General features: G+C 44.5%; 9 protein-coding genes across 29 annotated transcripts; 6 read left to right on the top strand and 3 right to left on the bottom strand.

Moving 5' to 3' along the window:
- Positions 1-14,039: 14,039 nt before the first annotated feature.
- Positions 14,040-15,889, bottom strand: LOC131272565 (translin-associated protein X). The gene is made up of 3 exons (XM_058274342.1): positions 15,602-15,889; positions 14,394-15,107; positions 14,040-14,164 (listed from the first exon to the last, which is right to left on the bottom strand). The coding sequence occupies exons 1-2, from the start codon at positions 15,844-15,846 to the stop codon at positions 14,408-14,410; spliced, it is 945 nt and encodes a 314-aa protein (XP_058130325.1). The 5' UTR covers positions 15,847-15,889; the 3' UTR covers positions 14,040-14,164; positions 14,394-14,407.
- A 3,845-nt stretch (positions 15,890-19,734) lies between these two features.
- LOC131263285 (CSC1-like protein 1) lies at positions 19,735-28,424 on the top strand. The gene is made up of 3 exons (XM_058265463.1): positions 19,735-21,989; positions 25,161-25,242; positions 26,488-28,424. Exons 1-3 carry the CDS (start codon positions 19,767-19,769, stop codon positions 28,422-28,424), a joined length of 4,242 nt encoding a protein of 1,413 aa, XP_058121446.1. The 5' UTR covers positions 19,735-19,766.
- LOC131272564 (heat shock protein 70 B2) lies at positions 22,867-24,926 on the bottom strand. Of its 5 annotated transcripts, none has more exons than XM_058274336.1 (2): positions 23,076-24,911; positions 22,867-23,042 (listed from the first exon to the last, which is right to left on the bottom strand). In XM_058274336.1, the coding sequence occupies exons 1-2, from the start codon at positions 24,909-24,911 to the stop codon at positions 22,992-22,994; spliced, it is 1,887 nt and encodes a 628-aa protein (XP_058130319.1). In that variant the 3' UTR covers positions 22,867-22,991. The 5 variants fall into 5 exon arrangements, with proteins under 5 accessions (XP_058130319.1, XP_058130320.1, XP_058130323.1 ...); XM_058274337.1 differs by having other exon boundaries at positions 22,867-23,038; positions 23,078-24,911; XM_058274340.1 differs by having other exon boundaries at positions 22,867-23,035; positions 23,078-24,911.
- A 1,723-nt stretch (positions 28,425-30,147) lies between the features above and the next one.
- On the top strand, positions 30,148-32,255 carry LOC131272561 (heat shock protein 70 B2-like). 5 transcript variants are annotated; one of them, XM_058274328.1, is made up of 2 exons: positions 30,153-30,330; positions 30,370-32,255. In XM_058274328.1, exons 1-2 carry the CDS (start codon positions 30,163-30,165, stop codon positions 32,080-32,082), a joined length of 1,881 nt encoding a protein of 626 aa, XP_058130311.1. In that variant the 5' UTR covers positions 30,153-30,162; the 3' UTR covers positions 32,083-32,255. The 5 variants fall into 5 exon arrangements, with proteins under 5 accessions (XP_058130313.1, XP_058130311.1, XP_058130312.1 ...); XM_058274329.1 differs by having other exon boundaries at positions 30,153-31,996; positions 32,039-32,255; XM_058274327.1 differs by having other exon boundaries at positions 30,153-31,996; positions 32,036-32,255.
- Positions 32,256-33,828: 1,573 nt separating this feature from the next.
- Positions 33,829-35,942, top strand: LOC131272562 (heat shock protein 70 B2-like). Of its 5 annotated transcripts, none has more exons than XM_058274333.1 (2): positions 33,844-34,011; positions 34,051-35,942. In XM_058274333.1, exons 1-2 carry the CDS (start codon positions 33,844-33,846, stop codon positions 35,761-35,763), a joined length of 1,881 nt encoding a protein of 626 aa, XP_058130316.1. In that variant the 3' UTR covers positions 35,764-35,942. The 5 variants fall into 5 exon arrangements, with proteins under 5 accessions (XP_058130318.1, XP_058130316.1, XP_058130317.1 ...); XM_058274334.1 differs by having other exon boundaries at positions 33,844-35,677; positions 35,720-35,942; XM_058274332.1 differs by having other exon boundaries at positions 33,844-35,677; positions 35,717-35,942.
- A 3,900-nt stretch (positions 35,943-39,842) lies between these two features.
- Positions 39,843-43,401, top strand: LOC131259672 (heat shock protein 70 B2). 5 transcript variants are annotated; one of them, XM_058261231.1, is made up of 2 exons: positions 39,843-39,859; positions 41,296-43,401. In XM_058261231.1, the coding sequence occupies exon 2, from the start codon at positions 41,303-41,305 to the stop codon at positions 43,220-43,222; it is 1,920 nt and encodes a 639-aa protein (XP_058117214.1). In that variant the 5' UTR covers positions 39,843-39,859; positions 41,296-41,302; the 3' UTR covers positions 43,223-43,401. The 5 variants fall into 5 exon arrangements, with proteins under 5 accessions (XP_058117214.1, XP_058117212.1, XP_058117213.1 ...); XM_058261229.1 differs by lacking the exon at positions 39,843-39,859 and having other exon boundaries at positions 41,303-41,470; positions 41,510-43,401; XM_058261230.1 differs by lacking the exon at positions 39,843-39,859 and having other exon boundaries at positions 41,303-43,136; positions 43,179-43,401.
- Positions 43,402-45,913: 2,512 nt separating this feature from the next.
- LOC131259677 (uncharacterized) lies at positions 45,914-48,013 on the top strand. Its single transcript, XM_058261237.1, has 2 exons — positions 45,914-46,433; positions 46,507-48,013. Exons 1-2 carry the CDS (start codon positions 45,977-45,979, stop codon positions 46,509-46,511), a joined length of 462 nt encoding a protein of 153 aa, XP_058117220.1. The 5' UTR covers positions 45,914-45,976; the 3' UTR covers positions 46,512-48,013.
- A 4,005-nt stretch (positions 48,014-52,018) lies between these two features.
- On the top strand, positions 52,019-54,135 carry LOC131259670 (heat shock protein 70 B2-like). Of its 5 annotated transcripts, none has more exons than XM_058261224.1 (2): positions 52,028-52,198; positions 52,238-54,135. In XM_058261224.1, exons 1-2 carry the CDS (start codon positions 52,031-52,033, stop codon positions 53,948-53,950), a joined length of 1,881 nt encoding a protein of 626 aa, XP_058117207.1. In that variant the 5' UTR covers positions 52,028-52,030; the 3' UTR covers positions 53,951-54,135. The 5 variants fall into 5 exon arrangements, with proteins under 5 accessions (XP_058117209.1, XP_058117207.1, XP_058117208.1 ...); XM_058261225.1 differs by having other exon boundaries at positions 52,028-53,864; positions 53,907-54,135; XM_058261223.1 differs by having other exon boundaries at positions 52,028-53,864; positions 53,904-54,135.
- A 347-nt stretch (positions 54,136-54,482) lies between these two features.
- On the bottom strand, positions 54,483-56,014 carry LOC131259675 (cyclin-dependent kinase 2). Its single transcript, XM_058261235.1, has 2 exons — positions 55,739-56,014; positions 54,483-55,668 (listed from the first exon to the last, which is right to left on the bottom strand). Exons 1-2 carry the CDS (start codon positions 55,897-55,899, stop codon positions 54,900-54,902), a joined length of 930 nt encoding a protein of 309 aa, XP_058117218.1. The 5' UTR covers positions 55,900-56,014; the 3' UTR covers positions 54,483-54,899.
- Positions 56,015-69,247: the final 13,233 nt, after the last annotated feature.

Below are 69,247 nucleotides of genomic sequence, written 5' to 3'. Positions count from 1 at the left end.
CTGCCAAGATGACGCACAACAACGTATATGCGTCGCCAATGAAGTCCACACTCTTTCGCTAGGATCAGTCCGAACAAGTTCAACCCCAACCCATTAAGTGAATAAAGTTCATATTTTTTATAATACTTGTGGAGTGATAATTGTTATGATAGGACCTGACCCGATGGATAAACTTTGGGCCGCTCACTAATAACTCACCGTTATCAGCTGATGTGGGTTCCTGCTATCCATCGGGGTCAATGCAGCGTCCGTCGATCAGATAACTTCGGCTGGGGATCGCAAGAGCATCGGGCACGGACGAGCCGCGCGTGGCATCAGTTTATGTGTAGTAAAAGTACCGTTAAGTTTTAGGCCAAGGACTGGCGTTTTAATCTGTTGTGTTCGTCTAGGAGAAATATGTTGAACCAACCTGGTTTGACAAGGAACAACTGCTGAATTGATGACACTTTGGCAGCACTGCATGTGTCAAGTGACCGGAACTGGTGCGATAATAAAGAATTATTCCTGTGTGTACCGTAGAACAGATCGCACGCGTTCCTTATTTTCGTACTTCCAAATTAGATCATATCCTCCATATTTAACAGGTTATGTGCCCAGCACTGGTGCGAGCGGTAGAAATTGAAAAGTGCGCGACGCGATTCGGGCAAAATAGTCGTTTTTCGGTGTGAAAAGAAACAGAGAAACATTTTCCAGAAAGTACGCGTTGCGGTTAAGGAATAGGTCTTCGTTTTTTGTTTTTCTTCATGGTGGAAACGAAAAGTTTTTTGCACGGGCAAGATGGATTTTTCGAAGGTAAGCGTGATCCGGCTGAGTAGCCGGAATTATCGTTCATGGGCCTTTAAAGTGAAATGCTAATGATGCGGGAGCGTACGTGGAAGTACGTTGACCCGGGTGTCGCGCCGGCACCGGTAACTTCGGATTAGACGGAGGGTGATTCGAAGGCGCGAGCTACCATCGCTTTGTTGGTTGAGAACAACCAACATAACCTCATCATGGCGAAAAACACAGCAAAGGAGACATGGGATGCGCAGAAATCTTGCCTGAAGCTGAAATGGTATGGAGGATCTCTACTCTCGGCTGGAAAATTTAGGCGAAAAACTCTCAGCTAATATGCAAGTAGCCATGATTTTGCGGAGCCTTCCAAAAGCATTCGACGCGCTTACCACCGCTTTGGAGAGCCATTCAGATAAGGAATTGACGATGGAGCTTGTGCAAGCAAAGCTGATCGACGAGACCGAAAAACTGTATGGTGGAAAAGGGCAGGAAGAGCGTGTGCTTAAGGTGAAAAGTGAAGCAAAGCCAGGCGGTTGTTTCTTTTGTGGTCGACCGGGCCATAAGAAACGGGAATGCAAGGAGTTCCTGAAGCAAAGCCGAAAAACGAGGAAAGAGTGAAAAAAGTGTGCGAAAACGTCACAAAACTGTTCACTTTCATGGTTCGTCAGCCTAATGTTCGCAGTTTTGTTCGTTCGTGGGTAGTAGACTCGGGTGCAAGTTCGCACATGTGCAGTGACAAAAGCGCGTTCACGGAAATGGAACAAAGTTCGCGTTCGAATGTAACCGTCGCGGATGGTAGTGAAAACCGCGTAGAAGGCGTTAGCGATTGCTTGATCAAATGTTCCGGTGAAAAAGAGGAAACTATCGATCTCACGTTGCGTGGTGTGCTGTATGTCCCTATGCTAGAAGGAAATATGATTTCGATCGGTAAGCTCGCGGAAAAAGGTGTTCGTGCTGTTTTTGACAACACCGGGTGCAAACTCGTTTACGGAAATACGATCGTCGCGGTCGCGGATAAAGTGAGCGCGGATAAAGTCAGTAATTAATGGTTGCGAATCGCACAGGATCGAGTAATGAAGTCAGTGATTAAGGAGCACACGAGAAACTGCCAACAAACTTGGCACCGTCGTCTAGGACACAGGGATCCAGCTGTTCTCGACGAAATGAAGCGGCGCGATTTGGTGTTGGGGCTAAAAGTTGACTGCGGCAATCGCTGGACCTGTGAATGCTGCATCGAATGCAAAATGGTATGACCATCATTTCCATCGGTTGCAGAGAAGACATCGACTAAAGTCCATAATCCATAGTTATGTGAGCGGCCCAATGGAGGAGACGACGCCAAGGGAATGTCGTTACTTTATGATAGACGATCACAATCGTTATACTTTCGTCTATTTCCTGAAATCAACCCGGTTTGACAAGGAACAACTACTGAATTGATGACACTCTGGCAGCAGCATTATCATGTAATTCCCGAGATCACCTACGGTAATTGAAAAATCGACACCTCGAAAGTCTCCTGAGCCGGAATCCCCAATTGAGTTTTATCAGCGAAAGTTTTGTTAAATTTTGGAGAGAAATCATATTGATTCTCAACGAGGCTCTCAACGGTCATTTCCCTGCGATGTTTGTCGACATTCATTAATTTTGCTGACAAGTCCGCTGAGATAATTATTGACGTTCGATCGAGTGTGGTCTATGCCTGACGATCGTCTAACAAATGTATGTAAATCGACCAACAATTGTAAACTGACCGATAAATGTAGAGGGCGCTGACGTGTCGAAAGGGAATAAATAAATGAGCAAACATTTATTATTCCCGGACCGACAGTTGCGGCAAGCAGACTTAATTTTTAGCTCTCTCATTGATGCTAAAAACATATCTTCTGTGTCGTCATTTGTACGAAAGCCGAAACGCGAATCGATCACACTTAAAATTATTTGCAAAAACTCCGTAGAGTTTACTGAGCGTCACGATCGAAAGTAAAGGAGAAATCACGCCAGCATTCGCCGCTGAATCCGGGATTTTACGCTTTTCGTGAAAAAGGAAGAATCGATCATCCCACGATTTGCTGCAAAAGCCAGGGAATCCAGAAGATGTCAACCCCAACGATGGCAATGGAATCGATCGCCATCGAGGACATGGTGCTTTGCCATGCTACATGAACGCGTGGCGTAGTGCGATGGTTGCAAGAAGTGGTTCCACTTCAAGGACGTGGGACTAACTAAGGCCACGGAGACGGAAGAGTGGCAGTGCAAGAAGTGCGATGGGGGAATCGCCGGGATATCAAGGGAATAGCTGACTTCCGGGGAGATCACCCGGGAAATTAACTCAGCGGCGGCTAAAGGAGCGGCAGGAGAATGAGCGATGCTCGAGGAACAGCGTAGGGAACGTACTCGAGGACGGGAGCAGCTCGACTCGGGTAACTACGGCGCAACGCGGAAGGACACTTACATACGCGAGCAAACTGGCGTCAAGCTCCACGATGCCGGTTACTGGAGAAGCGAGGCGGGCGCGAGTGAACCCGATCTATCAAGAAGCCTGCTTGCTGCCCGCAACGTGGTATCCGGAAAACTACCAATGTTCTCTGGTAACCCGGACGAGTGGTACAGTTTTAAAAGTCGTTTCGACACATCGACTCGGATGTGCGGCTTCACTGACGACGAGAACGTGATGAGGCTGCAGGAATGTTTGATCGGACGAGCACTTAGTGCCGTGCAATGCCATCTTCATCAGCCTCGTAACCTGATCGAGGTAATGGACACGCTGGATAAGCTGTTCGGCCGGCCCGAGGTGCTGATCAACAACATCCTGCAGCAGATCAGGAAGAAACCGCCACCTCCTCCTCCCGTATATGACTAGACTGGGGCCTGCACAGGAGCACCATGCTATCGACAGTACCGCTAGAGAGTTTCGGGACATGGATGAACGCCGTTACGGCAATTCTCATGACCCCACCAGTCCAAGACGCTCCCAAGCGAGCTGAGGTCCGTCGAGTATACAGCCATCATGAGGCGACGGAGGATAATGATCGACCATGTTTGGTCTGCAATAAGGACGACTACTTCGCAGGTCCTGACTGTCCAAAGCTTCTCGCCGCCACCGTAGACGATATGTGGAACAGCCTTTGTCGTTGGCGCTTATGTCGCACCTCATCGAGAGTGCAAAGTTATGCAACTATAAAGAAGACCAGTTGATTGGGGTCGTCGGTGACGTTATATCGACGCACGCCACAAATTCCAATGAACGCGCAATAGGAAGAAAAGTACTTAGGAAAAATTGAACTATTGTAGACCTCATGGATAAAACTCGAGCCAGCGACATCGAAAAGAAAAATGAGGAAGTTTTCCTCAAGAACCATCAACAAAACATGAAGACAGGAGCGATAGCAGCGGTATCGTACGCGTCTCGACCGGACAACATATATCGGGGAGTACGCAGTAATCAGCTTTCACTCACCGGACAACTGCCATGCAGTTAGTATAAGATGCCGGAATTGTCAGATTATCGGTCACTTAGAACGGGCATGCCATACAAACATTCGTCCCCAGGACGAATGGCACTCTACGGTAGCGATTGATCAGTCAAAACCAGCAAAAGTGAGAAAGATCGCCGCTATAACAGACAGTGAGCTTCTAGAGGAGCTTAATCACGAGGAGAGAGCTGATATACCAGGTGCCGTAGTGGAAGAAGGGCCCATAAAACCTACGGATACGTCATTTGCCCAAGAGAAAAGCTTTTCAATAGGCGTTATTAAAAACGGAGCTGGTGACGAAGGATGTGTTACGGGATACGTGGCTGGAGTAGCCATAAACTTTATGATCGACTCAGGGGCGGACGTCAACACAATTAGCGACATTAACTTCGAATACTTGAGAGAAAGTAATGCCGGGATGATACCGATTTTTAGTTGAAAAACGGCACGGATAGGCCAATGAAAGCATACGGGGTACAAGACGAAACTCCGGTTGTAGCATCCTTCATGGCTGAATTTTATACCTCGGAAGACCGGCTTATGGAAAAATTCTACATCATCCCAAAAGCAAGAGCTCTACTCAGCAGGAACGTTAAGGTATTCCGTGCTGCAACTGGGCATGAAAGTCCAAGCGAGGAATACTGCCGAGGGTAGTCCTACCCGGTTAGTACCTCCAGGTACTAAGAGGCCAAGAGATATTGGCTTCATTAACGGCGGGCGAATTCTCTAAATTCAGAGTCGCTCCTTTAATGCTGGAATACGAGAAGAGCCTTCCTCCGTCTCGAAATGTATTCACAAGCATACCACCGGCGTTCTAAAACGAGACGGAGAGACGGTTACGGGATCTGCTGTCTACTGGTATCATAGAACAGGTGACGGGTGGAATGGATAAGTCGTTTTGTTCTTCACTTCTCGTGGTTCCAAAGGGCAAATCGGACATTCGACTCCTAGTTGTCCTTAGAGGCCCGAATAAAAGCATAATAAGGACGCCTTTTAGAATGCCGACGCTAGAAGCTATACTGGCTAAACTTAACGGAGGATCGTGGTTTTCGACAATTGACTTAACCAGCTTTTTTCCACGTAGAGCTACATGAGGAGTGTGGACATTTAACAAACTTCTTTGCCGGAGATGGGACGTATAGATTCAAGAGACTCCCGTTTGGCCTTTGTAACTCTCCAGATATCTTTCAAGAGATATTAATAATCATTGAGTGTAGGAGAGGAGGAAGATGTAGTGGTTAGGGCGAAATAGGAAGAGATTCACCAAGTCAGAGAAGGAGACAGAAAGAGAAACGCGGATGTTAGTCAAAACACGGGCGAAATTGAAAGAGATGGACTGAATCATAGCGAAAGACAGGGGGACCGGCGTCGGCCAGCTCGTGAAGCGCGAGCTCGATTGCGGGTGACAGTCTTGTGGTTGGTTTGTAGAGTGCAGTTGTGCGAAAACAAGAAAAAAAAAGTAATAAAGAGATACCGATAAAACAAAAAGTAATAATGTCTAGCGATCACGACACGTCCAACCCGCAAGAAGAGATGGAAGAAGTGAACTATCCAGGCTCGTGGCGCGACATTGAAGACGCAATAAGGACGACTACTTCGCAGGTCCTGACTGTCCAAAGCTTCTCGCCGCCACCGTAGACGATATGTGGAACAGCCTTTGTCGTTGGCGCTTATGTCGCACCTCATCGAGAGTGCAAAGTTATGCAACTATAAAGAAGACCAGTTGATTGAGGTCGTCGTTGACGTTATATCGACGCACGCCACAAATTCCAATGAACGCGCAATAGGAAGAAAAGTACTTAGGAAAAATTGAACTATTGTAGACCTCATGGATAAAACTCGAGCCAGCGACATCGAAAAGAAAAATGAGGAAGTTTTCCTCAAGAACCATCAACAAAACATGAAGACAGGAGCGATAGCAGCGGTATCGTACGGGTCTCGACCGGACAACATATATCGGGGAATACGCAGTAATCAGCTTTCACTCACCGGACAACTGCCATGCAGTTAGTATAAGATGCCGGAATTGTCAGATTATCGGTCACTTAGAACGGGCATGCCATACAAACATTCGTCCCCAGGACGAATGGCACTCTACGGTAGCGATTGATCAGTCAAAACCAGCAAAAGTGAGAAAGATCGCCGCTATAACAGACAGTGAGCTTCTAGAGGAGCTTAATCACGAGGAGAGAGCTGATATACCAGGTGCCGTAGTGGAAGAAGGGCCCATAAAACCTACGGATACGTCATTTGCCCAAGAGAAAAGCTTTTCAATAGGCGTTATTAAAAACGGAGCTGGTGACGAAGGATGTGTTACGGGATACGTGGCTGGAGTAGCCATAAACTTTATGATCGACTCAGGGGCGGACGTCAACACAATTAGCGACATTAACTTCGAATACTTGAGAGAAAGTAATGCCGGGATGATACCGATTTTTAGTTGAAAAACGGCACGGATAGGCCAATGAAAGCATACGGGGTACAAGACGAAACTCCGGTTGTAGCATCCTTCATGGCTGAATTTTATACCTCGGAAGACCGGCTTATGGAAAAATTCTACATCATCCCAAAAGCAAGAGCTCTACTCAGCAGGAACGTTAAGGTATTCCGTGCTGCAACTGGGCATGAAAGTCCAAGTGAGGAATACTGCCGAGGGTAGCCCTACCCGGTTAGTATCTCCAGGTACTAAGAGGCCAAGAGATATTGGCTTCATTAACGGCGGGCGAATTCTCTAAATTCAGAGTCGCTCCTGTAATGCTGGAATACGAGAAGAGCCTTCCTCCGTCTCGAAATGTATTCACAAGCATACCACCGGCGTTCTAAAACGAGACGTAGAGACGGTTACGGGATCTGCTGTCTACTGGTATCATAGAACAGGTGACGGGTGGAATGGATAAGTCGTTTTGTTCTTCACTTCTCGTGGTTACAAAGGGCAAATCGGACATTCGACTCCTAGTTGTCCTTAGAGGCCCGAATAAAAGCATAATAAGGACGCCTTTTAGAATGCCGACGCTAGAAGCTATACTGGCTAAACTTAACGGAGGATCGTGGTTTTCGACAATTGACTTAACCAGCTTTTTTCCACGTAGAGCTACATGAGGAGTGTGGACATTTAACAAACTTCTTTGCCGGAGATGGGACGTATAGATTCAAGAGACTCCCGTTTGGCCTTTGTAACTCTCCAGATATCTTTCAAGAGATACTAATAATCATTGAGTGTAGGAGAGGAGGAAGATGTAGTGGTTAGGGCGAAATAGGAAGAGATTCACCAAGTCAGAGAAGGAGACAGAAAGAGAAACGCGGATGTTAGTCAAAACACGGGCGAAATTGAAAGAGAAGGACTGAATCATAGAGAAAGACAGGGGGACCGGCGTCGGCCAGCTCGTGAAGCGCGAGCTCGATTGCTGGTGACAGTCTTGTGGTTGGTTCGTAGAGTGCAGTTGTGCGAAAACAAGAAAAGAAAGTAATAAAGAGATACCGATAAAACAAAAAGTAATAATGTCTAGCGATCACGACACGTCCAACCCGCAAGGACAGATGGAAGAAGTGAACTATCCAGGCTCGTGGCGCGACATTGAAGACTCGCTGGAGTCGTACGGCGGCGGTCCCGAAGAAGATGTGCGCGTGTGGTTCGAGCAGTTCGAGGAAATAGCGGAAATGGCACGTTGGTCGCCTGTGCAACGGTACATCATGTGTCGCCGAAAGTTGATGGGAACGGCGCGGAACTTTCTTAGCACACTGCGTGGCGTGACTAGGTACTCTGAATTGCGTGGAAGATTGTGTCACGAGTTCGGAGAAACGGTCAAGGCCAGCGACGTGCATCGGAAGTTAGCGGCAAGAGTACTTTACTCAGCGAATAACATCGAGGAGCTTAAGACAAAGCTAGTGCTGATGGAAAGAGCAGAACTAAAACGTGGAAAAGAACGGGACTATACACTCCCAAATCGTATTTCTAAGGAAGTAAAATTCGAACACCGGAACGTCACGAAAAGGGTAGGTGAAGGAAATCTGGTGAAAAACGAGTTGCGCAATGACAATTGTTACAATTGCGGGAATGCCGGTCATCGTGCAAAAGAATGCGAGTTCAAGCCGAGAGGACCGAGGTGTTACGTGTGTGACGCGTTTGGACATGTCGCGAAGAATTGCCCGAAGAGAAACACCGGAGAAACCAACGCCATCGATTCGAGGAACGAGGGGACTGTGATAACCAAAATCGACGGTGTTGAACTGTATTCGTTGTTTGACACCGGCAGCCAACACAACTTGATTACGGAAAGTGCCCACCGTCGCATCGGAGCGCCTAAGGTTTCGGGCACAACAATGGTTTTTTAACGGCTTTGGGGCGAAACGAACGGCAGCTAAAGGCAAATTTGAGCGGAACGTGCTGATCAACGGTCGCCAGTACGGGGATCTGATCTTCTTCATTATACCGGACGGGAGCATAAAACACGACGCGTTGCTAGGAAGAGAATCGTTGCAGTGTTTCAACGTGGTGGTAACCGGACGGGGCTTGGAATCGAGCCACACGACGATCAGGACAATACCGAAGTGCTTTTATACGAGGAACAGTGGATCAACAATATTACGTCGGATTCGGCTGAACTCGACATAGCACCACGATATGTCTCCCAGGTACGACGGATAATAGAAGCGTACGTTCCTAGAACGAACGTCAAAAGCGTAGAGACCACAATAATATTGTAGGACGAGAAGCCGGTCCGATCGACTCCAAGAAGGTTCGCTCCACGAGAGAAAGCGGTGCTGGAGGCGACAATAAAAGAGTGGTTGGAGTTGGGAATTAACAAGGAGAGTGACAGTGACTTCGCAAGCCCGGTCACATTAGCGAAAAAAAGGACAGATCACTCCGTGGTGGATTATAGGGAATTGAACCGAAAATTGGTGAAGGATTATTTCCCCATGCGAAATATAGACGACCAAAATGACCAGCTCAAATCGGCTAGGGTATTCACGACGCTCGATCTAAGGAATTCATTTTTCCACGTACCTGTTGAAGTAACGAGTCAAAGGTACACGGGCTTTGTCACTCATGACGGACAATACGATTTCCTGAAGATCCCATTCGGTCTGTCAAACAGCCAGGCCAATTTTAGCCGATTTGTGGCAAACGTGTTCCGAGGACTGATCAAGACTAGACGCGTCTTGATTTACGTCGACGACTTGATAATTCCAACGGATGACGAAGAAACAAACCTGAAGACACTGAAGGAGTTGCTGGAAGTCGCTAGCGAGAGCGGTATCGAATTCAACTGGACGAAATCGCAATTCCTGAAGCCAGAGGTAGAATACCTGAGGTACGTAATCTGCAATGGAATTTACCGAATATCTCCAAGAAAGATACGAGCAGTCCGACATTTCCCTGAACCCAAAAATGAAAAAGAACTCAGCGTTTTTTGGGTCTCGCTAGCTATTTCCGAAAATTCATTGCCGGATACGCAGTGATTGCTAAGCCACTGACGAATCTGCTGCGGAAGGAGGAAGTGTACAAGTTCGGAGAAACGTAACAAAGAAGCTTCGGACAGCTGAAAGATTGCCTAGTGTCTGAGCCAGTGCTGAAGATCTACGACGAGAAGGGGGAAACAGAACTACATACAGACGCCTCTAAGGACGGTTTGCTGCAGTGCTTTTACAAAAGGCTGAGGATGGTGAATTCCATCCAGTGTATTACACGAGCAGCCAGACATCAAGTGCGGAAAAGAACTATAGCGCGTACCATTTGGAGACATTAGCAGTGGTTCGTGCGGTTGAAAGGTTACGCGTGTACCTTCTTGGCATAAAATTCAAGATTGTAACAGACTGTGAAGCATTTATGCAGACACTGAAATCAAAGGAGTTGTCAGCTAGAATAGCGAGATGGGCGTTAATGCAGCGCTTTTCAGGAAAGCAGAGTCGCTCGTAAGTAAGCGATACACGTGTCTGCAGCTAACAAAGTCGCGGAACGAGGACTTAGTTTCGTTTGTCTGCCGAGTGAACCGCTCCTGCATGAATTTCCAACTTTCCGCAATGAGCGAAGAGCAGTTTAAATGCAAAATGCACGTTTGCAGATTGAAAGATGAAGCCGACGCTGAAGTGCGAACGAGGCTTCTATCTCGAATCGAGGAGCGAAACTACGTTACATTGGAGCAACTTTCTGCGGAATGTCAACGTATCGCGAGTCTGAAAATCGACAGCGCGATGATTGCAGCAAAAACTAATGATCGCGTCCTGGCGCTAAGGGCCAGAGGACCGCGATACCAGTCGCCTGGTCAAGATCAAGGAGGAAAATTACGGCAAGAACGTAGCGTGCATCGGGAAACTCGCGGCAAGCCGGCTGGGCGTTGTTGGTTGTGCGGAGGTACCCATTGGGCAAGGAACTGTTCATATGCCCAACATAAGTGCCTTGACTGCAAGAAAACGGGCCATCGAGAGGGTAACTGCAACCAACAGAACGGTAGGCGCCAGCGGCGAAAATCTAGGAAATGGAACAGGCGCACTCCGGTAGAAACACGGTTTGTTACGGTCAACGTCTGTAAGGTGACGCAAGCTAGGAAATTCGTCGACCTTCTGATCGGTAACAAGAAGGTGCGCATGCAGCTCGACACCGGTTCGGACATCACGGTGGTCGGACGGAGCGCATGGGTAGGCCAACATTGAAGCCGGTAGGAGTATGCGCGAGGACAGCGTCTGGCTCGAAGCTTCAGCTGGATGGTGAATTTTTTGCGCGGGTTGGCGACAGGACTAAGGTCATCGTTATTCGCGTTATACCATCAGACTTGCAGCTTCTGGGAGCAGATTCGATCGAACAGTTCCAGCTCGGGTCAGTGCCAATGGACCACTTTTGCAATACGATAAACCCAGAAGCACTAAAATGGGAAACCAAGTTCCCTAAAATGTTTAGTGGAAGTGGATTGTGCACTAACGCAAAACCAGATACCGAGTACATCATCGCAAGCGATGAGTTGGAAGAAAACGTGGGTTCCGTTGTACTAAATTGTATTAATGTATTTTCGCTTCATTTTAGAGATGTTGCGAAGGCAACGGAATCCGACCCGGTACTGCGGCAAGTAACCAAATACGTTATGGAAGGCTGGCCGCGTGATAAATCATATGCGAGGCCTTAACCACGTACCGGGGTAGTATTTTGTTCGGGGAGAGAGTGGTCATCCCAAGTAAGCTACAGCGGCGTTGCTTGGAGCAGCTGCACGAAGGACATCCAGGGATCTAACGGATGAAGGCGGTGGCTCGCAGTTACGTGTACTGGCCATGCATAGACAAAGACATTGCCGAGTGCGTAAAAATATGCCACGCCAGTGCAGTAGCATCAAAGTCCTCCCCGCGTGAGAAACCCGTTTCCTAGCCAGCTACCAAGGAAGCACCGCCAGTGGACGATAAACGGTTCGGCAGTGGTGACGACGTTTATATCAACCAGTATGTTAGAAACTCTTGGCGGTGGGTTCCAGCACGGATCGTACGGGAACTAGGCACTGTAATGTTCGAGGTGGAGACCGAAGATCGCCAGGTGCATCGCCGTCACCTGAATCAGCTTTGAGCGCGCGGTTCTGCCACTTCAATTGATACACCTTGTTAAGCCGTAGAGCCGAACCGATTGCCGTTGGATTTGCTCATCGATACAGCGCCGCAGGCAACAAGGCCGATTTCTCCTGCAGGGCAGCAAATCATCGCATCGGATACAGTTGCATCTCCACGACCAGTCCCTTTCGTGACTAGCAGACGACGGCAGCCGATACAAGTGCCACGCCGGTCTTCTAGACCTAGAAAACCCCCACGTAGGCTCGACGAGTATCGTCTAAATTAAAAAGGGGGAGATGTTATGATAGGACCTGACCCGATGGATAAGCTTTGGGCCACTCACTGATAACTCACCGTTATCAGCTAACGTGGGTTCCTGCTATCCATCGGGGTCAATGCGCAGCGACCGTCGATCACTCGACTTCGGCTGGGGATTGCAAGAAGATCGGGCACGGACGAGCCGCGCGTGGCGTCCATTTGTGTTAGGAAGGTTTTATCGTTTAGCTTTTAGGCTAATGACCGGAATTTAATGTGTACGTGATCGTTATAGAAAATATAGTAATGTGTAGATAATTATGTGATTGATGTGTTGTCACTGAAAAGACCAAAGACGCACGGAAGAACATAAAAATTCAACCCCCATCTAAAACTGACCCAAGCAGGATCTCAAACCAACAGACCCATAATTTACTCCGTTCAGAAAACCTTTGACTACGTCCACATTAGCTGGGAAAATTCAATAATTGATGATAGTGAGAAACCTAAACGAATAGGTATCATATCATACTTCATATCATACGAAGGAAATCATCGCTGACTAAGATTTTGGCTGGGGAAGCGCGATCGTATCGGACGAGCCGCGCGTGGCGTCCGTTTGCGTAAGGAAGTTTTACCGTTTAGTTTTAGGTCAAAGACCGGAGTTTTAATGTGTACGTGTTCGTCAAGGTAATATAGTTCTAACTCAAAGTACCAGTTGTGCGAAAGAACATAAAAGTGGTGTTCGATGCCAAAATGAAGGTGGAAACAACGTTTACCATTGCCGGTGAACACACACCAATCAAGTACCCTGAACAGAGACTCGAACATAAGTGTAGGAAATTCAGCAATTGAACATTGATAACCAGAAGATAAACAAAATCTGATCAACCATAACCAAATCATCGGTAACGGATAGAAACGGAACAATCGTTTTCAATATTGTAGCATACCTGGCATTCAAGAGTTAATTCAAACGGAATGCAACGTAGTATAATTCACTATACAGAACCATCAACAATTGAAATTCCGATTCACCACAGCAGAGAGCATCGCCGTGGGAACGTCCGAGTTAACTCAAGCTCCTCCGAGGAAGGAGAACACATTACCATCCTGCAGATGCCCGGAAGCCAAGAAGAATCTTCTTTCTAGAAGCCAAAAATGGTACCAGCAAAGAGTTTGCAGCTCCCTAGGTTTACACTCCATACTAGACGACGTGGAAACTACCGCGAAATCTCGCGAGAAGAGGTAAAAACTGGACCAGCGCGAACTTGTCAAGACATGAATTCTGCTGAGGGACCAAAGCATACCTCATGCGATGATGTAATTCGACTATGCAGGCATCCGACCGAAGCAGAACGACAGCGGAAGGTAGGCTTCGTTACTATTCATGAATGGATGATATATGGCCAACATTTATAATTGGCGAACACTTTAAAAGATATACCAGCAAACGATGCCAAAAGAAGGTAAGTTACGTTTCAGGGCAGACTATTCTGTGTTATTGAATAATAATAATGACAAAACTATTTCAGAGCAGTTGCTTAGGACGAACTTCGCCCGTTTTAGATAATTATTCAAGGTTTATGCAACATAACGATACCGTAGTATTTCTTTTACCAGCATTCATAACCAGATCAGATCGAACGTAAATTATACCAAGTGTACATTAACAAAGCTGATTTGCAAAATATCAAGTGTTGTATACCATGATTGATCAATAAGCTAGTCTTACATACCAACATACTTGAACGGTGTAGAGTTAATAGGGTGAAACTAAACACTTGTCGCTGTCGATGTTCACAGTTTTTCCAGTTTGTGATTCCTTCACCAAAGATGCCGCAAACTGCTACTTCATTTTACCACACGGATTCCTCTTTTTGTTCGAGCTGCCAAATCAAAAATATAAAACAAACGTTAAAATAAAGAAATATATGATAACGTCGTTTTGACGCACCTGTTGATTTTAACACTGTTTTGCCATGAATTTGTTTGAAAAACACAATCTCGAAGTTGAATTCATTATGACAAATTTATTCATTATGAAAAATCGACGTTTAAAATAATTCACATTATCGATTGAAGGTATGACAATAAGACGCGCGTTGTGTTGCATTTCCCTTATGATCCTCCTAGAATATAAATGAACAAGAAAAAATATTGATAACTGAATTGCAGCATTGCAGTCACACTTGACCTAATTTCTAGTAAAATTTATAAAAAAATATTTATATGCTTCTCAAAAAATACTAAGGCGAGGATAATCCAAAGCAAATTTTATTGAACTATTAAATATTGAAGCAGGAAATAGGAATGGGGTTAGTATTTATAATTATTAAATTGTCCTATATTTTCACGTACCTTGAACGATGCGTTTAAAAAAATACGCCTTCATCGTCGTCCTCCTTTGAAGCATGGAATTGCAGCTGTGTAGCGGATGAGTCGTCTGTTGTTCCCCATTTTGCAGCTTCACCACCTCGCACAGTTACATTGTAGCACACATTTTCACTTTTCAGTAGGCTTTGTTTGAGTGTTATCATCTTATGGGAAAAGTCTCGACTTCGAGGAGAAATCACGCTAAGAAACCCAGCGTACAATTCTTGCAAAAATCGACAATGTTCAAAACAGCTCTCAGCATTTCCCGATCCTAACGAATTGATGCATTTTCTCATAATCTCTCCACTGAGATCTCCCAAACCAAGGGTAAAATCAAGCGGCTGCAGCTTACACGTGAACGTTTCTTCTACTGGATTCTTGTCTTCGTGCTCCAATGCCTCTGATCCAATATTACAATCACGGGGTTCCTCATTTTCGGTATTTTTTGAAGATATTGGTTTGATTTTTGTATACTCCAGCTTCTTCTGTATATCTTCCCAATGTGAAATATCTTGGCCGCTAGAATACTCGTAGAAGGTGAATGCTTCGATGAATTCTTGCATGCCATTTGTATAGGCACGTGCGTATTGATATGGGTCTTGGCCTTGAAGCTCCTTGGCTATGACCGCGAAATGGTTTCCAAAAATATTTTCGAGCCTGACCTTTGCTTCATCGCAAACTTTTTGCTGATTATTTTTCCTAAAATGAAAAGCAAAATTGGGTGGTTACTTTACATTAAGGATGGTTTCTCTGAAGGCAAGCAGACCCATATTTAATCTTTTAAAAAATGCTTCTAAGCTGTTCAGGCAACGATTAAGCTGGGACATTGTTGGGTTCTTGAAAACATACCAAAAACTTAACATGTTATCAACACGTCTTTAAAAACCTAATGTAGACTCTAATGCAGGTAAAAAAATAACCTCTACCTACAGTTAGTTTTACCGGGAAAGCATAAAAATCAACCTCAAACTAATTTTTTCTACAACACTTAAGCAGATACATTACACTGTACTGAAATTGACGCTATCTGCTATCCGGCGAGTGTTACTTTATATTCTACGTTCCTACCAAACATTTGAGGTTACGTTTCCCAGAGTATTTCGTATTGATTATGTTTGTTGCTAACTGTGTTTGATCTGTTTGATATGTTCTAAATAAAGAGTAAGGACTTCAAATTACCGGCGTATACTCACCTAGGATCGATGGTGTGCAGCAAAAATATTATGCGCTTCGACTCAATCGTGATATCTCGACTGCATTTTACGATTCGCTCATATCTATCGTGCTTCGCGTCTAATTCGCTGGCGTACCCTCGGAAGCACTGAATGATAAGATTATTCTCATCCACCAAAGCACTACTGCCAACAGATTCATTATCTTTACCACGGCGTCCACCTGGTTTACCAAAATGGTGTCTTCGGTTGCCTCGACCGGTCATTGCAAGTTTAGATATCGAAATACAATTTACTGCTTCGTTCAACGATGCACCGAAACGTCATAAACATGTTAGCGCGCAAGGTGTATAAATTAGAAGGTGAAGTCGTCCAGTGTAAAATGACATTTCATGACTTGACATAACTGTTCATCGATGAACAGTACGATGAAGTACTTCACACCGCGTGACTACATTAGGCATACCATACCAAAAACTTGGTACGGTCGAGCTCCAGCGTACCATACCAAATGCAACCCAGCCCTTCTGGGTTGGCTGGTTTGACACTTGGAGCGTACCAGTTTTTTGGTATGGTACGCCTAATGTAGTCACGCGGACACATGAGCAATGCCAAGGCAAGCTAATCTGGCAGAAAAACAGAGCCCGGTTGACAGAAATTGACATTGTTGCTGGTACTATGTAGTTCCAGCAAGAGTCCCAGCAATCTGCCATGGAAAAACTTGCTGGTACTACATGACAGCTGCAAAAAATTTGAATTTTTGTCAACCGGGAGGTTGTCATGTATTGCTTTGGTATTACATTGGCAGGCATTGCTCAGGTGTGCAAGAGTTTTATACCCTTATTAGACGAGGAATGTATCTGTCATATTTTTCCATCCTACTGTCAAAGTAGGCTCTGGCAGGGCGTTTGACATATAAATGATGACCGCTCGTGTAATAACGCAAAGTTTCACAAAATGGGTTTTGCAGTTATTTGATCATTTTCATGTTTGAATTTGGCGTATTGTTCATCCTAGAGTAACGAACAAAATCCGTTGCAAACAACAAAGCAAAAAGTGAACAAATCGCCACTTTGACATATAAATGCCAGTCGAAAGAAAATCGGAACTGGTCATGCCTGATTCCGATTTTGAGGAAGGAATGTATCTGTCAAGAGCGTTTGGCAGATAACTTCTGGAAAAATATGACAGATACATTCCTTGTCTAAAGCTGCGGATAGACGGATGCAATATTTCAATGCAATGAAATAACATTTGACATTTCTACCAAAAATGACAGCCATTGCAATATTGCTATGCGTATTTCATTGCAATATTGCAAAGATCCAAACGGGGTGGTTAAGCATCGAAATATTGCATTCACTGTCATTTTTGGTAGAAATGTCAAATTTTATTTCATTGCAGTGAAATATTGCATCCGTCTATCCGCAGCTTAATATTATTAGAGATTAGTATTAATAAGGGTATTAAGGTTCATTATTAAGTGACAGTCAGCTAGGTTCGGAAACAACCCAATAAGCCTTCAGCCAAGGAAGGTTCTAGAGAGGAAAGGTTCAAATTGATTTTTGACAATCGCGCTTAGTTTTGTTTACCAAAAGAAACAAAGCACTTAACAATGATTCGTTTGCAAATGTAAAATAGCGTTCACCACATGTTTTTTTTTTTACATTCTACACATTATTTTGGCGAAACCTAGCTAAAAACGATATAAACAGCATGTTCCTCACTATTGGAAATAACAACAACTTTTTAAATTAACAATAAACGACAAATTGAATACATAAACAAAACTGCGATTGACTATCTTAATTTTCCTTTATTCTTCTTATGAAGTCAAGGTTAATTATCGGGATGAGTCCACCTCGTCTGTCGAACCACTTTGACTTTGACAGCTTATTCAATTAAGTCCGACGCTGTGTTTGCGGAACGCTTGCCATTCGTGTATAGTTGTGCTTGTTGTTCATAAATTTTACTGTTTTAAGATAGTTTGGAAGTTGAAATTTTCAATACTTTTCCATTTTACTATCCAAGGTATTTTGGTTAGTAAAATTTATCCCCAAAATTTTGAAAAAATAGATGAATAGGTCTCTCAATTGGTGCATAACTCCTTGAGGGAATCTTATTGGGTAGGTCAATGAGCCACTCGTTTATCAGGTGCTTCACAGTTCCTTTGCTCGTTGGGTCTACGCTTTGTGTTGTTTCCTTGTGCCAAGGAATCGCTTTCAGCTAAAATTCGATTGCCTGCCTGGCATTTGGACAAAACGTTTGGTACTTCTGTGAAATTTCTAGAAAGCAACGGCTTGAGGAACCGTGTAAGTCGGCATTCTTGACCAAATTCATATAAAAATATCGATAGCAAGACGGTGTCCCTTGAGCTAGCGAAAAGTGAAGTACAATTGCATTTACATTTTCTAATTGCACTGCTTACATTGTATTGCGTAAATAGTGAAAGGTGAAATATGCATCCTATTGTGTGAAACGTAATTATTGTGAGAGAAATTTCGCGCAGTAATGTGTTTATGGACAGATAAATTCATGTGCAGATATAAAAAACATCGACCCTTCCGCATTCAGTGGTTTGTGAAACGTGTCATATTAAACGTTTCGTAAGCATTGCTTTTACTTGCTATGTGTTAATTCCCCTAGCTTATTTTTTGTCGGTGTCTAAAATATTAGCCTTTGTAGACTGATATAGCAAGATGATCACATCATTCCATAACAACTGACTTTTTTATTCTTTTTAGTGCTTCCTAATCAAATCAGCATCCACAATAGTGTCTAACAAGTAAAAAAATTCAAATATTTTGTTCTACAACCGAATTACTTTTTTTTTGTTTTATTCCACTGATTATCACTTGATAGGTTTCTACTAAGGAGTAGAGAATTGTACAAAAAGGGTCACATACATTATCAAAACAAATAAAACGATGAGCTACTTAGTTGGTATTAGCGATGCTATGAAGTGAAGTGAACGCCAGCCGACTAAAGCGATCATAGAGAAAGGAAAGGTACGCAAGAAGCACAAAACGAAAAAAAACACACAAAGGTCGATGAATAAATTGTCGTGCAAAAAACAAAACACCGTAATTTTCCTCACGACATCTTCCAATCGTGGAACATACGGACTCTCGCGCTTCATCGCATCTTTGCTACATATTGGACGGGAACGGAAACATTTCCCTTATCAAATCTTCTGGTCTGTTGATTGAACCGTTGAATTGAATGATTTAATCTTTGAACAGCATTACCGAATAAAGGGAAAAGAATGTATTGTGTCTGCCGTTCGTGAATGCTCAAATAGAACACATGAATCAGTGTAGCTTCCGGTCGGTGGCTAAAGATTGTCATATTGTGGGCCATGGTTGAAGTTCTACCTGGAGGTGACTTATCTTGTAGAAAAAAGATCAACCCCGTCAAAAGTGAATCAGTGATAACTATTTCTAATGTTTGATATCAGTCAAGGTGCGTCTTATCAGTAAAACGTAAAATGGCAATTTTCGATACATGACATGGTGATGTCAATGCGTTTTTAAGTCGATAAATGTTTTGGTGATATTGGTAGAGCAAAGTGCATTTGCCATGTTGCTCTCCTAATTTTGTTACAGAAAAGGTGTTTATTTAAGTAAATAATAATAAGGTTATTTCTGTTGTAAATTAAACAAGTCACAGATTGTTCGTTACATTCGACGACTCTCAAGCTTCGTCTACATAGATGGTGTAAATATCGTCCAAAAAAATGGTTATGAAATAACTGTAGCATAAAAATGGACATGTTATGTTAAACCATGTGTTGAAGAGATTCAACTCGACCAGCTAAAAAATCCATTGTGATCATTATAATTATGTGAGATTGTTTGCTCCACAAAACCGTTGCCTCTGGTTTCTTGTTTATGTTCTTAGTACGGCGGTATGTGGAATTTTTTTTTACCTACATTTGTTGTAAATTTAAATGCAAAGATAAGTAAAATTTTAAGATTTTTCAAGTAATAGTACGCTTGAATAATGCTTGTGCTGGATAAACATGCTTAATATATATCTTACTTCAATACTAGTAGTTAAGTTTAGAATTTAGTATTGATCATACCAACAATAATAGATCCTATTTCAACATTTTCCTATTTTTTTAGAGCGATAAGCAGTAAACGACTCTTCAGGCACTGGCACGCGCCGCAAACGAAGCGCTGGAATGGATTATACAAATTTAACTAGCGCCAATTCTCCTAACCGTGATGCCTGCCTGGTGTTGAACAAGACAAAAATATTGATAAATCTTTACGAAGGCATACCGGAAACGCTGTTGTTGAATGTGATTGCTTGGTTTTTTCTCATCCTGCTGTTCAATCTACTGCGCCAGCAGGCGTGGGATTATGGACGGTTGGCCCTGGTCAACATACAGGGAGAAAATAAACGATGGACACAGCTATTCTATGCACACCGGAACGCCGGAGGAAGCGGCTCTAGTGAATCGTCTGACGCGTTCAACAGCATCAGCATCGATCGAGGTTGCTTTTCGTGGATTTTAGCCACATTTCGGCTGACCAAAGAACAAATCCTCACCCACAGCGGGCCGGACGCCGTGCACTACCTTTCATTTCAGCGGCATCTGATGGCGGTGATGGGCATCATGACGGTGGTTTCGATCGTGATCATCCTGCCTATCAACTTCTCCGGCGCATTAAGTGGCGACAAGAACTCGTTCGGGCATACGACCCTCTCTAATCTGGACCCGAACTCGCCAACGATGTGGGTGCACGTGTTTTTCGCGATCGCGTACGTCCCGATGGTGGTGTTGATTATGCGACGTGCGTCCGGAAGAAACGCATTCAAAACAGCTCCAACGCGCACGATTATGGCGACCAACATTAGCCAGGGTGACTGTAGCAAAACCGTTATCCGTACTTTTCTGCATCAACTCTTCCCGGAGGTGGAAATCCAGGACATTCAGATGGCGTATAATATATCGAGTTTGATCAAGGCGTCGGAAGAGTACGAGCGAACAGTCGAGGCTAGGATCTTCTGCGAAGCGCAACGTGGAGCAAACGCTATCGAGGCAAAACCATTATTTTTCAGTTGCAACAAAGTGGACGCCCTCGAGTACTACAAGGAAAAGGAGGTTCAACTGGGTGGTGAGGTAGCACGGTTACGGGCCTCGGCCCTGAACGAACCGCTTGGTATCGCATTTGTGACGCTCCGTTCCATACAAGATGCACAACACGTGATGTTACATTTCAAACCCGGTACGTATCGTTCGTGGAACCTTTCGTTCGCGCCGGCACCGTCGGACATCTTCTGGGAAAATCTCAACATCGATACCGCTCAGTGGTACTGCAAGTGGGCCACTGTCAATTTTGCGTTGTTCGTGTTTCTTTTCTTCCTCACCACTCCGGTCATCATCGTGAACTCTCTGGATACTCTTTCACTTACCAAAAATACCACCTCGCAGATAAGCAAAATTAGTCCTTTGATTTCTGAGTTCCTGCCGACGCTTCTTCTATGGTCCCTATCGGCGTTAATGCCGGTAATCGTGGCCTACTCGGACACCTGGTTATCGCATTGGACGCGTTCAAGGCAAAATTACCTCATCATGACCAAGACTTTCGGCTACCTGTTATTTATGATCCTGATTTTACCTTCACTCGGACTCACCAGCGCCCAGGCATTGCTACAATGGACGATCGAGTCGAACGACACGTACCGCTGGGATTGCATCTTTCTGCCGGACAAGGGTGCATTCTTTGTGAACTACATCATTACGGCCGCGTTCATCGGTACCGCACTCGAGTTGATCCGCTTTCCCGACCTGATCTGCTACATCTGGAAACTGGCGACGGCCAAATCGCGTGCCGAAACGCCTTACATCCGGAAGACAATCCTCATCACGTTTCCGTTCGGCATTCACTACGCGTGGATGTTGATGGTGTTTACGACAAGCACGGTGTACAGTCTTGCCTGCCCACTGATAATGCCGTTCGCAATGGTGTACATTACCTTGAAGCACTTTGTCGACAAGCATAACCTTTTCTTTGCATTCGCACCGTCCAACATGATTAGCCAGGGCAGTGGCGGCAAGATACACAGCACCGCAGTTACTATGACCAAGATTTCCGTAGTGTTACTGCTCGTCATTATGGCCGCACTGGCAGTGGTACGAACGGCCGCGGTGGAAATGCGCGCCGTCGTGCTGCTACTGGCCCTATGTGGCACGCTAGTGATGTTTGCCAGCATGTCACCGATCAAACGATGCACTACAAAGCCGTTACGCATCGTGGAAACGGGTGACGATGCGCCTATCTATGTCGCGGACGTACTGATCAATCGTCGCATGGTGTCGGACAGCCCATCGCATCTCAGCTACGGCTCCGACACCACCATGAACATAGCGTTGAACGACGCTGGCGTTAGTGTGACCGCCTAAGACCGCCTGCTCCCGTCCCAGCCCCGGTTTCAAACATTCCATGTTTGCTGTCCCAAGGAAACTTTTGCACCCGGTGCATCCTTCGATGTGTGTGTTTGTGTCGATGATCGAAAGTGATATTAAATGTTAAGCAAACCCTATTGCGTACATTGCAGTATTCCGTATCTCAACCGGCAGCTAAACGGAACCAAAAAAGCATATTTCCTTCAGCTAAATTACTGTCAAAACCCTTTGTTTTGTGTGACATCACAATTAGCAAATTTTCGGGCTTTGAAACACAGGGAATGAAAACAACAAATCGGACTAGTGTAGTTGGAACAATCAGTTTTCATTTTCTTCCGTATGCACTTTACATGTTTGATCACTATTCGATTAAACAATAGGCTAATTCCGTTGCATTCAATGATCAATGTGAGAAACTGCAAACAATTCGAATGGAGTCTTCCTGAACTGATTTAAATGTCGCAAATTTTTGTTTTTTTTTTACTGTTGACAATTTGATAATAATGCAACTGCTTTGTTTTGTATGTTTTTTTATGTTACCCTTTAATTTTATGCACATTTAATCATACTGATTTTCTTAAAACTGTTAAAACCGCGTGAACGACGAGACTTTAACTGTTAATACTAAGAGATTTATACCAACGTAAGAATGCTAATAAACTAAATAATTATCTACAAGCAGAGTTTTCACGGTTATGGCTAAATTGTTGTGACAAGTTTAAGGGATTCCTAAAGTTGGTAAATGGTAACAACCAGTTTATAAGGACAGCAGAAAAATATGCATAGCATATTTACATTACCTCACAGGTCACAATATGATAATTAATATTAGTTTCTTTCATACTTCTTTGTTCTCAACACATTGAAATACTCTTGTTCAAAAGCAATTTTATTGAAACTTAAAACTTTAAAGATATAACTGTCATGTTTCCATAATATTAAAAAAGTCTTATTGTTCTCATATCAGTGGGTGAGTAACTGAAAAAGTTAAGCTTAATCCACTTCCTCAACCGTGGGTCCAGAGCGTCCACCGAAGCCTCCTGCCTGTTGGCCACAACTGCTCGGTGCCGGCCCAGCACCCGACTGTTGGTGTAGCTTCGTCATGATAGGACTGCAGGCGCGCGTCAACTCCTGCATCTTGTGCTCGAACTCCTCCTTCTCGGCCATGGTGTTGCCGTCGATCCAACGCAGCGTCTCGTCGCACCGGTCCTGCACGGTTTTTCGGTCGCTTTCGCTTAGCTTCGATCCGGCCGATTCCAGCGATTGTTTCAGATTGAAGCAGTACGCCTCAAGCTGGTTGCGGGCAGCGACACGCTCTCGTTGCTTTTCGTCCTCCTCGCGGAACTTCTCCGCCTCGGCCAGCATGCGATCGATGTCGGCCTGCGACAGTCGACCCTTGTCGTTCTTGATCGTGATCGTTTTCTCCTTGCCGGTGCTCTTTTCCTTCGCCGACACGTTTAGGATGCCGTTGGCGTCCAAGTCAAAAGTCACTTCAATCTGCGGTACTCCACGTGGCGCTGGTGGAATGCCGGACAGATCGAACTGACCCAGCAGGTTGTTGTCCTTCGTCATCGCTCGTTCGCCTTCGAACACCTGGATCGACACTCCCGGCTGATTGTCCGCGTAGGTGGAGAAGGTCTGCGTCTGCTTGCAGGGAATGCGTGAGTTGCGTTCGATCAACTTCGTCATAACGCCTCCGGCCGTTTCGATTCCCAGCGACAGCGGAGCCACGTCCACCAACAGCACATCCTGGATCTTCTCATCTTTGTCCCCACTCAGAATGGCCGCCTGCACCGCTGCACCATAAGCCACCGCCTCGTCGGGATTGATGGACAGGTTCAACGACTTGCCACAGAAGAAGTTCTGCAACAACGATTGCACCTTCGGGATGCGGGTCGAACCACCGACCAGGACGATATCGTGGATGGAGCTCTTGTCCATCTTGGCATCCGAAAGGGCTTTCTCCACCGGTTGCAAAGTTGAACGGAACAGATCCGAGCACAGTTCCTCGAAGCGCGCACGGCTGATCTTGGTGTAATAGTCGATTCCATCCATCAGGGCGTCAATCTCAATCGTGGCCTCCGTGCTGGAAGACAGGGTGCGCTTGGCTCGCTCGCAGGCCGTTCTCAGGCGGCGAAGGGCCCTGGCGTTCCTCGATAGGTCCTTCTTGTGCTTCCGCTTGAACTCTTCGACGAAGTGGGCCACCATCCGGTTGTCGAAGTCTTCGCCGCCCAGATGAGTATCTCCAGCAGTGGCGCGCACCTCGAACAGCGATCCCTCGTCAATGGTCAGGATGGACACGTCGAACGTTCCTCCGCCCAGGTCGAAGATTAACACGTTGCGCTCTCCCTTCAGATTCTTGTCCAAACCGTACGCCAAGGCGGCGGCCGTCGGTTCGTTGATGATTCGCATCACATTCAGACCTGCGATGGCTCCGGCGTCCTTCGTGGCCTGGCGTTGACTGTCGTTAAAGTACGCTGGAACAGTGATGACCGCGTTCTTCACCGACTGGCCCAGGTATGCTTCGGCCGTTTCCTTCATCTTGGTAAGCACCATCGAGCTGATCTCCTCCGGGGCGAATGTCTTACGCTCGCCTTTGAATTCCACCTGAATCTTTGGTTTGCCGCAATCGTTGACCACCGTGAACGGCCAGTGCTTCAGATCGGCCTGAATCTTGGGGTCGTCATACTTGCGTCCAATCAATCGCTTAGCGTCGAACACTGTGTTTGTGGGGTTCATGGCCACCTGGTTCTTGGCCGCGTCGCCGATGAGCCGCTCTGTGTCCGAGAAGGCAACATAGCTCGGGGTCGTACGGTTGCCCTGGTCGTTGGCGATGATTTCTACCTTTCCATGCTGGAACACACCGACGCACGAGTACGTGGTGCCCAGGTCAATTCCGATTGCAGAAGGCATTTTGTTACTACTGGTTACTGCACACACACTTTTTTCACGAATTTCACTAAAATACTTTTCTTTACGGTGAGTTGTTCAGATTGACTTTGCTTGAACTAACTTTTTGTTATTTTCACTTTTCAAAATTCTTCGTCGTTTGCGAAAGTCAAATATCTCGCACTTGGCTTAGATCGGTTCACTTGCTCTCTCTTGCTTTGTTGAATATCTTCTGATGAGGACTGCTCGATTCCTCACTATTTATACGCATAGCCCGAAGTTCGAGATGCGATGAGAAACATCCAGAAGCTGCTCGAGTTTCTCACGATTGTTCTCGCAGTATTCCGTCAAGGGTGTATGTATGTGCTATGGAAACAATGTGCCTCGACTGAGTCTCGAGCACTCGAGCAGTTGACGTCAGCTTGAGCTAACGAATGTGCTAGAAAGCAAAAGAAGAAAGGGGTACTCTCTTCTATGCCTATTTATGAATACATGAGTCGACGTTTATGTTGATACATCGTTTTTCATAATCGGGAAAATTTTCAAGAAAACAAAACGGCTCGTAACCAATTTTTCTAAGAATGACTAAATCATGTATGCTCTACATGTGGTATGCGATTTTTCCTACCGTTTTATGGTTTTCAATTTTCTAGATTTTTCAAAACTGAAAATCCCATAGTTTGTTTTCTATATTCAACAGATTGCAAAATGTAATGCAAACATTATATTATGTTATCCCTTATTGTGCGTGGATATACAGGCAGTCCTCTCGTACAGAGGTGGGGGTCCGGTCTCAGTGGGGATTTGAAGCCATGCCGTCCAGCTGATGAGCCTCAGCGCTCATGGTGTACAGAATTATTGCAAACATTTACACAACTTTATATAATCGATAATCGATAAATACTGAAGGGTTTTTATTCATTGTATATTTTTATTCCACTTTTGCAATACCTAAACTATGAACGAAAGACTCTTATGATGGTTCCAAGGTGTCTTTGAGTACATGCCAGCAAATACATGATTTTTTGTTGGCCCAACCAAAGATTGTAAAACGAATGTTCATGTATGAATAGCATTTGGAATTTATGATAAATACCCACGACCGGGTTTTCCACGACAATTTTTGGAAAATAATTATTGTTGACTCATGTAGTCATAAATAGGCATAGAAGAGAGTACCCCTTTTTTCTCTTGCTTTCTAGCACATTCGTTAGCTCAAGCTGACGTCAACTGCTCGAGTGCTCGAGACTCAGTCGAGGCACATTGTTTCCATAGCACATACATACACCCTTGACGGAATACTGCGAGAACAATCGTGAGAAACTCGAGCAGCTTCTGGATGTTTCTCATCGCATCTCGAACTTCGGGCTATGCGTATAAATAGTGAGGAATCGAGCAGTCCTCATCAGAAGATATTCAACAAAGCAAGAGAGAGCAAGTGAACCGATCTAAGCCAAGTGCGAGATATTTGACTTTCGCAAACGACGAAGAATTTTGAAAAGTGAAAATAACAGAAAGTTAGTTCAAGCAAAGTCAATCTGAACAACTCACCGTAAAGAAAAGTATTTTAGTGAAATTCGTGAAAAAAGTGTGTGTGCAGTAACCAGTAGTAACAAAATGCCTTCTGCAATCGGAATTGACCTGGGCACCACGTACTCGTGCGTCGGTGTGTTCCAGCATGGAAAGGTAGAAATCATCGCCAACGACCAGGGCAACCGTACGACCCCGAGCTATGTTGCCTTCTCGGACACAGAGCGGCTCATCGGCGACGCGGCCAAGAACCAGGTGGCCATGAACCCCACAAACACAGTGTTCGACGCTAAGCGATTGATTGGACGCAAGTATGACGACCCCAAGATTCAGGCCGATCTGAAGCACTGGCCGTTCACGGTGGTCAACGATTGCGGCAAACCAAAGATTCAGGTGGAATTCAAAGGCGAGCGTAAGACATTCGCCCCGGAGGAGATCAGCTCGATGGTGCTTACCAAGATGAAGGAAACGGCCGAAGCATACCTGGGCCAGTCGGTGAAGAACGCGGTCATCACTGTTCCAGCGTACTTTAACGACAGTCAACGCCAGGCCACGAAGGACGCCGGAGCCATCGCAGGTCTGAATGTGATGCGAATCATCAACGAACCGACGGCCGCCGCCTTGGCGTACGGTTTGGACAAGAATCTGAAGGGAGAGCGCAACGTGTTAATCTTCGACCTGGGCGGAGGAACGTTCGACGTGTCCATCCTGACCATTGACGAGGGATCGCTGTTCGAGGTGCGCGCCACTGCTGGAGATACTCATCTGGGCGGCGAAGACTTCGACAACCGGATGGTGGCCCACTTCGTCGAAGAGTTCAAGCGGAAGCACAAGAAGGACCTATCGAGGAACGCCAGGGCCCTTCGCCGCCTGAGAACGGCCTGCGAGCGAGCCAAGCGCACCCTGTCTTCCAGCACGGAGGCCACGATTGAGATTGACGCCCTGATGGATGGAATCGACTATTACACCAAGATCAGCCGTGCGCGCTTCGAGGAACTGTGCTCGGATCTGTTCCGTTCAACTTTGCAACCGGTGGAGAAAGCCCTTTCGGATGCCAAGATGGACAAGAGCTCCATCCACGATATCGTCCTGGTCGGTGGTTCGACCCGCATCCCGAAGGTGCAATCGTTGTTGCAGAACTTCTTCTGTGGCAAGTCGTTGAACCTGTCCATCAATCCCGACGAGGCGGTGGCTTATGGTGCAGCGGTGCAGGCGGCCATTCTGAGTGGGGACAAAGATGAGAAGATCCAGGATGTGCTGTTGGTGGACGTGGCTCCGCTGTCGCTGGGAATCGAAACGGCCGGAGGCGTTATGACGAAGTTGATCGAACGCAACTCACGCATTCCCTGCAAGCAGACGCAGACCTTCTCCACCTACGCGGACAATCAGCCGGGAGTGTCGATCCAGGTGTTCGAGGGCGAACGAGCGATGACGAAGGACAACAACCTGCTGGGTCAGTTCGATCTGTCCGGCATTCCACCAGCGCCACGTGGAGTACCGCAAATCGAAGTGACTTTTGACTTGGACGCCAACGGCATCCTGAACGTGTCGGCGAAGGAAAAGAGCACCGGCAAGGAGAAAACGATCACGATCAAGAACGACAAGGGTCGACTGTCGCAGGCCGACATCGATCGCATGCTGGCCGAGGCGGAGAAGTTCCGCGAGGAGGACGAAAAGCAACGAGAGCGTGTCGCTGCCCGCAACCAGCTTGAGGCGTACTGCTTCAATCTGAAACAATCGCTGGAATCGGCAGGATCGAAGCTAAGCGAAAGCGACCGAAAAACCGTGCAGGACCGGTGCGACGAGACGCTGCGTTGGATCGACGGCAACACCATGGCCGAGAAGGAGGAGTTCGAGCACAAGATGCAGGAGTTGACGCGCGCCTGCAGTCCTATCATGGCGAAGCTACACCAACAGTCGGGTGCTGGGCCGGCACCGAGCAGTTGTGGCCAACAGGCAGGAGGCTTCGGTGGACGCTCTGGACCCACGGTTGAGGAGGTGGATTAAAAAGTACTGAAATTACACTGACTGATAGCTGTGTACAGATCTGTATTATTTAGTGGTAGGAAGAATCGTATTTAAGTGTATAAAGGCTTTCGTTAATCCCAAAGTAGATGTAATTGTCATGTTTCCTGATGCATGTGATACTGTAGCATTTGTCTTTGTTAAGAACATGGTGAATAAAATAAAATTTGTTGATAAAAACAACCTTTTTATCTTGCCTACGATTATCGGTAAACTGTCTCTTATAAAAACTAAATATCCGAAAGCGAAGAAATTGGTAATCAAAGTACAGAATTAACATTTTAGTGATTGGGTTATTAAAGTTTTCACTTGAGGAAATGAACTATAATTACTTTTGGACTTTTTCACAAGTTGACTCTAAAAATAGCCCATTTCGATACTTTCCATCGTTGTTTCTATCTTTCCGCAGAACTCGTTCCGTTTGGTGGTATTTTTCTAGGCTTAAACAATTTGCTCAATGGTTATTTAAGTTGTAAAAAAATAAAACCAATAAAAATCCTTTCCGTTTACATGTAAGTAGAATTGCGAGCAATTTTTTAAAATTCATAAAATTTAAACTTTAGAAGCTTTTTACGAAAAAAAGAAATGGCCCTAAGAATAATGCTTAAGAAATAGTTCAGTTGTGTGTTTTGTTATTATTTTCATTTATTTTGATTTATCATAAATTCCAAATGCTATTCATACATGAACATTCGTGTAACAATCTTTGGTTGGGCCAACAAAAAATCGTGTATTTGCTGGCATGTACTCAAAGACACCTTGGAACCATCATAAGAGACTTTCGTTCATAGTTTAGGTATTGCAAAAGTGGAATAAAAATATACAATGAATAAAAACCCTTCAGTATTTATCGATATCGATTATATAAAGTTGTCTTAATGTTTGCAATAATTCTGTACACCATGAGCGCTGAGGCTCATCAGCTGGACGGCATGGCTTCAAATCCCCACTGAGACCGGACCCCCACCTCTGTACGAGAGGACTGCCTGTATATCCACGCACAATAAGGGATAACATAATATAATGTTTGCATTACATTTTGCAATCTATTGAATATAGAAAACAAACTATGGTTTTTCAGTTTTGAAAAATCTAGAAAATTGAAAACCAAAAAACGGTAGGAAAATTGCATACCACATGTAGAGTATACATAATTTAGTCATTCTTAGAAAAATTGGTTACGAGCCGTTTTGTTTTCTTGAAAATTTTCCCGATTATGAAAAACGATGTATCAACATAAACGTCGACTCATGTATTCATAAATAGGCATAGAAGAGAGTACCCCTTTCTTCTTTTGCTTTCTAGCACATTCGTTAGATCGAGCTAACGTCAACTGCTCGAGTGCTCGAGACTCAGTCGAGGCACATTGTTTCCATAGCACATACATACACCCTTGACGGAATACTGCGAGAACAATCGTGAGAAACTCGAGCAGCTTCTGGATGTTTCTCATCGCATCTCGAACTTCGGGCGACGCGTATAAATAGTGAGGAATCGAGCAGTCCTCATCAGAAGATATTCAACAAAGCAAGAGAGAGCAAGTGAACCGATCTAAGCCAAGTGCGAGATATTTGACTTTCGCAAACGACGAAGAATTTTGAAAAGTGAAAATAACAGAAAGTTAGTTCAAGCAAAGTAAATCTGAACAACTCACCGTAAAGAAAAGTATTTTAGTGAAATTCGTGAAAAAAGTGTGTGTGCAGTAACCAGTAGTAACAAAATGCCTTCTGCAATCGGAATTGACCTGGGCACCACGTACTCGTGCGTCGGTGTGTTCCAGCATGGAAAGGTAGAAATCATCGCCAACGACCAGGGCAACCGTACGACCCCGAGCTATGTTGCCTTCTCGGACACAGAGCGGCTCATCGGCGACGCGGCCAAGAACCAGGTGGCCATGAACCCCACAAACACAGTGTTCGACGCTAAGCGATTGATTGGACGCAAGTATGACGACCCCAAGATTCAGGCCGATCTGAAGCACTGGCCGTTCACGGTGGTCAACGATTGCGGCAAACCAAAGATTCAGGTGGAATTCAAAGGCGAGCGTAAGACATTCGCCCCGGAGGAGATCAGCTCGATGGTGCTTACCAAGATGAAGGAAACGGCCGAAGCATACCTGGGCCAGTCGGTGAAGAACGCGGTCATCACTGTTCCAGCGTACTTTAACGACAGTCAACGTCAGGCCACTAAGGACGCCGGAGCCATCGCAGGTCTGAATGTGATGCGAATCATCAACGAACCGACGGCCGCCGCCTTGGCGTACGGTTTGGACAAGAATCTGAAGGGAGAGCGCAACGTGTTAATCTTCGACCTGGGCGGAGGAACGTTCGACGTGTCCATCCTGACCATTGACGAGGGATCGCTGTTCGAGGTGCGCGCCACTGCTGGAGATACTCATCTGGGCGGCGAAGACTTCGACAACCGGATGGTGGCTCACTTCGTCGAAGAGTTCAAGCGGAAGCACAAGAAGGACCTATCGAGGAACGCCAGGGCCCTTCGTCGCCTGAGAACGGCCTGCGAGCGAGCCAAGCGCACCCTGTCTTCCAGCACGGAGGCCACGATTGAGATTGATGCCCTGATGGATGGAATCGACTATTACACCAAGATCAGCCGTGCGCGCTTCGAGGAACTGTGCTCGGATCTGTTCCGTTCAACTTTGCAACCGGTGGAGAAAGCCCTTTCGGACGCCAAGATGGACAAGAGCTCCATCCACGATATCGTCCTGGTCGGTGGTTCGACCCGCATCCCGAAGGTGCAATCGTTGTTGCAGAACTTCTTCTGTGGCAAGTCGTTGAACCTGTCCATCAATCCCGACGAGGCGGTGGCTTATGGTGCAGCGGTGCAGGCGGCCATTCTGAGTGGGGACAAAGATGAGAAGATCCAGGATGTGCTGTTGGTGGACGTGGCTCCGCTGTCGCTGGGAATCGAAACGGCCGGAGGCGTTATGACGAAGTTGATCGAACGCAACTCACGCATTCCCTGCAAGCAGACGCAGACCTTCTCCACCTACGCGGACAATCAGCCGGGAGTGTCGATCCAGGTGTTCGAGGGCGAACGAGCGATGACGAAGGACAACAACCTGCTGGGTCAGTTCGATCTGTCCGGCATTCCACCAGCGCCACGTGGAGTACCGCAAATCGAAGTGACTTTTGACTTGGACGCCAACGGCATCCTGAACGTGTCGGCGAAGGAAAAGAGCACCGGCAAGGAGAAAACGATCACGATCAAGAACGACAAGGGTCGACTGTCGCAGGCCGACATCGATCGCATGCTGGCCGAGGCGGAGAAGTTCCGCGAGGAGGACGAAAAGCAACGAGAGCGTGTCGCTGCCCGCAACCAGCTTGAGGCGTACTGCTTCAATCTGAAACAATCGCTGGAATCGGCCGGATCGAAGCTAAGCGAAAGCGACCGCAAAACCGTGCAGGACCGGTGCGACGAGACGCTGCGTTGGATCGACGGCAACACCATGGCCGAGAAGGAGGAGTTCGAGCACAAGATGCAGGAGTTGACGCGCGCCTGCAGTCCTATCATGGCGAAGCTACACCAACAGTCGGGTGCTGGGCCGGCACCGAGCAGTTGTGGCCAACAGGCAGGAGGCTTCGGTGGACGCTCTGGACCCACGGTTGAGGAGGTGGATTAAAAAGTACTGCAATTACACTGACTGATAGCTGTGTACAGATCTGTATTATTTAGTGGTAGGAAGAATCGTATTTAAGTGTATAAAGGCTTTCGTTAATCCCAAAGTAGATGTAATTGTCATGTTTCCTGATGCATGTGATACTGTAGCATTTTTCTTTGTTAAGAACATGGTGAATAAAATAAAATTTGTTGATAAAAACAACCTTTTTATCTTGCCTACGATTATCGGTAAACTGTCTCTTATAAAAACTAAATATCCGAAAGCGAAGAAATTGGTAATCAATGTTAGTACAGAATTAACATTTTAGTGATTGGGTTATTAAAGTTTTCACTTGAGGAAATGAACTATAATTACTTTTGGACTTTTTCACAAGTTGACTCTAAAAATAGCCCATTTCGATACTTTCCATCGTTGTTTCTATCTTTCCGCATTATTCTATCTTTCCGCAGAACTCGTTCCGTTTGGTGGTATTTTTCTAGGCTTAAACAATTTGCTCAAAGGTTATTTAAGTTGTAAAAAAATAAAACCAATAAAAATCCTTTCCGTTTACATGTAAGTAGAATTGCGGGCAATTTTTTAAAATTCATAAAACTTAAATTTTAGAAGCTTTTTACGAAAAAAAGAAATGGCCCTAAGAATAATGCTTAAGAAATAGTTCAGTTGTGTGTTTTGTTATTATTTCGATTTATTTTGATTTATCATAAATTCCAAATGCTATTCATACATGAACATTCGTGTAACAATCTTTGGTTGGGCCAACAAAAAATCGTGTATTTGCTGGCATGTACTCAAAGACACCTTGGAACCATCATAAGAGACTTTCGTTCATAGTTTAGGTATTGCAAAAGTGGAATAAAAATATACAATGAATAAAAACCCTTCAGTATTTATCGATATCGATTATATAAAGTTGTGTTAATATTTGCAATAATTCTGTACACCATGAGCGCTGAGGCTCACCAGTTGGACGGTGTGGCTTCGAATCCCCACCGAGACCGGACCCCCACCTCTGTACGAGAGGACTGCCTGTATATCCACGCACAATAAGGGATAACATAATATAATGTTTGCATTACATTTTGCAATCTATTGAATATAGAAAACAAACTATGGGTTTTCAGTTTTGAAAAATCTAGAAAATTGAAAAGCATAAAACGGTAGGAAAAATCGCATACCACATGTAGAGTATACATAATTTAGTCATTCTTAGAAAAATTGGTTACGAGCCGTTTTGTTTTCTTGAAAATTTTCCCGATTATGAAAAACGATGTATCAACATAAACGTCGACTCATGTATTCATAAATAGGCATAGAAGAGAGTACCCCTTTCTTCTTTTGCTTTCTAGCACATTCGTTAGATCGAGCTAACGTCAACTGCTCGAGTGCTCGAGACTCAGTCGAGGCACATTGTTTCCATAGCACATACATACACCCTTGACGGAATACTGCGAGAACAATCGTGAGAAACTCGAGCAGCTTCTGGATGTTTCTCATCGCATCTCGAACTTCGGGCTATGCGTATAAATAGTGAGGAATCGAGCAGTCCTCATCAGAAGATATTCAACAAAGCAAGAGAGAGCAAGTGAACCGATCTAAGCCAAGTGCGAGATATTTGACTTTCGCAAACGACGAAGAATTTTGAAAAGTGAAAATAACAGAAAGTTAGTTCAAGCAAAGTAAATCTGAACAACTCACCGTAAAGAAAAATATTTTAGTGAAATTCGTGAAAAAAGTGTGTGTGCAGTAACCAGTAGTAACAAAATGCCTTCTGCAATCGGAATTGACCTGGGCACCACGTACTCGTGCGTCGGTGTGTTCCAGCATGGAAAGGTAGAAATCATCGCCAACGACCAGGGCAACCGTACGACCCCGAGCTATGTTGCCTTCTCGGACACAGAGCGGCTCATCGGCGACGCGGCCAAGAACCAGGTGGCCATGAACCCCACAAACACAGTGTTCGACGCTAAGCGATTGATTGGACGCAAGTATGACGACCCCAAGATTCAGGCCGATCTGAAGCACTGGCCGTTCACGGTGGTCAACGATTGCGGCAAACCAAAGATTCAGGTGGAATTCAAAGGCGAGCGTATGACATTCGCCCCGGAGGAGATCAGCTCGATGGTGCTTACCAAGATGAAGGAAACGGCCGAAGCATACCTGGGCCAGTCGGTGAAGAACGCGGTCATCACTGTTCCAGCGTACTTTAACGACAGTCAACGCCAGGCCACGAAGGACGCCGGAGCCATCGCAGGTCTGAATGTGATGCGAATCATCAACGAACCGACGGCCGCCGCCTTGGCGTACGGTTTGGACAAGAATCTGAAGGGAGAGCGCAACGTGTTAATCTTCGACCTGGGCGGAGGAACGTTCGACGTGTCCATCCTGACCATTGACGAGGGATCGCTGTTCGAGGTGCGCGCCACTGCTGGAGATACTCATCTGGGCGGCGAAGACTTCGACAACCGGATGGTGGCCCACTTCGTCGAAGAGTTCAAGCGGAAGCACAAGAAGGACCTATCGAGGAACGCCAGGGCCCTTCGTCGCCTGAGAACGGCCTGCGAGCGAGCCAAGCGCACACTCTCTTCCAGCACGGAGGCCACGATTGAGATTGACGCCCTGATGGATGGAATCGACTATTACACCAAGATCAGCCGTGCGCGCTTCGAGGAACTGTGCTCGGATCTGTTCCGTTCAACTTTGCAACCGGTGGAGAAAGCCCTTTCGGACGCCAAGATGGACAAGAGGTCCATCCACGATATCGTCCTGGTCGGTGGTTCGACCCGCATCCCGAAGGTGCAATCGTTGTTGCAGAACTTCTTCTGTGGCAAGTCGTTGAACCTGTCCATCAATCCCGACGAGGCGGTGGCTTATGGTGCAGCGGTGCAGGCGGCCATTCTGAGTGGGGACAAGGATGAGAAGATCCAGGATGTGCTGTTGGTGGATGTGGCTCCGCTGTCGCTGGGAATCGAAACGGCCGGAGGCGTTATGACGAAGTTGATCGAACGCAACTCACGCATTCCCTGCAAGCAGACGCAGACCTTCTCCACCTACGCGGACAATCAGCCGGGAGTGTCGATTCAGGTGTTCGAGGGCGAACGAGCGATGACGAAGGACAACAACCTGCTGGGTCAGTTCGATCTGTCCGGCATTCCACCAGCGCCACGTGGAGTACCGCAGATTGAAGTGACTTTTGACTTGGACGCCAACGGCATCCTGAACGTGTCGGCGAAGGAAAAGAGCACCGGCAAGGAGAAAACGATCACGATCAAGAACGACAAGGGTCGACTGTCGCAGGCCGACATCGATCGCATGCTGGCCGAGGCGGAGAAGTTCCGCGAGGAGGACGAAAAGCAACGAGAGCGTGTCGCTGCCCGCAACCAGCTTGAGGCGTACTGCTTCAATCTGAAACAATCGCTGGAATCGGCCGGATCGAAGCTAAGCGAAAGCGACCGCAAAACCGTGCAGGACCGGTGCGACGAGACGCTGCGTTGGATCGACGGCAACACCATGGCCGAGAAGGAGGAGTTCGAGCACAAGATGCAGGAGTTGACGCGCGCCTGCAGTCCTATCATGACGAAGCTACACCAACAGTCGGGTGCTGGGCCGGCACCGAGCAGTTGTGGCCAACAGGCAGGAGGCTTCGGTGGACGCTCTGGACCCACGGTTGAGGAGGTGGATTAAAAAGTACTGCAATTACACTGACTGATAGCTGTGTACAGATCTGTATTATTTAGTGGTAGGAAGAATCGTATTTAAGTGTATAAAGGCTTTCGTTAATCCCAAAGTAGATGTAATTGTCATGTTTCCTGATGCATGTGATACTGTAGCATTTTTCTTTGTTAAGAACATGGTGAATAAAATAAAATTTGTTGATAAAAACAACCTTTTTATCTTGCCTACGATTATCGGTAAACCGTCTCTTATAAAAACTAAATATCCGAAAGCGAAGAAATTGGTAATCAATGTTAGTACAGAGTTAACATTTTAGTGATTGGTGTGATATCCTATGTTAGTATATTGCTGCAACAACGCATACGCTGTGAGTCAACGGGCAGTGGTCGCCACACACGACCTTCTTTATTCAGAGTCCGATCCGTACTGACTACCCTCTATCCCTGTCACCCGTAACCCAGGATGCCACATCCTCCCTTTGGCAAAAATAAAGCGTTACTTATTCTCAGAATTCTCTACTCTCTACACACATGTTCAAGTACCGCTTCGGTGGCCTTATATTTCTACCGCTACGCCCTTCAGGCCTCGGATTCTCTTTGTATGCCTCTTCCACGTCTTGTGCCTTCGATAAATTCTGCAATCCTGTCCGTCCAAGTGGCTCCATTTCCTTGTGGTGTACTGACTCTGATGACTTACCCTCAGCCTGCACTTGGTCCTCGTCAAATCGTCGGATGTACCTCTTCAGCATCTTGACGTTACGCTCGTACTCCTTATTACTTGTCATGTCAACAATAGTAGCTCTGCCTCCGTGAAGCTCCTTCACCTTATACAATATATTCTTATACACCGTGTCAGTTTTATCTCTTCTCTGCTGCATCATCAATACCATATCCACTATGTTAGTATATTGCTGCAACAACGCATACGCTGTGAGTCAACGGGCAGTGGTCGCCACACACGACCTTCTTTATTCGGAGTCCGATCCGTACTGACTACCCTCTATCCCTGTCACCCGTAACCCAGGATGCCACAATTGGGTTATTAAAGTTTTCACTTGAGGAAATGAACTATAATTACTTTTGGACTTTCTCACAAGTTGTGTTGCGGTAACAACAATGTTACCACCTCTATTTTAGCAGTTTGCTACATGGGACATTAGCTGTCATTGTGACATATGTCGGATTATATAAAATGGCGAGCGCGCCAGGAATTCTTGCTCTGTGTGTGAATAAACGCTACGGTGAAACAACGTGTACTCTTTGTAAAGTCAAACCCCTGGAAAGAACCTACCATTTTCTGCGTCAGGTTATGGGCCCAGTGCTGCGTAAGCCCAGGGAAACACGAAATTAGAACAAGAAGCATTGTGAGAATCGGCAAGTTAGAGAAAAAGCACGGAAATGGCCAGCAGTGCAAGAAAAGCTGGTATTGTGCAGTTCTCAGGAGAAGGGTTCGATACATGGAAGTTTCGAGTGGAAACCCAACTCGCCGCCCATGGTGTGAAGGAGGTTCTAACCTCTGATCCACCCGAGGAGAAGGCAAGTGCTGAAGTAAAACGTGATTTCGTGGAAAAAGACGACAGAGCAAAGGCGTTGATTGTAGCGTACATCGCGGATACCCACCTGGAGTACGTTAGGGACAAACAGACTGCCAGGGCGATGTGGGAAACACTGGCCAACACGTTTTCTAAAAAGGGTTTTGCGTCACAAACCTATATCCGTAGAACACTCGCATTGTTGCGTATGGAGGATGGAACGGCGCTGGTTGACCACTTCAGAAAATTCGACGAACTCATTAGGCAATTGAAGGAAGCCGGGGCAACAGTAACGGAGCTTGACCAAGTAAGTCAGCTATTCATTTCGCTACCAAGTTCTTACGATGTGGTAACAACCGCAATGGAAAACCTTGAAGATAATCAAATAAGGTTGGACGTTATAAAGGCCCGTTTGCTAGCGGAGGAGCGAAAGCGTTTGGGCAGAAATACGGACACAATGAGTGGAAGTGAAAGTATGGTTCTGGTGACAAAAACGAAGAAAACTTATGGAAAACCAAAATTTCCTGGAAAGTGCTTTGTGTGCGGTGCGGTTGGGCACAAGAAAGCAGAATGTTCCAAAGCGAGAAAAGAGCGACACGTTCATGCACAAACAGCAGTGGTAGATAATCGGGAGGTAGCTTTGGCGAGCTATAGCGCGCGGAACAATGGAGACAGCAGCAAATTGGACTGGGTTCTTGACTCAGGGGCCAGTAGACACATGATAAACGATGAAACATTGTTCTCTTCGTTTGTTAAGCTACCAAATCCCGTTATCATTAGTAGCGCTAAAAGCACTGCAAGCATGAAAAGCGCGACTGAAGGCATTGTAAGAGGACAGGTAACTACAAAAGGTGGACGATTAACACTAAAGCTCAGCAAAGTGTTATTCGTACCGCACCTTAGCTTCAACTTACTGTCACTTGCTTGCCTTTTGAAAGTTGGTGTCAATGTGAAGTTCAAGCCTGATCGAGCAATCCTCACCAAAGATGGCGAAATTATAGGCGAAGCAGTAATGCGAAGTAACCTATATTTTCTTACCATAGAAGTTCCTGGGAATACTGCTTTAACAGTACACGAAACAGCGATTCGATCACCATTCAATGGTACACGACCGGCCACTAGAAGACCACTGGAAAGGGTGCACACAGATATCTGTGGGAAAATCACACCAGCGACACATGATGGATTCCAATATTTTGCCTCTTTTGTGGATGACTACACCCATTTTGCCGTTGTATATCTCATGAAGTCGAAAAACCAGTTGTTCGACCACTTTAAGGAATATGAGGCTATGGCAACAGCAAAATTCGGTACCAAAATCGAGAAAATACGCTGCGATTTAGGACGAGAATACTTCAGCAACGAACAGTTGAATTATTACAAGAATCGTGGAATTCAAGTCGAGTCAACGGTAGGCTACACACCACAACAAAATGGGGTAGCAGAGAGGTTTAACAGAACAGTAACGGAGAAAATGCGAGCTATATTGATTCAATCTGGAGCACCACAATCACTATGGGGTGAAGCGGTGCTGAATGCTGTTTACGTGTTAAATCGAAGTCCAACAGAAGCTCTGAAGAATAAGACCCCTGCGGAAATGTGGCATGGTGTGAGGCCAAAGGTAGAAAACCTGCGAGTTTTTGGATGCGCGGCTTACTCATGGATACCGAAACAGAAACGGAGCAAATTAGATCCAACCAGCCAACGTTGCGTAATGCTTGGATATGCGCCGTGTGGATATCGTCTATGGAATCAGGTGTCAAAGAAAGTATTCGTGGCACGTGATGTTCGATTTAACGAAAAAGATTTTCCGTTCAAATCGCAAGAGAAGGTTGAAGCCAACATTCCCCTCATTCCATTAGTAGTCCCACAAGTACAACAGCAAAAGGGGGAAATAAAGGAGGTTGCTGTTGATACATGTGCAGATGCTGATGACGATCCTGGTCGTGAGGCACCATCAATAGAAATTCCTGAAGTTCATCCGGACAACAACGCGGAAGAGAATGGAGAGGAATTCTGTATGGCCGATGAAGAAATTGAAGCTGCAGAACCTGGACTGAATGAGACCGATAGACGGTCGACCCGGTCAACGAAAGGGATCCCTCCGGTTCGTCTGATCGAGGAAGCATATGCTAATGGAGTTATGCTTAAGGAGGAGATTGAACCCAAGACTCTGGAGGATAATCAAGGCTGTATGGCGTTCGTAGGATCTGAACGTTCCAGTCGTCGCTCGAAACACATCGAAGCTCGTGGACGTTTTGTCAGGGAGCTGGGTGACCGTGGCGTGCTTAAGCTGGAGTGCTGCCCCACTGAGGAGATGGCCGCCGACATTCTGACTAAGCCGCTAGGTGCAGTCAAACTACTAAAATTCAGTAAGATGATGGGACTTTCGTCGAGCGGTGGCAACAATCGTTGAGGAGGAGTGTTGCGGTAACAACAATGTTACCACCTCTATTTTAGCAGTTTGCTACATGGGACATTAGCTGTCATTGTGACATATGTCGGATTATATAAAATGGCGAGCGCGCCAGGAATTCTTGCTCTGTGTGTGAATAAACGCTACGGTGAAACAACGTGTACTCTTTGTAAAGTCAAACCCCTGGAAAGAACCTACCATTTTCTGCGTCAAGTTGACTCTAAAAATAACCCATTTCGATACTTTCCATCGTTGTTTCCCATCAAATACATTATTCTATCTTTCCGCAGAACTCGTTCCGTTTGGTGGTATTTTTCTAGGCTTAAACAATTTGCTCAAAGGTTATTTAAGTTGTAAAAAAATAAAACCAATAAAAATCCTTTCCGTTTACATGTAAGTAGAATTGCGGGCAATTTTTTAAAATTCATAAAATTTAAATTTTAGAAGCTTTTTACGAATAAAAGAAATGGCCCTAAGAATAATGCTTAAGAAATAGTTCAGTTGTGTGTTTTGTTGTTATTTCGATTTATTTTGATTTATCATAAATTCCACATGCTATTCATACATGAACATTCGTGTAACAATCTTTGGTTGGACCAACAAAAAATCGTGTATTTGCTGGCATGTACTCAAAGACACCTTGGAACCATCATAAGAGACTTTCGTCCATAGTTTAGGTATTGCAAAAGTGGAATAAAAATATACAATGAATAAAAACCCTTCAGTATTTATCGATATCGATTATATAAAGTTGTGTTAATGTTTGCAATAATTCTGTACACCATGAGCGCTGAGCCTCACCAGTTGGACGGTGTGGCTTCGAATCCCCACCGAGACCGGACCCCCACCTCTGTACGAGAGGACTGCCTGTATATCCACGCACAATAAGGGATAACATAATATAATGTTTGCATTACATTTTGCAATCTATTGAATATAGAAAACAAACTATGGGTTTTCATTTTTGAAAAATCTAGAAAATTGAAAAGCATAAACGGTAGGAAAAATCGCATACCACATGTAGAGTATACATAATTTAGTCATTCTTAGAAAAATTGGTTACGAGCCGTTTTGTTTTCTTGAAAAATTTCCCGATTATGAAAAACGATGTATCAACATAAACGTCTACTCATGTATTCATAAATAGGCATAGAAGAGAGTACCCCTTTCTTCTTTTGCTTTCTAGCACATTCGTTAGCTCAAGCTGACGTCAACTGCTCGAGTGCTCGAGACTCAGTCGAGGCACATTGTTTCCATAGCACATACATACACCCTTGACGGAATACTGCGAGAACAATCGTGAGAAACTCGAGCAGCTTCTGGATGTTTCTCATCGCATCTCGAACTTCGGGCTATGCGTATAAATAGTGAGGAATCGAGCAGTCCTCATCAGAAGATATTCAACAAAGCAAGAGAGAGCAAGTGAACCGATCTAAGCCAAGTGCGAGATATTTGACTTTCGCAAACGACGAAGAATTTTGAAAAGTGAAAATAACAGAAAGTTAGTTCAAGCAAAGTAAATCTGAACAACTCACCGTAAAGAAAAGTATTTTAGTGAAATTCGTTAAAAAATTGTGTGTGCAGTAACCAGTAGTAACAAAATGCCTTCTGCAATCGGAATTGACCTGGGCACCACGTACTCGTGCGTCGGTGTGTTCCAGCATGGAAAGGTAGAAATCATCGCCAACGACCAGGGCAACCGTACGACCCCGAGCTATGTTGCCTTCTCGGACACAGAGCGGCTCATCGGCGACGCGGCCAAGAACCAGGTGGCCATGAACCCCACAAACACAGTGTTCGACGCTAAGCGATTGATTGGACGCAAGTATGACGACCCCAAGATTCAGGCCGATCTGAAGCACTGGCCGTTCACGGTGGTCAACGATTGCGGCAAACCAAAGATTCAGGTGGAGTTCAAAGGCGAACGTAAGACATTCGCCCCGGAAGAGATCAGCTCGATGGTGCTTACCAAGATGAAGGAAACGGCCGAAGCATACCTGGGCCAGTCGGTGAAGAACGCGGTCATCACTGTTCCAGCGTACTTTAACGACAGTCAACGCCAGGCCACGAAGGACGCCGGAGCCATCGCAGGTCTGAATGTGATGCGAATCATCAACGAACCGACGGCCGCCGCCTTGGCGTACGGTTTGGACAAGAATCTTAAGGGAGAGCGCAACGTGTTAATCTTCGACCTGGGCGGAGGAACGTTCGACGTGTCCATCCTGACCATTGACGAGGGATCGCTGTTCGAGGTGCGCGCCACTGCTGGAGATACTCATCTGGGCGGCGAAGACTTCGACAACCGGATGGTGGCCCACTTCGTCGAAGAGTTCAAGCGGAAGCACAAGAAGGACCTATCGAGGAACGCCAGGGCCCTTCGTCGCCTGAGAACGGCCTGCGAGCGAGCCAAGCGCACCCTGTCTTCCAGCACGGAGGCCACGATTGAGATTGACGCCCTGATGGATGGAATCGACTATTACACCAAGATCAGCCGTGCGCGCTTCGAGGAACTGTGCTCGGATCTGTTCCGTTCAACTTTGCAACCGGTGGAGAAAGCCCTTTCGGACGCCAAGATGGACAAGAGCTCCATCCACGATATCGTCCTGGTCGGTGGTTCGACCCGCATCCCGAAGGTGCAATCGTTGTTGCAGAACTTCTTCTGTGGCAAGTCGTTGAACCTGTCCATCAATCCCGACGAGGCGGTGGCTTATGGTGCAGCGGTGCAGGCGGCCATTCTGAGTGGGGACAAGGATGAGAAGATCCAGGATGTGCTGTTGGTGGATGTGGCTCCGCTGTCGCTGGGAATCGAAACGGCCGGAGGCGTTATGACGAAGTTGATCGAACGCAACTCACGCATTCCCTGCAAGCAGACGCAGACCTTCTCCACCTACGCGGACAATCAGCCGGGAGTGTCGATCCAGGTGTTCGAGGGCGAACGAGCGATGACGAAGGACAACAACCTGCTGGGTCAGTTCGATCTGTCCGGCATTCCACCAGCGCCACGTGGAGTACCGCAGATTGAAGTGACTTTTGACTTGGACGCCAACGGCATCCTGAACGTGTCGGCGAAGGAAAAGAGCACCGGCAAGGAGAAAACGATCACGATCAAGAACGACAAGGGTCGACTGTCGCAGGCCGACATCGATCGCATGCTGGCCGAGGCGGAGAAGTTCCGCGAGGAGGACGAAAAGCAACGAGAGCGTGTCGCTGCCCGCAACCAGCTTGAGGCGTACTGCTTCAATCTGAAACAATCGCTGGAATCGGCCGGATCGAAGCTAAGCGAAAGCGACCGCAAAACCGTGCAGGACCGGTGCGACGAGACGCTGCGTTGGATCGACGGCAACACCATGGCCGAGAAGGAGGAGTTCGAGCACAAGATGCAGGAGTTGACGCGCGCCTGCAGTCCTATCATGACGAAGCTACACCAACAGTCGGGTGCTGGGCCGGCACCGAGCAGTTGTGGCCAACAGGCAGGAGGCTTCGGTGGACGCTCTGGACCCACGGTTGAGGAGGTGGATTAAAAAGTACTGCAATTACACTGACTGATAGCTGTGTACAGATCTGTATTATTTAGTGGTAGGAAGAATCGTATTTAAGTGTATAAAGGCTTTCGTTAATCCCAAAGTAGATGTAATTGTCATGTTTCCTGATGCATGTGATACTGTAGCATTTTTCTTTGTTAAGAACATGGTGAATAAAATAAAATTTGTTGATAAAAACAACCTTTTTATCTTGCCTACGATTATCGGTAAACCGTCTCTTATAAAAACTAAATATCCGAAAGCGAAGAAATTGGTAATCAATGTTAGTACAGAGTTAACATTTTAGTGATTGGTGTGATATCCACTATGTTAGTATACACTGTGCCAATCGGTAAGTGGGACGGTCATAAAAAGAACACTTGTCTGACTTTGCGATCAATTTTAGGGTACTTAGAATTGATAACAATGAATTTCGCTTATCACATCTTCTTTGTCTATCTTTCTACGAAGCATGTGCAAAAAGAGAGAGTAAAAATCGGTCACCAAGCGGCGCAATGATCGAAAAAGTGCAAAAAGTCAAAATTTTGTCAGCCAAACGTAAAGTTGGACACTTAGGATTCCTAAGAATGTCTGCGGCTGAAGTGTTATGGAAGCTAGCTTAGGCACGTAAAATCATTTTCTGATGATCTATGATATACTAAATTATTGTTATATGTATAAAAAAGATGAGTTTTGATAAATTATTTACACTTTGTGGTTGAAATATGTTACACCACTGCAAGGAATGAAATATTATCTTTTTTATCATATAAATCGATTAAAAATGCCGAAAGTTATCAGGTTTTATCAATTTAACCAAAGTTACTGTTTTGCGATACACTAACAATCGATAAAAAAGCCCATATTGTCAAAAATATAACTTGAAATGGGTCGTCTTACAATAAACTTAAAGGACGATGATGTGAGATTCATCAAAAAACCAACTGAATTGAAGACTTTTCCTCAATTATAGATGTCTAAGAATTTAATAAAACAATGAAAGCATTTAGAAAGTTCCAAACTATTTCCAGAACATACCCGCAGAAACCGCAAACAACGCCTTTACTTTTCAAAACCTTATATAGACGATGATTTTAGATTATGTTGAAAGGTACTCTCCCTATCTCGTTCAAATGCATTCATTTAATGTGGTAATTGTCGTCACAGTAAGTATGACTTACATATGAAGCAAACATATACACTTTTGGTTAGAAAGGCAGGCAGTTTTAGAACGTAAAACGGAGCTGACGAGTTTTAAAAAAAATGTTGTTTTAACTTCTATTCCTTGGAGGTCATTTGTTAATGTTGTAGGTGTTTATGTGATCAGAATGAACTGAAAAACTTGTTTTTAATTAAAGTACGATAAGTGCCCATCACAACGTTCATATGATGAAGAAAATTATGACAGATGTTGTTGATATAGTTTGACTATTCCAAGATTAAGAGTTCCGCCAGGTTAACTATACTCACTATAAGCTACGAATAACACAAAAGTTACTACTCTAAATCAGCCTCAAAGTTCAGAAGAATCGTTCTGAGTCTTTAGTATGAAATCCAATAGCCAATTTGAGTAAAATTGTACAGTATCCTATGTTACAAACACTGTATAGTATAAATTGGTAACAAAACAGCAATAGGAAGAAATTTAAGCAGAAATGTCCAATAAAGTTAGAAAAAACTGTTGTCAAGCATCAACAAACAGTCATAGACTATAACAGAAATAACATTAAATACCAAAAACTTCTGGAAATAGTTCAACAAACCACGTATTAAACCTGAAAAGCAAGTGTCCAACTTTACGTTTGGCTGGCAAAATTATGATTTTTTGCACTTTTTCGATCATTGCGCCGCTTGGTGACCGATTTTTACTCTCTCTTTTTGCACATGCTTCGTAGAAAGATAGACAAAGAAGATGTGATAAGCGAAATTCATTGTTATCAATTCTAAGTACCCTAAAATTGATCGCAAAGTCAGACAAGTGTTCTTTTTTTGACCGTCCCACTTACCGATTGGCACAGTGTATTGCTGCAACAACGCATACGCTGTGAGTCTGTAAGAATAAGTTGTCACTAATACTAGTGCAATTAGGTAGCAGCTAGGGAAAAGACAGCGTCACTCATCAGTTCCACTCCAGGTGTCATACCGAACGGTTGATAATAAAGCTCGTCAACAAGACTTAAAACATGGTGTCAGAAGTGGTCTTCTGAGAAAAAAAAGAAACAAAAAGAAAGATAAAAGGGAACAAATTGCACCAACAGTAGTAGCATGGCATCTGGGATCGATCATCGATTGCCGCAGCCACTGGACTGTGCCAACTTGGCCAAAGAATGGCCCAGATGGAAGCAGGCATTTGCCATCTACCTTCGAGCAACCGGAAAAATCAAGGAAAGCGAGGAGAATAAGATCGCCACTTTCCTTTATACCATAGGACCACGTGGAGTGGAAATTTATAATACGTTGTTTCCTACTGCATCCGATGCCCAAAATCTTTTTGGCGTGAGTGAGACAGACGAAGAGTTCGCTGATGCTAGTGATGCAGTGACTGAGGAAAGGACTAACACGCTGATAGGCGTAATAGCGGCCTTCGACGAATACTCCATCCCGAAAAGAAATGCAACTTTGGAGGCATTCAAGTTCCACAACGTATCGCAGAAGGAGAGGCAAACGTTTGCTGAGTTTGAGACAGAGCTACGAACACAAGCGCAGTATTGCGAATTTCAGTGTCTCAAATGTGATGCCCCATATACTGATCGCATGCTACGGGATCGGATCGTTATCGGAGTATTGAACAAGCGGCTCCAGCACAAACTGCTCGAACGACAAGAGGGGTCGCTGGAAAGAGTTATTGAAACCTGCAAAACGTTCGAAGCAACCTCTGATAATAAGCAAATTCTGGAACAGAAGTCCAATCTACTGGAGGTGAAAGGAGTACAACAGCCAGAGGGAGAGCGGCAAATAGCAGCTATTAACAAAAGGCTGTGCTTCAAGTGTGGTGGAGCATTCAACCAAAATCACCGTAGCAGCTGTCCAGCAACGAACGTGGCCTGTTACAGATGTGGTAGTGTCGGCCACTTTAGCAAATGTTGCCGTCGTAAGAATAATGCCGAAAACTACAACAACCAGAGACAACAGAGGGAGTCGACTAGTAATAAAAACGCGAAAACGGAGAAAACTTCAAAAACGGTAGCTATGATTAACTGGAGTGACGCAGGTAAGAAATTAAGTGTAGAGCAGGTTAGCAATGTGTATGAGAATGATTCTAATGAAGAGTTTACATTGTACAGAGTGAATACGACGGAAAACGGTGAATACAGTGTGGATGCATGGCGGAAAATGTATAATGTAGGTAACACCAAAATATGGTTTAAACTAGACACAGGAGCCGATGTAAATTGTATTCCGTTGGATGTAGTGCAGGAAATGGGAGTGCCGATTGTGAGAGAAACCAATGCCGGGATCATTGATTATAGCTCAAACAAAGTAAACGTTCATGGAAAGGTTAATTTGAGCTGTATTGACCAATCAAAAGAAAAGGTTCATAACGCTGAGTTTATGGTAGTCGATTCAACCTTTGAACCGATATTAGGATTGAAGTCGTGTGTTGATTTTGGTTTAATAACTCGTCTCAATAGAATTGCAACATCAAATGAAATACCTAATCATAAAGCAGAATTTATAACACAATATAGTGATACCTTTGAAGGGTTAGGAAAATTTCCAGGCAAGTGCTCGATTGTGCTCAAAGAAAATTCAATGCCGACGCTCCTCTACAGAAAGCGTATCCCACTGGCTTTGCATGATCGAATTAAAAACGAGCTTAAGCGCATGGAAGAGGAGGGTATTATTGAATATGTGGAGTATCCTACGGATTGGGTAAGCAACATGCAAGTAGTTGAAAAGGCTAACGGAGCATTGCGTATCTGTCTTGATCCTAAAGCGTTGAATCAATGCATTAAACGTGAGCACTACCTTATACCAACACAACAGGACTTATTTAGTAGATTATCCGGAAAACGTGTTTTCACCGTCTTGGATTTAAGTAGTGGATTTTGGCAAATGGAATTAGATCGAAGCAGCTCAGATTTAACAACCTTCATGACCCCATTCGGACGTTTCCGCTGGAACCGTGTCCCTTTCGGACTAAACAACGCACCCGAGATGTTCCAGCGGAAAATGGTTCAGATATTCGGAGATATTATGGGTGTAGAAATATACTTTGACGATATGGCTATTGCTGGGGTTAATGAAAGTGAACATGACCTCATATTGTTGCAGGTTATGGAGCGAGCTAGAAAGAATAATGTCAAATTTAACAGGGATAAGTTACAATTCCGGACAAATCGCGTTAAATTCATGGGTAATATAATATGTGATGGAGAAGTGCTTCCATTGCAAAAAGATGTACAAGCCATTACAGAAATGAAAAAACCAAAAAATTTACACGATGTATCAAGGTTTTTGGGATTATGCAAATATCTTGCTAAATTCATTCCGAATCTATCCAAGCGTACAGCAAACCTTCGAAAGTTAACGCATAACAATGTACCATGGGAATGGGGGGAATTGCACGACAAGGAAATGAAGAGTTTATTGGAGACGATTTCTAGTCCACCTGGACTAGCAATTTTTGACCCAAGCAAACTGTGTACAATTCAAACAGACAGCTCGAAAGATGGTTTAGGCTGTGTGTTGTTTCAGGATCATGGTCCTGTGGCCTATGCATCTAGGACATTAACTAAAAGTGAGCAAAGATGGGCTCAAATAGAAAAAGAATTACTAGCAGTAGTTTTCGCGTGCCAAAAATTTCATTATTTTATCTATGGACGAGAGTTTTCGGTTCAATCCGACCATAAACCTTTGGAGTCTTTAATTAAAAGAAACATCGATGACGTAACACCTAGACTCCAAAGGATGTTTCTAATGCTTCTAAAGTATCCGGGGCTCTGCCTACAATACACACCAGGAAAAAGCATGCTTGTGGCGGACTGTCTTTCGAGAGCGCCTCTGTCTGAAACTGGGGAGATACAAGAAGAACTTGAACAAGTAGTCCATGCACTGGTTAAAAAAGTATGTTTGTCGAAGGACAATTATGAATCCTATATTAACATATTAAAGAACGACGAACAGTACATGCGTATAGTGGAGTATGTAGAAAACAAATGGCCGCCATATAATAAGCTTGATCACTTAAGCCAGTTATTTTACAACCACCGTGATCAACTCCATTTTGAGAATGGACTTCTTTTCAAAGATCATAGACTGGTTATACCTGCAGAACTTCAACCAAAAATTTGCAAATGGTTACATGCACCACATCTGGGTATTGAAAAAACATTAGCTAGGGGTCGTACACAATTTTACTGGCCTGGCATGACAAACGACATAAAAGAAATAACTAGCAAATGTGCCATATGTGAAAAATTTCGGCGTAATAATCAGAAAGAGCCACTCGTGCAAGACTCACCACCCGAATATCCATTCCACAAAGTATCGACAGATATTTACGAGTATGCAGGATCTTACTGGTTGGTCCTGATTGATGCGTATTCGGGGTTCATCTGCTCTGATCGTTTGGAGGACAAGACATTGCGCAGTGTTTGTAAGCTTTTTGACAGATATTTTAATTTTTATGGATACCCTACTACAATTCGTTGCGATAACGTGCCGTTTAATTCTCGGGAATGCGAGCGTTATGCGAACTTAAACAACATTATGTTTGAATTTTCCAGTCCTCGATACCCTCAAAGTAATGGATTAGCAGAGAAAGGAGTAGCAATTGCAAAAAACATCCTGAAGAGGTGTTATGAAATGAGAGAAGTAGATCAGTTCCAGTATCGAATTTTGGAATATAACACAACACCCATAGCTAGCATGAATCTATCGCCAAGCCAGTTGTTTTTTGGTAGGAGTGTTAAAACACGGTTGCCCATTGAAGCATCCTTATTAAGGAGAAATATGTTACAGGAAAAAGACATAGAACAAAAGATATTAAAAAAGCGGAAAATCCAGAAGGATTATTACGATCAACACGCGAAACAATTACCTGGTCTTGATGTAAATGACAAAGTTCAATTTAAAAAGAATTCAAAAGAATGGGAATATGGTGTAATAGTTAGAGATGTTAACAAACGATCGTATGTGATTCGTGATAACTTTGGTAACTACTTCCGACGAAATAGAAGATTTATAAAACGAACTGTAAACTCTAATGCTGATACTGAAGAAGATGAACTGGAAGATGGCGTAGAGTATGATGATTTTAGAAATCAAGAATTACCAGGAGCTAAAAATAAACAAGACCAAAACATTGGTCCGCTGTACCCAGGCAGAGACAAGAAAATTGAAAAGCAACCTTCTACTGAAGCTGTTGAAGGTAGTCATTCCTCGCAAACGAAAGAAGAAATGCAAACTGAAGAGTCAAATTGTCCGTCAGAACAAGAAGTGGTCGTACCACCAGACAGTAGGTCAAGGATTACACGTAGTGGTCGTCCTATCAATATACCTATACGTTATAAGCAATAATTAAAAAAAAAAAAAAAAAGAACTTTTAAGAAGAAAGCGTGTAAGAATAAGTTGTCACTAATACTAGTGCAATTAGGTAGCAGCTAGGGAAAAGACAGCGTCACTCATCAGTTCCACTCCAGGTGTCATACCGAACGGTTGATAATAAAGCTCGTCAACAAGACTTAAAACAGAGTCAACGGGCAGTGGTCGCCACACACGACCTTCTTTATTCGGAGTCCGATCCGTACTGACTACCCTCTATCCCTGTCACCCGTAACCCAGGATGCCACATCCTCCCTTTGGCAAAAATAAAGCGTTACTTATTCTCAGAATTCTCTACTCTCTACACACATGTTCAAGTACCGCTTCGGTGGCCTTATATTTCTACCGCTACGCCCTTCAGGCCTCGGATTCTCTTTGTATGCCTCTTCCACGTCTTGTGCCTTCGATAAATTCTGCAATCCTGTCCGCCCAAGTGGCTCCATTTCCTTGTGGTGTACTGACTCTGATGACTTACCCTCAGCCTGCACTTGGTCCTCGTCAAATCGTCGGATGTACCTCTTCAGCATCTTGACGTTACGCTCGTACTCCTTATTACTTGTCATGTCAACAATAGTAGCTCTGCCTCCGTGAAGCTCCTTCACCTTATACAATATATTCTTATACACCGTGTCAGTTTTATCTCTTCTCTGCTGCATCATCAATACCATATCCACTATGTTAGTATATTGCTGCAACAACGCATACGCTGTGAGTCAACGGGCAGTGGTCGCCACACACGACCTTCTTTATTCGGAGTCCGATCCGTACTGACTACCCTCTATCCCTGTCACCCGTAACCCAGGATGCCACAATTGGGTTATTAAAGTTTTCACTTGAGGAAATGAACTATAATTACTTTTGGACTTTCTCACAAGTTGACTCTAAAAATAACCCATTTCGATACTTTCCATCGTTGTTTCCCATCAAATACATTATTCTATCTTTCCGCAGAACTCGTTCCGTTTGGTGGTATTTTTCTAGGCTTAAACAATTTGCTCAAAGGTTATTTAAGTTGTAAAAAAATAAAACCAATAAAAATCCTTTCCGTTTACATGTAAGTAGAATTGCGGGCAATTTTTTAAAATTCATAAAATTTAAATTTTAGAAGCTTTTTACGAATAAAAGAAATGGCCCTAAGAATAATGCTTAAGAAATAGTTCAGTTGTGTGTTTTGTTGTTATTTCGATTTATTTTGATTTATCATAAATTCCACATGCTATTCATACATGAACATTCGTGTAACAATCTTTGGTTGGACCAACAAAAAATCGTGTATTTGCTGGCATGTACTCAAAGACACCTTGGAACCATCATAAGAGACTTTCGTCCATAGTTTAGGTATTGCAAAAGTGGAATAAAAATATACAATGAATAAAAACCCTTCAGTATTTATCGATATCGATTATATAAAGTTGTGTTAATGTTTGCAATAATTCTGTACACCATGAGCGCTGAGGCTCACCAGTTGGACGGTGTGGCTTCGAATCCCCACCGAGACCGGACCCCCACCTCTGTACGAGAGGACTGCCTGTATATCCACGCACAATAAGGGATAACATAATATAATGTTTGCATTACATTTTGCAATCTATTGAATATAGAAAACAAACTATGGGTTTTCATTTTTGAAAAATCTAGAAAATTGAAAAGCATAAACGGTAGGAAAAATCGCATACCACATGTAGAGTATACATAATTTAGTCATTCTTAGAAAAATTGGTTACGAGCCGTTTTGTTTTCTTGAAAAATTTCCCGATTATGAAAAACGATGTATCAACATAAACGTCTACTCATGTATTCATAAATAGGCATAGAAGAGAGTACCCCTTTCTTCTTTTGCTTTCTAGCACATTCGTTAGCTCAAGCTGACGTCAACTGCTCGAGTGCTCGAGACTCAGTCGAGGCACATTGTTTCCATAGCACATACATACACCCTTGACGGAATACTGCGAGAACAATCGTGAGAAACTCGAGCAGCTTCTGGATGTTTCTCATCGCATCTCGAACTTCGGGCTATGCGTATAAATAGTGAGGAATCGAGCAGTCCTCATCAGAAGATATTCAACAAAGCAAGAGAGAGCAAGTGAACCGATCTAAGCCAAGTGCGAGATATTTGACTTTCGCAAACGACGAAGAATTTTGAAAAGTGAAAATAACAGAAAGTTAGTTCAAGCAAAGTAAATCTGAACAACTCACCGTAAAGAAAAGTATTTTAGTGAAATTCGTGAAAAAAGTGTGTGTGCAGTAACCAGTAGTAACAAAATGCCTTCTGCAATCGGAATTGACCTGGGCACCACGTACTCGTGCGTCGGTGTGTTCCAGCATGGAAAGGTAGAAATCATCGCCAACGACCAGGGCAACCGTACGACCCCGAGCTATGTTGCCTTCTCGGACACAGAGCGGCTCATCGGCGACGCGGCCAAGAACCAGGTGGCCATGAACCCCACAAACACAGTGTTCGACGCTAAGCGATTGATTGGACGCAAGTATGACGACCCCAAGATTCAGGCCGATCTGAAGCACTGGCCGTTCACGGTGGTCAACGATTGCGGCAAACCAAAGATTCAGGTGGAGTTCAAAGGCGAGCGTAAGACATTCGCCGCGGAAGAGATCAGCTCGATGGTGCTTACCAAGATGAAGGAAACGGCCGAAGCATACCTGGGCCAGTCGGTGAAGAACGCGGTCATCACTGTTCCAGCGTACTTTAACGACAGTCAACGCCAGGCCACGAAGGACGCCGGAGCCATCGCAGGTCTGAATGTGATGCGAATCATCAACGAACCGACGGCCGCCGCCTTGGCGTACGGTTTGGACAAGAATCTGAAGGGAGAGCGCAACGTGTTAATCTTCGACCTGGGCGGAGGAACGTTCGACGTGTCCATCCTGACCATTGACGAGGGATCGCTGTTCGAGGTGCGCGCCACTGCTGGAGATACTCATCTGGGCGGCGAAGACTTCGACAACCGGATGGTGGCCCACTTCGTCGAAGAGTTCAAGCGGAAGCACAAGAAGGACCTATCGAGGAACGCCAGGGCCCTTCGTCGCCTGAGAACGGCCTGCGAGCGAGCCAAGCGCACCCTGTCTTCCAGCACGGAGGCCACGATTGAGATTGACGCCCTGATGGATGGAATCGACTATTACACCAAGATCAGCCGTGCGCGCTTCGAGGAACTGTGCTCGGATCTGTTCCGTTCAACTTTGCAACCGGTGGAGAAAGCCCTTTCGGACGCCAAGATGGACAAGAGCTCCATCCACGATATCGTCCTGGTCGGTGGTTCGACCCGCATCCCGAAGGTGCAATCGTTGTTGCAGAACTTCTTCTGTGGCAAGTCGTTGAACCTGTCCATCAATCCCGACGAGGCGGTGGCTTATGGTGCAGCGGTGCAGGCGGCCATTCTGAGTGGGGACAAGGATGAGAAGATCCAGGATGTGCTGTTGGTGGATGTGGCTCCGCTGTCGCTGGGAATCGAAACGGCCGGAGGCGTTATGACGAAGTTGATCGAACGCAACTCACGCATTCCCTGCAAGCAGACGCAGACCTTCTCCACCTACGCGGACAATCAGCCGGGAGTGTCGATCCAGGTGTTCGAGGGCGAACGAGCGATGACGAAGGACAACAACCTGCTGGGTCAGTTCGATCTGTCCGGCATTCCACCAGCGCCACGTGGAGTACCGCAGATTGAAGTGACTTTTGACTTGGACGCCAACGGCATCCTGAACGTGTCGGCGAAGGAAAAGAGCACCGGCAAGGAGAAAACGATAACGATCAAGAACGACAAGGGTCGACTGTCGCAGGCCGACATCGATCGCATGCTGGCCGAGGCGGAGAAGTTCCGCGAGGAGGACGAAAAGCAACGAGAGCGTGTCGCTGCCCGCAACCAGCTTGAGGCGTACTGCTTCAATCTGAAACAATCGCTGGAATCGGCCGGATCGAAGCTAAGCGAAAGCGACCGCAAAACCGTGCAGGACCGGTGCGACGAGACGCTGCGTTGGATCGACGGCAACACCATGGCCGAGAAGGAGGAGTTCGAGCACAAGATGCAGGAGTTGACGCGCGCCTGCAGTCCTATCATGACGAAGCTACACCAACAGTCGGGTGCTGGGCCGGCACCGAGCAGTTGTGGCCAACAGGCAGGAGGCTTCGGTGGACGCTCTGGACCCACGGTTGAGGAGGTGGATTAAAAAGTACTGCAATTACACTGACTGATAGCTGTGTACAGATCTGTATTATTTAGTGGTAGTAAGAACAATACTTAGGTGTATAAAGGCTTTCGTCGATTTCCAATACGATCTCATGTTTCGTGATTCATGTGAGCACAAATTGTGTTTGTTTCCTTTTTAAGAGCAAATAAATTAGAATTTGTTGATTAAAATAATTTAACGTTTGTCAGTATTCGCCTATAAGTATTCCTTTTTGTTAACTAAATTAAAGTTCATGCTTGGGAGACTTGTACTTATAACATATAGATCTTGCGATGTGGTGAATGCACTAGATTTATCATCAGAGTGAAAGAGGGTTCGTTCGTGAAATGAGCTTGCTCATCTACAAAAAATACTCCAGATGCAAATCACAATACGTTCAATTTCTTATCGCATAATACGGCTTATACTAATATTTCATTATTTTCTATCGTTTGTGTTAATTTCCCATACTTCTATTTTCTTTCGTTTGGTTCATCATCTTGTCTTAAAATCAGATGAATGTAGTTAGATCTTAACGGCTGTTTGAGTTTATTACGAAATTTGAGCAAGCTTAGAAACAGTGTTGATGGGGTGTTAATAAAATATGTTTTATGTTATTTACTATGAAATGCACCATAATTAACGGATGCTCCAGTTGCTTCCCATATGTTTAGAATAGTTCCAGGCGGAACAGCCTGTTTACGATACATTAGATTGGAAAATAAACATGCAACTCAATGGCCAATGGTCAATGGCAGCCAAGTAAATAAGTTGAATTTGTGGTTACATGTTTTTCTAATGAACAGCAAATTGTTTCGAAGATGAAATCTTAAATTGAACATGTCATACACGCGTGTGTTGAACAAAACACATATGTATCGAGATCGAAAAATATGGCCCACTTTGTATATGACATTTGAGCACCGGTTTTCGGCGAAACCATGAAACATTACATTTCGGGTCGGACGAGACCAACATTATCAAAATACGGGTGGCTCATGGCATTCTTCGGTGATAGGCGTCTCGCTGGGTCATAAACCATCAACTCACAGAATAGGGTATTCGCCTCAAAGTCATGCTGCAATTCCGTCGGTAGGGGTTGCTGTTCCCAGTGCGGAAATGATTGTTTATAGTCTGCCAGCTTCGAAACGCCAGGCCAGCTGTGCTCGTTTGGTGTTCCCATTTGGCGGAAAATTTTATAGAGTTGGTCAATCTCACTGTCTCCAGGAAAAAGTGGACGCTTAAGAATCATTTCGGCAAAGATGCATCCCAAACTCCAAGTGTCGACACCGATGCAGTAAAATTTGGTACCGAGCAGTATTTCAGGAGCACGATACCACAGTGTGATAACTTCGTGTGTGTAGATTTGCATCGGTAAGTTTACAGCGCGTGCCAGCCCAAAGTCTGCTAGTTTAAGGTGGCCCTCGCGGTCGACTAGCAAATTCTGCGGTTTGAGATCCCGGTGCAGTATACGATTGAGATGACAGAAAGCAATTGCATCCAACATTTGATGCATGTAGCTTTTGACCAACATCGGTGTAAAGCAGTTTTTGTGGCGATCTAGCATTTTCTTAAGATCCATATCCAAATATTCAAATATCATGTAAATGCTTGTATCGATGACAGCCACGTCGAAGAGTTCTACAATCGTGTGATACTTCAGGTCTTTCAGCAACGAAATCTCCCGTATTGCTGTCGACGGAACCCCCTCGGATTCGCTAAAATAAATGAACATTTTTAAAATATATGGTCCACTACCGACTGAGAAAAAACAATTGTATCTTGTACCTGTCCAGACGAATTCGTTTGAGGGCAACATATTTCTGACTGTGAATGTCCTTCGCTTTGTAAACTACCCCGTATGTTCCTTCACCAATTTTCTCCACCCTGTCGTAAGAACCAATACGTTGCATCCTTGGAACGTCTTCCAGATTGCACTTTAACAACATTTTACGTAACAATAGTTAACCTCATTGGAAGGATTCCACATGAATTTTATACAATTCCAATAAACAATTTATGACAAAATGATCATGATTCGGCCGATACACAAAACGATTCAAACTTGATGCCAAAACAATGCTATTTGTGCGCCAAAAATTGACAGCTCAAGGGTTATGTCAGTGAGAGGTCCATTTTTATGGGATAATATTTGACAGCTGCTTGACTTTTCAGCATTTTACATTTCTGTACGTTTAAGTTATAAATTGGATAGCATTCCACAAGTATACCAATCCTTTCTTCAATTGACAATGCATATATGAATAGTTTATATAGTTAGGCTCTGTAAAGGCTGATTCGCACGTCGGCAAGTGGCAAGTTGCCGGGTACCTACCCCGTGCGAATCAGGACCTAGCAAGTAGCAAGTGGCGAGTAGCTACTTGCCACTCGGGGTCCACACTGCAGCGCGACGTCCCGTTTCAAAAGTAGCCCAGTTTCGGCAGAACAATCGCGCAAGCAAAGCGCGACAGAGGTAGGGGAGTACGTGGAAATATGTATCACATTGGGGCGCAAACTCGGTTAAAATTTTTTGTTGAATTTTGACGTAGTAATGCATGATATTTGTTTAGCTACGTATTTTATGCACCCTGAGTGAGTTTGGCGCTTCTACATTTAAAATTCACTGAGAAAACAAACATAAACAAACAACGACGATATTTTGCCCCACCGTAGGAGGTATATATTACTCCGTCATCTCCTACTTGTTGAAGAGCAGTTTGTTTACGTTTCGGCGCCCGAAAAAACTTTGGTAAAAATATCAATTAAAACGGAGTTTCAAAACTGAATTACATTTTTGAAGGCTAGAAATAAGTAGTACAACGAAAAATCAGATGTTTCGTGGACAAAATTGCTTGTTTTGTACGCGTTTGTGTTTCGGCTTGTTTACGTTTTGTCCAGCTGTCGGTTTGTTTACGTTTCGAATTGACATTTGACAAGAGCTAGCGCGACGCCGCGTGTTTCGCTGTTTCTACACTAGCGCGTTTTGTGCGACATTTTTTTTTATATGGAGTTCAGCCGCCTGTCAGGCGACGTCCCGTTTCGGGACGGGACGTCGCGTTGTAGTGTGGACCCCGAGTATCACGCTTTCTAGACTGCACCGTCGCGTAACGCGACGTCGCTTGACAGGCGCTGAACTCCATGCAAAAAAAACATATCGCGATTCGCGCGACATCACGCAAGGTTTTTTTATATGGAGTTCAGCTCCTGTCAGGCGACGTCGCGCTGTAGTGTGGACCCCGAGTATGACAGGTTTCTATCCAGGAGGAGAGGAAGTCACTCTACGGGGTTGTCCTTTCATTAATAAAACAAATGTCGTGCTTAAAAACATGTGTTAATGTAGATTTCTTAACGTGTCGATCAGAATGTAATGATACAATGACAGAAAACTAATCGGAATAGATAATTTCATTCAACGTTAATTTTAATTAGTTCGGTCTGTTCATTCACCCCGCCTAAGGTAAATTGTCAAATCCTCATATTGCCATCCTTTACTGTAGGTAAAGTTTTCGCAAAAATCCCTAGCAAACCCCCAATTAACAGCTTGTAGGAACATGAGTTTTACGGAGATCCCCTTCATCCCGTTGGCTGCACACATCCACTTTACGATAGATTTTGTTTCACAGTTTATTTTAGATGAACCGTATATTAGTGGATTTGGGAATTTGTTGGCCAAATCTAGGAAACAGTTTGTATCCAGCCTGTCGCTCACAATTAACTTTTGACCGGACTAGCAAATGGAAGACGGTATGAAGTTAGGAAAACCACGGAAGGGGGTACTGTAACGCACTCGATTGCTCACCCAGGGATTATGCGAGATAATTAAACTACCATTATTTCTAGCATTCATAGAACAAGGAAAAAAATCAGTCAGAAGGGGGTAGTATGGTTTTTAACACTAGAATCCAAACTGGGGTCATTTTGACCCCAACGCAGTTTTCGATTTTAATATCTCGAAAACGGCTGAATATTTTTACAAAAAAAAATAAGGCTTTTCTTAAAATCCAAAGCTATATCTTAAACAAAAATTTCAGATTTTTCTGTTTGACCAGTTCCGAGAACCAACGTGACTATACCTAGAATGCTTTTTAGGGGTCATTTTGACCCCTACTTGTAAAACGCTATAACTTCACTATTTTTGAAAATTTTTCCAATCCGTAAACTGGTACTTTTTAGTATATTTGTTAACTATCTTTTGACGTTTTTGCTTTTACGATGAATTTCTTCATAATTCCGCTAGCTCGGTGTATAGCAAAAAAGGTCGAAATTGCGTTTTTTTCAACTTTTATTCATTCAAAATCTTTGATGTCAATCTAGAAAAAAAGTGTGCGCTAGAAAGCTAGTATGTTGAGCAACATTTCAAAAATAAATTGGTATTTTTGCCATTAAAAATGACTCCATAAATTGGCCACAAAGATTAAAAATAACGCCAATTCCCATAGTAACGCATCGCGCATAACGCTTCGAAACGCTCGCGTACGGAATAACCGAACAAAGCGCAGAACGGAAACTTCCTATGGAAAATGTTAAAATCCACATCTTCAAGATCAATTTGTGGCGTTATTTGTTAAGTTAAAAATATGAAGTTATTTTTCAAAGGTGGCGTAATATATCAACATCATAGCGCACACTTTTTTTTGGAATTTACATGATACGTTTTCAAAGAATTAAAGTTGAAAAGGATTAAAATTCGACTCATAACGATCTTTTTTGCTATACACCGAGCTAGCGAAATGGTGAAGTGGTATATCAAAAAATTAAAAACGCCAAAAGATAGTCAATAAATATACTAAAACGTAACAGTTTACGGATTTGAAAAATCTTCAAAAATAGTGAAGTTATAGCGTTTTCAAAATAGGGGTCAAAATGACCCCCAAAAAGCATTCGGGCAAGTTTCCAAAGCAATGTATTCTAGTGTTAACTCGCTTTAGATTTCCCAACTATGCGTCATATGGCTACCATAAACACAGAAACACACTGGTTTCACCGTTTCCGATTGTGCGTGGTTTTCAGATGGAATTAATTATACAATTTAGAGTAACCATGACGCAGCTTATGCTTTCATTGTGGTTACAAATAACCACTAGTCACAATTCAACACACTCTATAAACTGGCGTATGGGTACTGTCCACTAAATGGCGTCGATCTACCAAGTGATGCGTACGAGTGGTTTTATTTGTAATTCCTTGGAACCTGCAAACGTTTTGCTGTCTGGAAAACCCCTCCAGGAAAACTGTTTGAAATGCAACAGCTCTGGTAAAGTGTTTTACTTTTCTTTTCATCGAGATCCGTTCATTTCGGCAAACTGATGGAGATTCATCTCATATTAAATTATGTTGGCCATTTTACCTAAACAATGTAATAAGGGCATTTAGACTCTTCTCGTTTATAAAAGTGATTTCCAAATAGGTTTTACTATTTTTTTTTAGAGATATTTTATTTTTATCGTTTTACTTGCATTCCTGAAACAAATTTTCTTCATTTCGGTGTGTTATACACTCAGAATCCGACTTACGCGGATAATACCCTTATTACCCCGCGTCCACACGGCATAGTAGCGTAGCGATTTTGACCGTCGTAGTGTAAATGTTGGTCGAGAGGCCTTAGCCACGGCCATAAAAAATAGTTGACATGTTTCATTGCGATTGTACTTTATTCATTTACGTTTGGATCATGCACAGATAGGCAACAATATTTCAGTTGGACGTCAAATGTTTACTTACGGTTGAACAGTGATACAGAAGCAGTTGAACGATGCTTACCTGGGCTCGAAGTTATTCAAATTTGTAATTTACATATTTATTCGTGTGGTTCTACATTTCAAAAAATTTAATTCGATGTAATAAACCCAATCTACTGTTAAATTTTGAAAACCGCGTATCTCCGAATCCGCGTATGTCGAGTACCGCGTATGTCGGATATCTACTGTATATTCTTAAAAATAGTAAGAATGACATAATTTAGTTTTATGTGCAATAATGTGCCTAACTCTTTAAAAAATAACAATTTCATGATAACGTTTGTGTTCTCTGACCTTTGCCGTAAGCTCGGCGGCTTGAAATTCTTCAGTATGTGCATTTGTACGGGGTAAGCAAACTAAGCGGCTGCTTGGGTCTATGCTTTCGAGGGCCTCGTACTTTTTGTCCAAGTTTTTTCAAATTTTAATGTTATTAGTTGTTATTATTGTTATTATTTTTCAAAAAACTGCATGTATTCTAAAATGCGTGACGAGTTTGTGGATTTACTTACGAATGAAATTAAATCTTCGGTTTTTTTGCCCGCTCACAGTTGAGTAGGTCACGCTTTCATGGCTGGGTCACCAATCGTTCTCCAGGTAGCTCGGTCCATGGCTGCAGCTCTCCATCCCCGGTCGTACCCGATGTCCCGCTGGTTCTGACCACTTGGTCCATCCACCAAGCTGTTTGAGCGTCGTCTTGAGCGGGCAGGTCGCTGGTGAGCATCTTATTGGTGGGGTATGAGTCCGACATCCTCATGACATGCTCGAACCAACGAATCCAGCGCCATCAGGATGGTTCGCCATATAGCGCAGTTGGCTTGTGGTTCATCCTTCTCCTCCACACGCACTGTCTCGACCTAAGGAGTTTGTGGAGCCCATAGTAGGCACGATTTCCCTTAACTATGCGCCTCCGGATTTCCCAGCTCACTTTGTTGTCCGAAGTTACGACAATGCCGAGGTAGCGAAACTCCTCTACTACCTCAAATTCGTCGCCGTCTACTGATACACTCCTCCCCAGCCTGACTCTCTCCCTGTCAGAACCACCGACGAGCAGGTACTATGTTTTCGTCGCATTGGTAATTAATCCAATCCTTGCGGCCTCGCGTTTAAGTCGGGTGTACGCCTCGCACAGTGTCCTTGTGTTCCGCCCGATGATGCCGATGTCATCCGCGAAGCCTATCCATCACCTTGCCTCAGACCCCGGTGAGATTCGAACGGCATGTTCGAAATCCTCACCTTAAACAGCACCCCCTTCATTGTGGCCTCTAGGGGCTCGCAGTCATTGCGGGGTCACTCCGGTCAAACGGTGTGACGGCGTGAACGCCTGGAATACTGGCCTCCTCGTGGCGCCACTGGACCCCCTGGAAACAGGGGTTACGAACAGAGATCTGGGTGGGAGGGATATCCGCCCTCCCGTACACTATCAGAGTGATGACCCCGTTGGGCCGGGGTTATGGTAGTGTGCCGCAGACGGAATGGGCCTTGTAAGGTGTCTTTAATCCTGGTTTTAGATATCTAGCCCTCTGGTCTGTTGAGCCTCTCCGAGTGAGGGAGGTTAGGATGGACTCTATGTCAGCGGACAGGACCGCGAAGACGTAGGGAGTGATTCGGAAGGGATTCACTCTCCTGGAAGTTTCACGAAAAGTCGCAAAGGTCGAAGTCACGATGTGCTCTGCCGCCTCCCGGGGCGCAGGACTGAGACCGATGCGCAGGCCGCGAGTGGACGTTCGGATACGAAGGAGTTGGTGGTGCTTCTCCTGGGGTTGCTGGCGGGCGAGTAGGATGGACTCGCCAACCATCGAAAGTCATGACCAGCAGCAGAACGAACGACACTCGTGGCACAGTCGGGCACGTAAGTTCAGGCGTGAAAGCGCACAGTAGGAAGGTGACGGAAAGGTCTATGGGGCGACTTGCCATACGTCGATGAGGGATGCACCGGTGAGCTGCCCACCAAGGTGGTACCTATGCGACACTTGTCTCGTCAAACCAGAAACCGGCCTGTCAAGGGCCTGGCACAAGACCAGCCAGGCCAAAGGAAGCTCCAGCGGGTGCAGAACGGGGGACGGCACGTAGATCGAGCAGGAGCTCGATTTTGCGGGCCATAAGATCGCAGATCAGAGGTGTAAACCTGAGTGCAAGTCCCATTTACGGGTTTTTAGGAGGTATTGGTGTCAGGTAAGTCAGCTGTCGGATCGATCTTCTGAGCCGCTTAAGTTGCACTGCACCGAGTCCGTCGCCTTAGGCTTGGGAAATAGCCCCTGGTAGTCAGGGTAGTACCTGTTAGACCTTTGGAGACACGCGCTTTCACCCTTCAGGAGTTAGTTGCGTGCCACAGCGTCCGTAAACTGAGATTTTAACCTAGGGACAGATGCCTCTTCCGTCATTGCTTCTACCGTGCAGGTGCATAGCGTGACGGAAGGTGAAAGGCAAGAGGAGGGAGTAATGTTGGTCGTGGCTCCTCGGGGCCAAGGCCTTCGTGAACCCTCGTCCAAAAAAATTGTGGCCTCTAGCATCCGTACCAGCTTCTCGGGAAAGCTGTGATGCCGCATGGTGCTCCATCGTTCTTTCCTGTCTATAGTATCGTCTATGGAATGAAGAGGTGGTGCATCTGGTTTTGATGCTCTCGGCACTTCTGGAGGATCTGCGTAGAGTGAAGATTTGGTCGGTGGTGGATTTGCCTACAACAAACCCAGCTTGGTAGCTCCCGAGGAAATCTGTAGCAAGGGGTACGAGTGTGCAGAAGAGTATCTGGGATTTTGTAGGCAGCATTGAGGACTGTGATGCCTCGAAAGTTGGCACAGTCCATTCTGTCACCCTTCTTGTATGTAACTGGGTGGATAACACCCAGTTTCCAGTCTTCAGATATCATTTCCTGCTCCCAGACTTTCACAATTAGCTGGTGAATACTGACAGCAAGCTCTACCGAACCCATCTTGAATAGTTCTGCCACCACCCCATTGCTGCCAGCTGCTTTGGTCTGTTTCAGCTGCTTGATGGCACTAGTGACTTCATCCAAGGATGGTGGGAGCCCATCGTCATCTACCTCCTGGTTAATAAGCTTCTCGATTCCACCTGCGCTGCTATTGAACTCGAATAATTCTGCTTCGTTGAGATGTCCGTTGAAGTAACAGTTCCACCTTACGACAACCTATCGCTCGTCCGTGAGAATGTTGCCCGGCGCTTCTCGACAGATTGTGACGTTTGCCGTGAAGCCGCCCCGTGTCTTCATCAACATCCTGTAGCACTGGTGAGTTTCCCCCGACAGAGATAGCTGCTCCATTAGTTGTTCATCCGACTCCTCGAAGAGCCGCGTTTGCTGTGTCCTCAGTCGTTTGTAGTGTTCCACGTTCTAACGGGTTTCGCGCTGTAGCATTCGCCCGCATGAACTCGTCATCGAACCACTCCTTATTCCGATTTTGTGGGTAATGGACTAGTGTCTGCTCGGCCGTGTTGCTGAAGATTCTCTCCACCATACGCCAGTGGTCATCAAGGAACTTTGTGACGGTCGCGTTGTCGTCCGGTAGCGCTTACTCGAGCTCTGATCCATATTTAGGCGTGGGGTAGGCCGGGAAGCAGTGTGTGTACAGCGCAGAGCTTTTGCCGAAACTTCACCATGAGCTAGAAATGGTCTGAGTCGACGTTTGCGCCCTTGTATGTTCGTACGTCGATGATGCCCGAGAAGTGCCTTCCGTATATAAGAACGTGGTCTATTTGGGAATATGAGTGCCTAGTTTATGAGACGGATGCCGTTGTCATTGGTTAGCTGGTGGAAACTAAAGCTTCCAATCGTTGGTTTATAGGCCTCCTCACGCCCGACCTGAGCAATAAGGTTCATATTTCCTATTTCTGTGCACAGGAGTTCTGTGCACGCAATATCACGTATAACATCACAGCGAGTAAGATCAGAGTCACAAAGCTTCTAGTTAAAAGTAATCGGTGACTTTTTTCGCGTAAACGAGATGACAGAACATTTACTAACATTAAGTGACAAACCGTTGGATAAACACCAACAGTTAAAGACATTCAAACAGTTATGAACTACTAGCAAGTAGCAGATCCCCCTTTCAATTCAGCCTTACCGCCCATCTGCCCAAACGTCGTGATCAGGTGCTTTGTTTTGGTTGAAACAAAAAGGTTGATGCACTAACTTATATAAAAGAGATCAGTTTACAGATTTTATCAAAGTTTAGGACAATTATCAGAATAGATTGAGGATAATCGATGAATAAAAGATTAGCAAACGTAACTGTCTGTACATTTCCAAGTATAGAAATCATGCTTCAAATTGTACTAACTTTTTCTTTTTAAATCATTTCCCAAAAGGGGACTAGATTAATGATTTCGGGATTTTAATCAAAGTTTTATTCTTTATTAAATGCGTAGTTTAATCAAAATTGAGATTTTATTAATTTTGAAACATAACCAATCAGAGGGAAATGTAGTGTAAGTTTTTAGGTTCTTCAAAGAAAAGCTGCTTTGGGGCCCCTAAAACAGTTAATGCGCCTTTTGTAAGGTCTATCGCAACATTCACATGTTTATTTTTCGCACATGTCTTCTGCGCGTCTTACCATAGTATTTTTAAATCGTTCAATTAGTGCTTAGGAGAAGCAAAGGCTAACTCATTATAACTCTAATGAATAGCCCCAGGCAATATTCTTATCTTACTAGGAATTCAGTACTTCTCTGTCGCTCATCCAACCACCTTCTTTCTATCCATCAATCAACCCATTTAGCTTCTCTGATAGTAGTCCATTTAACATATTTTGCTTCGTTTATAACAACACACTTCTACTGTCTGATTTCACTACGTAGTGGTCGACTAGCGAGTGATTTCCACTTGTTCTCCAAACAGTGGCAACCCGAACGGCAAAAAGCGATGCCATTGCTCGAGATAAACCATGCTTAACTATCGCTTTAATCGTTTTCATATTGAAATGAGTCCCTATTTTCCATCGCCCGGAAAATTACTTCCATTTGTTCCGCCTCGATTTGCAGCCTTTTCAAGCTTTTCGCAGACGAGAAGATGGAAACCGGAACTAATTTACGCGTTTTTCTTTGTTCCTCTAGGATTTTCAATGGAATGGATGCCCGGGCAGGGAAAAACACATGGTATGATACTTTTACCGGTGCGATTCCAATTTTCCCTTCGTAGCTAGCGAAAGGCTCTGTACCACAACTTTTCCTACCCAAACCCCAAGGGTACTGCTTTACTGCCGGACGTATTTTACACTATTTTTCTTTCATCTGGCTTATCACAACAACGGAGGTGTCGGGAATGATTGTTAATAGCGGTTCGGCCTTATCAAGGTACGAGCTGCAAATGGGATCCGGATTTAGTGCCGCCTGAAACTGACCAAAGCCGACTGTGAAAGGCGCTTTGTATGCACAAGAATTCAGCATGAAACGCAGTCATAGCAATTGGGAAAAAATATGGTTAGATGAAGAGTGGAAGAGTGAAGGCGGTAAAGCAAAATATGTACACAAGATGTCAACGGTAAAAAAAGGTGTCGGGTGTGCGAATGGGCAATGTCTGTGATGCGTCCGAGTGGTGATGTAACGCTTGTCCTGCGGGACGAAAACCCGTAACGAGGCAAGGAACAAATACTATCCTTTGGCATTTGAAATGAGCTACGGAGGAAAAAGGATACAGTGGGTTGGCGGGTTTTTGCAAGCTAGGGAGGATGCGAAAGACAAAAATAAATAAATAACGACCGCAGGGCAAGCAGAAGTACAGGGATTGAGCAGTCCAGAATGTAAACTAGTGTCGCGTAGCTAGTGACCAATTATACGATGGAGTGAGCTTTGCGTTTTCATTAAAAGTGTTTTCATTAGAATAAAATTAAATTTCCAGCAAAAATACAGAGTAGTTTGTAGGTAAAAGAGACTTTAGTTTCCTGGAATATGTTGTTCTGATTTTCCACGCTTCTTTTCGAACTAACGTATCAGAACGTAGTCGAGTTTGATTCATTTATTCTAAAACCAAGGTATCGAATAAAAAAGAAATATCTAAAATTAAAAACTCGTATGTGAGTTTATTTGATTAAGCATTTGGTTTACCACTAACAGAACATTTCGAAGCTGTAAGATATCATTTTTTGTTTTATATCTTTAACAACCACGTAAAAGCCCAAAGCTAAAAAAGCATTTTTTAAACTTTGTTGAAGAAGTTACCAACGTATTCTATAGCGTTCTTTTGTTCACTTCTGATTTTTATTGCACTCTCGATCTAGCAAAATGCCTTTTTATATTTCATTTGTTCTGTGTATTGGCCATGGAGCTTTCTGGGTAAAGGTAATGAAATGGTTTGGTAACTTCTTCAATAATTATTTAAAAAAATGCATAATTTTCATTGAATGTTCTACTTAGAGTAAGCACAATACGTTCTAGTTTAATGATTGTGCATTAGCTTTCGTAGCTAAAGTTGTATCATATGTGTCGATCTCTGCCCAACACATTGTGGACTTAATTTTTCGTCTACTTATCTGGAAACTTGTTCTTTAGAATATTTAATGTACCTGCATATCTGTTGCTTTTACCATATATAGAAAAGTTTAAAACGTTGAATTCATGTTAAAGATGGTTGAAACTTCGATTTGGATTTTCTTTTTTCAATCATTTTTTGTATTTTCAAATAACATGGGTGTGCTAATTCTTTTATGTAATCCGAGCGGTGGATGAGGTACAATTTAAAACCGTATGAAACGCACCCAGCATGTAACACGCGATATTTTGGTTGAAAATTCATTAGTGCGAGACATAATAGAGTCAAAATGTTAGATTCATAACATAAAAAAAGAACTTTGGGTCATAGCTCAAATAAGCAAGGTGAGATTTGTTCTGGAGTCCATTAGTTTTTTAGTTTATTATTTTTCGTCACAGAAGCCACATTGTACCGACAGCAAGGCTAAACTTTGCCCATTGCTTTAAGATGCGGTATCACGGGTTTGCGTGCGTCCTGCCTGACCTCGCATGTCGTTTATGCAAAATTGGATAGTTTTTTATGATGACACTGGACGTAATTTATTTTCCGCACACGACCCAGGTCACTCAATGCTACGCGGTCGTTGCCGAGCAAATTGCGTAAATTTCTGAACTAATATGCTGTTAAAAGTTACAAATGGACACTGTTGGCAGAGCGTTGCGTGGTCAAGGCTAGCCTCGTGCCGGATGAAAGTGGATACTCTCCGATAGAATGCTAGTTTTCAAAAGTTATGAGTTTGATTTTTTCATCGCGTGTACTTTCAGACCAGCCGGAAAATGGAATGAGCAAAAATTTTTTAATTACATTAATAACGTAATGACCAACTACTTTTTCTATGCGTCATCCTGATTCTACGTTTGTAGGTTGTTTTTTTCGATCATAGTCGGGAAGCATAATTTTTTTTACGAATAGTCACTAATGGCAGTTTCATTAAATTACCTCACCCCCTACAGCTTACTTTCAGCATGACCAAGAGTTTCGCTTGTGATGATATGGAATGTCATAGTAAATTTAATTTATTTGCAAAAAGTTTAGGTTTATCTGGTAATGTTTTGAAAATTGAACGTTTAAAATTATTTTACTTAGCTATTCAGCGTTCAAGTAGTAGTTACTCTCCACTCCTCTCCTCTACTCTCCTCTAGTAAATTTGCAACATTAGTAATTTTGTTTTGTTCTATTTGAAGTAGGTATACAACGATCCGTTCCTGTACTTATCCAGCTAATTGGAGAGAGAATCAAAATTACTAATAGTCGTAAGAATTTGAACCGTTAGGGCAAGCGTTTAATTTTCAATAAAGTGATAATATTTTATAACAATGATTTGTAATACAACTGGAAGGAATGATTTGATTCAAATCAATTTAGTTTAATTGTACTTGACACCTTACTCCGATCCAGGTAAGGATGTAGATATTTCATTTTCGTTTTGTATAGAAACAATAAAGACCACACTGTCCAATAGCTGGAGGAAGGGATGGTGCAAAACGTTTCGGCAAAACCTAATAACATTGTCAACAGTGGCTTTGGGTCAACATTTGTAACTTTGAAACCTTTTTACCAAACTGAAAACAACGGATTCACGGGTAAAGATAAATGGTGCTCTCTGTATTAACTTTTAACGTCATCATCCATTGACACTGAAACGCTTATGGGTATCAAATCGAAAAACAAATTATCTGTAGATAGAGAGCAAAACGATAAAAATAACGATAGAGAGGAGAAAGAAGAAAAGGAGGAAAGAGTAAACAAAATGTTTGGCAAAAAACCTTACAAAATTGAAAATGGCTCTTTCATAGGATGGATGGAGCGTTCCAACACATGGAAGCCAGTTTCACTGGCAGCCGCTTGGCTCGGTGTGAGACCAAGGGTTTGCTTTTATCCTAATTACTAAATAAAATGCAAATTAACTATAAGGGTAATTCATGTACTGTGCTATGCTTGTTCCGTTTCCGCTCGCTGGCTTCAGCCTTGGTGTCGCTCTATCGCGCTCTCACTGCTCGCGATCTGGCATTGTACGTCCTCTTTCATCCTGGGACTTCTTGCCACCGGGGTAACCGAAGAGTCAAGCGGGCCAATCTGAACGCGGCCTGCGAGATGCCCGGGAAACCTGTGATACAGTGATACCCTACCAGCTAGTGTAGTGGTCTCCGAGAATGGTAACATTATACTGAAACCATGGCATAGGAGCACCTCGGTCGGCATGCCGCAGCGACGAAGGATAGAACGCCCGCACACCGGTTGCTTCTTCACTTGCCGGCCTGCTCGTGACTTCTAACGATGCCACACACAGCTCCAGAGTGCTTGCGGATTTTGCGGCGTTGTTGTGTCGCGGGAAAAGCGTCACGGTTGGGTGGCTTCCTTCCTCCCGGTTTGTCATCGGCTACAGCAAAGCGTCGGTCCGGCATTCATCGCAATGGCATGTCCATAAACACGCTCACAACCTCACCTCTGATTTCGCTACACCCTTATATCATCCGGCATCCGGCGGCGTTCGTCATGTTCACGGCGGCGGAAGCGTCCGGGATTTCGCACGCCCGCCTGTCGGGGATCTGGAATGGGGAACCAGGTCGGCCTGGGAACCGAGAGTGGCGTGGATTTTAGCACCCAACGTGTGATGGCTGTTGATGATGAGTAAAGTATGAATAATTAAATTAATTAAGTTTTATGCGTATAGTGGCAACATGCGAGGCACGTGGGCGTGTCGGCTGAAGATGGCAATAGTTAAAGTGGCGAACGTATGGATTGGTGTATGATTTATCATGGCTGCGTACGAGAGCACTGGAGAGAGGCGCTTAAAAGCTGCCCTCATTACGCCACTAGTGCTGTGGTTAATTGGCTCTTAGGGGAAAAGTTAGTCGTCAGAGGGATATTTACTACACTGTTCAACTCACTACTCCGGGAATGATAAGTCAGGTAAAACAGCTTTAAGGCGATGTTGTTTTTGACGTTGTTTTGACAGTATTTTTTTAAATAACCATCGAATTTCCAATGAATAGAATCTGACCAAAATAGATGTACATTCGACTCTCGCTAATTCAAACGTTCGATAATTCGAAACTCTCGATAATTCGAAGTATATCA

This window comes from Anopheles coustani, chromosome 3, assembly GCF_943734705.1.
Source record: "Anopheles coustani chromosome 3, idAnoCousDA_361_x.2, whole genome shotgun sequence".
Classification (NCBI taxonomy): domain Eukaryota; kingdom Metazoa; phylum Arthropoda; class Insecta; order Diptera; family Culicidae; genus Anopheles; species Anopheles coustani.
This window is presented reverse-complemented; position numbering and strand designations above follow the sequence as displayed.

What these genes read in the sequence shown, in the direction of transcription:
- LOC131272565 (XM_058274342.1), bottom strand. Translation starts at nt 15,846, where the DNA reads ATGACCGGTCGAGGCAACCGAAGACACCATTTTGGTAAACCAGGTGGA. An exon ending in CTGCACACCATCGATCCTAG is followed by an intron (nt 15,108 to 15,601) that starts GTGAGTATACGC and finishes TTTTCATTTTAG; the next exon opens with GAAAAATAATCAGCAAAAAG.
- LOC131263285 (XM_058265463.1), top strand. Translation starts at nt 19,767, where the DNA reads ATGGATTATACAAATTTAACTAGCGCCAATTCTCCTAACCGTGATGCC. An exon ending in ACGCTGGCGTTAGTGTGACC is followed by an intron (nt 21,990 to 25,160) that starts GCCTAAGACCGC and finishes TTATACGCATAG; the next exon opens with CCCGAAGTTCGAGATGCGAT. An exon ending in CGCAGTATTCCGTCAAGGGT is followed by an intron (nt 25,243 to 26,487) that starts GTATGTATGTGC and finishes GTGTGTGTGCAG; the next exon opens with TAACCAGTAGTAACAAAATG.
- LOC131272564 (XM_058274341.1), bottom strand. Translation starts at nt 24,911, where the DNA reads ATGCCTTCTGCAATCGGAATTGACCTGGGCACCACGTACTCGTGCGTC.
- LOC131272561 (XM_058274330.1), top strand. Translation starts at nt 30,163, where the DNA reads ATGCCTTCTGCAATCGGAATTGACCTGGGCACCACGTACTCGTGCGTC.
- LOC131272562 (XM_058274335.1), top strand. Translation starts at nt 33,844, where the DNA reads ATGCCTTCTGCAATCGGAATTGACCTGGGCACCACGTACTCGTGCGTC.
- LOC131259672 (XM_058261231.1), top strand. Translation starts at nt 41,303, where the DNA reads ATGCCTTCTGCAATCGGAATTGACCTGGGCACCACGTACTCGTGCGTC.
- LOC131259677 (XM_058261237.1), top strand. Translation starts at nt 45,977, where the DNA reads ATGCTACGGGATCGGATCGTTATCGGAGTATTGAACAAGCGGCTCCAG.
- LOC131259670 (XM_058261226.1), top strand. Translation starts at nt 52,031, where the DNA reads ATGCCTTCTGCAATCGGAATTGACCTGGGCACCACGTACTCGTGCGTC.
- LOC131259675 (XM_058261235.1), bottom strand. Translation starts at nt 55,899, where the DNA reads ATGTTGTTAAAGTGCAATCTGGAAGACGTTCCAAGGATGCAACGTATT. An exon ending in AAACGAATTCGTCTGGACAG is followed by an intron (nt 55,669 to 55,738) that starts GTACAAGATACA and finishes CATTTATTTTAG; the next exon opens with CGAATCCGAGGGGGTTCCGT.